Source organism: Camellia sinensis, chromosome 10, assembly GCF_055761805.1.
Source record: "Camellia sinensis isolate YWXY chromosome 10, ASM5576180v1, whole genome shotgun sequence".
Lineage (NCBI taxonomy): Eukaryota > Viridiplantae > Streptophyta > Magnoliopsida > Ericales > Theaceae > Camellia > Camellia sinensis.
In genome coordinates, this window is record NC_138970.1 from 74397043 (window position 1) to 74469131 (window position 72089).

Genomic DNA, 72089 nt, shown 5'->3' on the forward strand with positions numbered 1-72089 from the left:
TCTAAAGAAATTCACATTAGGTTGGGAAGGGATTAAACCCCAATGGCGAAGCACAACCCTAAGAAACGGGTGAAGGGGGAAACAGACTCCAACCTCTGCAATTGACAAAAGAGGAAAGACAATCGTGGTTTCGTCCTTCCTCTCCATATCAAGAGTGTCGTCTGCCACGAGCGACAGACGGACATCATCAAGAATGGAGAAATGGCGTTTAAAGCCAGCAATACGATCTAACGAGAGGAGGTCTTTTAAATGTTTCGCCATACCCTACAGTCTATGAGAATATGCCAAGGAATAAACCAGAAAGAGTCCTCGAAGCAAAGGAGGAGAGAACTTACCAAGGACGAAGAGGATATCGGAGAAGAAAGTTTCAGGGACGATCCAAAAGGCAATCCAACGATGAGCATCATAAAATACATACTTGAAAGGATGTTGAAATTTTAAATCGCAATAAATAGGCACGTACGAGGGGGCGAGAAGTCGACACGACAACCGAAAGGGGTGCACTTATATATTCGCATGAGGATGAGGTCAACCGTCAAATTTTGGCTCCGACTTTTAGGAATTCAAAACCAAGCACTCCAGCCAACTGTCGTTGGTGAAGTGCTTGGGGGGCAATTGTGGGAGCCGAATAAGTAGAAGAGTTGGAAGATGCGTACTCCCAAAAATTAGATACTATCCGGCTTCATATTGCGTGACTAGCACGCCGAATACGTTAGGAAAGCCGAATAGACGGAGGTCAGTGGCTCCGAATGAATAAAAGGGGAATGGGATAAAAGTAGGCTCAGGCCTCGAGGCCCAAAAAGTAAGTATAAATACAAGAACCATAGATTTAGAAAGGTATGTAAGAATCATTTCACTAAATTTGGGAAACAAGCTGTTCTAAGTGTCTGAGCTAACTTGTCCGTCGGAGTGCTAATTCCAGCACCCCCGACTGGAGTGTTTGTGTCTTTTCAGGTGACTAGCTGAGGATCACTAGCGTCTCCCAGGATCTGAAGAGTATTTCCAAAACCACTTCTCCACAACAATGCATGCCAAATGCATTCCAACATAAGCATGCAAATGTGTAATGTAATAAGCATGGAACAAGGCCAAATATGCAACAACACATAAGGCAAGCATGCAACACATGCGAAGGATGGTCTTAAACTAATTTAGGTAGCCCTCAAACAAGCCCAAAACAGTGGCCAATGCTAAGGAAATGGGGCCAAACGCACATACAAGCATGCATGCATACAAGGTCCAACACTTAAGAATATAGAGACAACTTTTAAGCACACTTAAAAGAGGAACATTATGGGCACATGGCATGCATATTAAGCTCTGAAAAACACATGAGGATGGTGCCAAACCAACCTAAACCAAGCAATCAAAGCATGCTAACAAGCCCAAAGCTTGAGACCAACCAAAGGGCTCAAACCATGGCCATGCCAACCAAGCCTCAAAGGGCCAAGGGGACTCCAAACAGCCCCAACACAAGTCTAAACAAGACCGAAGACACGCCTAGATGGCATCTAAATGGTCTAAACATGCAAGCATACAAAAGGGTCCAAACATGGGGCGCAAGACAACAACCTTTTAACACATTAAAGGAGCATCAAATGTAAGCATACAAGCACACCAGTAGGACTGAAATGGCATGGCAAGTGGTCCCAAACCACTAAAAGCTTCACAAAGCTAGGCCAAAACACATGAGCATGGTAGTGTAAATGCTATGTACATGTTAAGGCAAATCATGGCATTACAAGACATGTATGCAAGGCAAGCATGGTGTGTCTAAACCAAGTAAAAACAGTGCTATATCATGACATAATAAGCACAAATAACACTTAAGACATGGACACCATGCACTTAAAAATGGTGCTCACACATGAGGCTAAAATGGCACATATTGAAGACAACAAGGAGAGGGGGGGTGGCCCTCTCCTTCTTAGGACCTTAAGACACCATCCTCACCACTGAAATCTCTCAAGATTTCAGTGGTGAGGAGGCCCAAACAAGGTGGTCCTGGAGCTCACCAAAAGAGCACAAACATAGGGCCTAACAAAGCCTAAGAGGGGTCAAACAACCCCAAAGCTCAAAGAAACCTTAAACAACTATTTTAAGCAAGTAAAAATAAGAGTTTTATATGTTATACACTAAGCTTGAAATAGCAAGAAAGGTAGGCAAAAAGACTATGCAAAAATGGGGTAAAAAGGGCAAGAATCTTACCATTGAAGACCTTCTTCACAAGGATCACTCCAGCAGCTTTCTTAGCTCCAAAACAACTCAAGAACTTCAAGGACAGCCCCCTAATGCCTCAGCAATCAAGGTAAGGTGTAATGGTAGGTGTCCTAGTGCAAAACTAAGGACAAACACACACTTAGAGCAAAAGAGAGGGAGAAATAGAGATAGAATAGATACACTATGCTAACCCTAGAACCAGAGCTCTCTGGAACATTTTTGTAGCCCTAGAGGAGGGGGAAGAAGCCTCCTCTTTATAAAGTTTCACTCTTGCAAAGCTTACAAAACAAGCTAAGCAAGAGTGAAATCCCTCCATACACGTGTATGGAGGAGGTGCAAAGTGTATGCCAGCTAGCACAGTTGGCATAAAAATATCTGCAAAAGCAAAGGCACAGTGATCGGCCAGACAAAAATGCCAAATTGGCCAAATACATGGTCGACCGACCACAAAGAGTGCCGACTGACCAAACATATGGCCGATGGCAACAAAACACTGGCCGGTGGCCCCAAGCCATGGCCGGTGATGAGTGAGGATGGCCCACAAGGCATTCCCTGCCCTCCAAAGCAAAAACACAAGTCTTTGGTGTGAAACCAAACACAAAACGGTCGAGTCGAGAGATCCTGAGGCAAGGCGCGTGGCTGAGATATAGCGATCCCGGTTGTCCCTTTACTGTTCTGTTGCGTTCCGGACTTGGGTTCCGTGATGTCCCTTTCCTCTTGATTAAGTTTTAGGATGTATTGGTCAGAGTTGTTACAGGTTAGTTGGGCTTTGGTTTCAATTCTATGTTGCCCAGTTTTTAGGAGGTCCGCTCGAGCGGGTCTTCTTGTGCTCGAGCGGAGATTGCACGCTCCCAGTATTTTGGTGCTCTGTAGAACTTCTGCAAGCATGTTTTTCACGCTCGAGCGGGTTTCTTTGCACTCAAGTGGTGGCGCTCGAGCGGGTAGTCTTGCGCTCGAGCGGGTAGTACTTTTTGGTGTAAGTTCTAGGAGGGGGAAATCTACGCTCAAGTGGATGTACTTTATTCTTGTGTCTTGGCGCTTGAGCGGGCCTTATTGCGCTCGAGCGGACTTAGTTTTTTGTTCTTCACGCTCGAGCGTTGTGTTCTCCGCTCGAGCAGGAATGTCGTATATCAGTTGGCTGCTGGGCATTTTAAAATCACTTTTTACTTTCTCTCTCTCTCTCTCTCTTACTTTCTAAAAAGACATTTTGAGAGTTCCTCTCTCTAGAAACTCCCTTCTCTCTAGGGTTTGATCTAGTTAGAGTGTTTCCTTTTCCTTCGGCCTTTGTAAAAGTTGGGTTGATCGTCGAGGGCTACACTTTGATCCGAGAATATTGAGTTTTGGAGCACGTTCAGTTTCTTCATCTTCTTCCCTTGAGCTCCAATTTTGAGGTAGGGATTCCTACTCACTCTTATGGTCTTTGACATAGATTTTTGGTTGTTTTGATAAAGTGTTGAAGTTGGGTAATTTTGGGACTTAGGGTTTCGAAATGTTAAAAGAGGTTTTCTTATTTTGATTGCAAGAATGTGTATTATGAGTTTCAAAATAATGATATTGTTGTTGGTTGTTGAAATATAGACCATTGGGTCCATATTGGGAAATAGGGTACAAAATCCTAATTGGTTGTATAAATTAATTGGTATGATTAATTTGGAAAAATTGTGATTATATGGAATTGAGTTGGGAATAATGAAATTGATTCATTATATAGTAGAATAGTGGAGTTGGATTTGTTAATCGCTCACTTTTGAAAACATTGATATTTTATCTGTTGGAGCTTTTATTATCTGTTTAGAAATAATTGCTTGGACTACCGGTGGAGGGTAGTTTTGATTGTTATAGACAATGCATGATGATTAGGCAAACTAAAACTAATCAATTGGATATGTCATAGAGTATGACGGTTGATAGAATACATTAACGTTATGTATTGATTGATTGTGTATATGACCCATGTGTATATACGTTGTGTGTATGTGAGGAGATAGGGGATGTACTCCACGGTTTAGGGGAAGATAGGGGATGGACCTCTAAACCGGATATTGTTTGGGAGGAGATAGGGGATGGACTCCACTAATACAGCTCATATGTTTGTCAGTTAACGTGTCGATACAGCTTATATGCTTATCTATGGAAGTGTTGATACAGCTCATATGCTTATCTCTGGAAGTGTTGATATAGCTAATATGCATATCTGTTGAAATGTGGATACAGCTTGTATGCTTATCTGTTGAAATGTTGATACAACTAGTAGGTTTATCTATTGCAAATTGGGAAATGTCTAATATGAGTCACTGTCTCATATAAGTGGTTGGCCAAGTTTTGAGCCGTTGATGTAAATTGTGAAATTGATAAGAAATGGAAACTGAAATGAAACATGAACATAGCGGTCATGAAATGGAAATGGATTATGAATTGATTTATGGAACTTGAACATTTATCAATTGCTAACGTCTCAGTTATTGCTCATATTGTGTTTAGCATATTTCTACTGGGCGTTGGCTCACCCTATATGGGACATTATTTTCAGGTACAGGTAGTATGCCACCTCCAAGGACATAGCTTGGATGATGATGAGAGTTGGAGACTCTTTTGTTTATTTTGTTTGTATTACATGTATATCAAGCCAAGGGCTTATTTTATATATAGTTAGTACTCTTCTTTTGTGTAACCAAGTGTTGACTTGGAAAGCTGTAAGCCCATAGGGCATTTTCTTTTGTTGTTAAAATGTAATACTATTGTAAGAACTACTCTGATGAATATAAATGGTTGTTTTCTTTTATATAATTGCATGTCTAGTGACGAGTTTTATGTATTATTTTGAGGGCGTTACAACTTGGTATCAGAGAGTACCGGGTTCGAATACTTTGGGTACGTGGAAAGTGATTAGGATCACAATGGGTTTGTCTCGCTTGATAAAGGCTTAGATGTAGTGTCATATGCTATGTGCTTAATTGATAACATTCTTATGTGACTATGTGGGTATGGAATGTAGTTTCTAGGATGTTGATTGGATCCTTGGATTTCTGAGAGTCTTGTTGGAAAAGCACTTGATCATTGCTGTTTCTAATCGAAACTCTAGTAACGCCTCGGGACTATCATTATCCGGAAATGAAATTCGTAATTGCTTATGTGATTAAGTGCTTACGTGGAGTGAATTACAGTTGTCCATGCATTAGGACGTGAGTGTTATAGCTTCGGCACATTTGTGAATGCGCTAACGGTCTTGGTTACCTTTATTAGGATGTCAGGATGAGGACGTCGTAGGCGAGGCAGGCGTGGTAGGTAGGAGATGCCTCTACCGGACGATATTCTGGCACTGCCGGAGGGAGTTGGTCAGGCCAATGTGGCCGAGCCAGCGGGTCAGCAGGCTATGAGTACCTTGGCCCGAGAGATAGCAAGAGCTTTGGGTATTCTCAGAGCGGGGAATCATGATCAGGCCCACGTAGCTGAGGCAGGGCCTTCCTTCTTGAAGAGGGAGTTCTTCCGGTCCAATCCGGACCGAGTTTGTTGGGGATCCGAAGGAGCCACTTAAGGCTGACGAGTGGTTGGAACAGATGGAGAAGACGTTCGAGATACTTGGCATCGAGGATGGGGCTTTAAAGGTGACCTTGGCATCCTTCCAGCTGAAGGGAGATGCGGGTGAGTGGTGGAAATACGAAAAGGGCAGTGTTGGTGGTGCATGGGAGGCGTTTGTGAATGCTTTCCAGGAGAAGTTTTTAACTTCAGCTGCTAGGAAGAAGCTGAGGGAGCAATTTTGCCAGCATAAACAGCAGGGCTTGTCAGTGGCCAAGTTTGAGGCTACTTTTACTAGTCTATCCAGGTTTGCCCCTGAACTCGTGGCGTCCGAGGAACGCCGTTGTTTAGAGTTTGAGCGGAAGTTGAGGCGTGGGCTCAAGTTGAGGGTTGGAGGGTCCTTTATTCGAGAGTATAGATGTCTGGTAGATGCTGCAGCTCATATGCAGATAATGATGCATGAGTAGGATGAAGGGCAGAGAGGCCCCAAGAGGAGCCAAGATGGTCAGGGTAACAGCAGGAGACAGAGGGGTTCTAACCCTCAGCAGTCTCAGGGTGGTTTGTCTAGATCGACCTTTCCAGTGTCGAGTGCGGGCTCTGGGAGAGGTAGTCAGGGAGGCTTGACTTGTTTTGCGTGTGGCCAGCTAGGTCACAAGTCTTCGGTTTGCCCGCAGAAGGGAGGGGGTCAGCGAGCTGCTTCTTCTTCAGCTAGACCTCGGGGCCAGAGTCAGGGCAGGGGCCAGCCTTTGTTTTGCTATCAGTGTGGTTAGCCTGGGCACCTGAAGAGGTTTTGCCCACAGTTGAGTGCCACTTCGGGCGCGTCTGGTTCTAGGCAGACGCCAGGTTTTCAGCCAGCTCAGTCTGTGCAGGCCTCGAGGGCCAATCCGGGAGCTTCATCATCCCAGTCAGTGCATTAGTCTTTTGCTCCTAGAGGTGAGCAGGTGGATCAGGGGCCTACAGGGCGCGTGTATGCTGTTACCGCGCAGGATCTTGTACCTGCTCCGTCAGTTGTGAGAGGTACCTTCTTGTTTTGCAACTCGGTTGCTAGTGTATTGATTGATACGGGTGCATCTCATTCTTTTGTATCTGCTGCATTTGCATCTGTTTTGGAATTGGAGTTGGCACAGTTAGCATCTCCTATATGTGTAGTATCGCCTGTTGGTGGTGAGTTGATCTTGAAACAAGGTGTTAGAGGTTGTGATATAGAGGTCGCCGACCATAGGCTTCCTTTTCCTTTTGTTGTCATGCCCATGAAGGGTTTTGATGTTATTTTGGGTATGGATTGGCTATCGTCATACCGGGCTGTTATTGATTGCTACCGCCAGAGGGTCACGGTTTGTACCTTGAGCGGGGAGTGTTTCCATTTCTTGGGGGATCGGGTTGGTAGTGTGTTGCCACTAATGTATGATCCGCGAGGGCGAAATAAGCTTAGTGGTCTACTTGCTAGCTTTATGAGTGGTGAGTGTGATGAGACCCAGATTGTATTGCCAAGGGGGGTTTGTGAGTATTCGAATGTTTTTCCCGAGGATCTTGTTAGTTTGCCACCTCAACGAGAGATAGAGTTCTCTATTGATTTAGTGCCCGGCACAGTGCCGATTTCTATGGCACCTTATCGTTTTGCCCCAGCCGAGTTGAGTGAGTTGAAGATTCAGCTCCAGGAATTGCTAGATAAGGGTTTTGTTCGCCCTAGTGTTTCGCCGTGGAGAGCACCGGCCCTCTTTGCTAAAAAGAAAGACGGTGCCTTGAGGTTGTGTATCGACTACCGGAAGTTGAATCGGGCTACGGTTAAGAATAAATACCCTATGCCCCGTATAGATGATTTGTTTGACCAGTTGAAGGGTTCCCGTTGTTTCTCTAAGATAGACTTGAGATCGGGTTACCACCAGTTGAGGGTCAGGGAGGAGGATATTCCTAAGACGGCATTCCATACGCGGTATGGCCATTATGAGTTTCTGGTGATGCCATTCGGGCTCACCAATGCACCGGCAGTCTTTATGGACTTGATGAACCGGATCTTTCGGGAATTCTTGGATCGATTTGTAGTCATTTTCGTGGACGACATTCTGATTTATTCGCCTTCAGAGGAGGAGCACGAGGAACACTTGAGAGTGGTGCTTGAGTTGCTTAGAGCCCATAAGCTGTATGCTAAGGTTGGGAAGTGTGAGTTCTGGCTAAGAGAGGTCAAATTCTTAGGCCATGTGGTATCCGGGGAAGGGGTGTCTGTAGATACATCCAAGGTAGAGGTAGTGCAAGATTGGGCACAGCCAAAGAGTGTGTTTGAGATCCGCAGTTTTCTGGGATTAGCTGGGTATTACCGTCGGTTTGTGAAAGATTTCTCCAGTCTAGCTTCGCCGTTGATGAGATTGACGCGGAAAGGGGTCAAGTTTGTGTGGAGTGAGACTTGCGAAAAGTCGTTCCAGGAGTTGAAAGTTAGGTTGACCACCGCTCCGATTTTGATTATCCCGGAGAGAGGGTTGGGTTATGCGGTTTATTGTGATGCCTCACGAGAGGGTTTGGGTTGTGTGTTGATGCAAGAGGGGAAAGTGGTAGCTTATGGCTCACGTCAGTTGAAAATACACGAGAAGAATTACCCAACACACGACTTAGAGTTAGCAGCAGTGATATTTGCCTTGAAGATTTAGAGGCACTACCTTTATGGTGAGAGGTTCGAGGTGTTCTCGAACCACAAGAGTTTGAAGTATCTGTTTACACAGAGAGACTCAAATTTGAGGCAGAGAAGGTGGATGGAGTTCATTGAGGACTATCATTTTTAGTTGCACTATCACCCGGGAAAGGCCAATATTGTGGCCGATGCCCTTAGTAGGAAATCTATTAGTGATGTAGCTTGTATAGCCATCTGGGAATGGGAGATGTTGGGCACGCTTGGCGAGTTTGATTTGCTTCTGGGCGAATCTGTTGAGGCTGCGGCCTTATTTTCTGTTGTTGCGCAGCCTACGCTTGTCACACGAGTGTTAGAGGCACAGAGAGGTGACCTTGAGGTAGAGTCCCTTCGAGAGAAGATCTCCAGTGGGAAGGTTGAGAAGGGTTTGACGGCGTATCCCGACCAGAGTGTGAGATACCGAGGCTGTTTGTTTGTGCCGGAGTCTTGCCGAGAGGAAGTACTCCGAGAGTTCCATCATTCACGCCTTGTGGTGCACCCGGGAGGCACTAAGATGTATCGGGATTTGGGTCGCCAGTTTTGGCGGCGGGGTATGAAGAGAGATGTGGCTATTTTCGTATCGAAGTGCCTTACTTGCCAGCAAGTGAAGGCCGAGCATCAGAGGCCAGCGGGTTTGTTGCAACCCTTGCCTATTGCCGAGTGGAAGTGGGAGCATGTCACTATAGACTTCGTTGTAGGTCTTCCGAGGACTCAGCGAGGTAGTGATGCCATTTGGGTGGTTGTAGACCGGTTGACTAAGTCGGCGCACTTCATTCCTATACGCGTGAGAGATTCGGTAGATCATCTCGCCGACTTGTATATTCGGGACATAGTGAGATTGCACGGGGTCCCAGTGACGATCGTCTCAGATAGAGATCCTCGTTTTACTGCTAGGTTGTGGCAGAGTTTGCAGAGTGCCTTGGGCACTAAGTTGACCTTTAGTACAGCTTATCATCCTCAGACTGACGGGCAGTCCGAGCGTACCATTCAGATCCTTGAGGATATGCTTCGAGGTTGTGTCCTTGACTTTAGTGGGACGTGGGAGAGGCACTTGTCCTTGGTGGAGTTTGCCTACAACAACAGTTTTCAGTCTAGCATCGGTATGGCACCGTTTGAGGCCTTGTATGGTCAACCGTGTAGGTCTCCAGTGTGTTGGGCCGAGGTGGGTGATGCACCTTTGTTGGGTTCGGAGTTGGTTAGGGAGACGACGAAGAAAGTTGAGCTTATCCGTAGGAGGCTTGTTACAGCCCAGAGTCGCCAAAAGAGTTATGCCGACAGTAGGAGGAGGCCTTTGGCATTTGAGGTAGGTGATCATGTCTTTTTAAAAATATCACCTAGGCGAGGTTTGATGAGGTTAGGGAAGAGTGGGAAGTTATCCCCTCGGTTTATTGGTCCGTTTGAGATCCTTGAGAGGATTGGCGAGGTTGCTTATCGTTTAGCTTTGCCGCCGCAGTTGCCCGGAGTGCATGACGTGTTTCATGTGAGTATGCTTCGGAAGTATGAGCCGGATCCATCCCATGTATTAGATTGGACAGACTTAGAGGTTGATGAGGATGCCTCGCATGAGGAGAGGCCAGTTCGGGTCTTGGATAGGCGGGATCATGTCCTGCGTGGCAAGACCATTCCTTTGGTAAAGGTTTTGTGGAAACATCATGGAGTGGAGGAAGCCACTTGGGAACGTGAGTTGGAAGTCCGCGAGAAATATCCGGACTTGTTTGTTGATGTGTAACCATGTATTGGTAATTTTGTAATATTGTTGAACTTTAAGAACATTATATGTGTCTTAAGTTATAAAACATTGTGAATGTTTTGGTTAATGGAAATTTGTTATAACATTGCATATGTTCAATGTATTGTGGAAATGCAAGCATGATGTTAATGTTGCATGTATTATGGAATTGTGGAAAATGAGTTGAAATTGGTAAATTTCAAAGGAATGCATGTTGATAATGTAGGTTGTTATGTGTAATGTGAAATGTCTCTTGAAAGAGAGGGGATTGACCGGTAATGGGTCGGATTGTTTAATATTATGTTGTAACATTGTTGAGAATGAAGAAAACCTGTTTTTGAAAAACTTGTGTTTAATTTCGGTGACGAAATTCTTTAAGAGGGAAGGTTATAGCGATCCCGGTTGTCCCTTTACTGCTCTGTTGCGTTCCAAACTTGGGTTCCATGATGTTGGTGGTGGTATACCTTGTTGTCATCCTTTAATTCTGCTTGATTGAGTTTTAGGATGTATTGGGCAGAGTTGTTATAGGTTGGTTGGGCTTTGGTTTCAATTCTTTGTTGCCCAGTTTTTAGGAGGTCCGCTCGAGTGGGTCTTCTTGCGCTCAAGCGGAGATTGCACGCTCCCAGTATTTTGGTGCTCTGCAGAACTTCTGCAAGCATGTTTTTCACGCTCGAGCGGGTTTCTTTGCGCTCGAGCGGTGGCGCTCGAGCGGGTAGTACTTTTTGGTGTAAGTTCTGGGAGGGGGAAATCTATGCTCGAGCGGACTGGTTTTCGCGTTCGAGCGGATGTACTTTATTCTTGTGTCTTGGCGCTCGAGCGGGCCTTATTGCGTTCGAGCGGACCTAGTTTTTTGTTCTTGACGCTCGAGCGTTGTGTTCTCCGCTCGAGCGGGAATGTCGTATATCAGTTGGCAGCTAGGCATTTTAAAATCACTTTTTACATTCTCTCTCTCTCTCTCTCTCTTACTTTCTAAAAAGACATTTTGAGAGTTCCTCTCTCTAGAAACTCCCTTCTCTCTAGGGTTTGATCTAGTTAGAGTGTTTCCTTTTCCTTCGGCCTTTGTAAAAGTTGGGTTGATCGTCGAGGGCTACACTTTGATCCGAGAATATTGAGTTTTGGAGCACGTTGAGTTTCTTCATCTTCTTCCCTTGAGCTCCGATTTTGAGGTAGGGATTCCTACTCACTCTTATGGTCTTTGACATAGATTTTTGGTTGTTTTGATAAAGTGTTGAAGTTGGGTAATTTTGGGACTTAGGGTTTCGAAATGTTAAAAGAGGGTTTTGTTATTTTCATTCCAAGAATGTGTATTATGAGTTTCAAAATAATGATATTGTTGTTGGTTGTTGAAATATAGACCATTGGGTCAATATTGGGAAATGGGGTAGAAAATCCTAATTGGTTGTATAAATTAATTGGTATGATTAATTTGGGCAAATTGTGGTTTTATGGAATTGAGTTGGAAATAATGAAATTGATTCATTATATAGTAGAATAGTGGAGTTGGATTTGTTAATCGCTCACTTTTGAAAACATTGATATTTTATCTGTTGGAGCTTTTATTATCTGTTTAGGAATAATTGCTTGGACTACCGGTGGAGGGTAGTTTTGATTGTTGTAGACAATGCATGATGATTAGGCAAACCAAAACTAATCAATTGGATATGTCATAGAGTATGACGGTTGATAGAATACATTAACGTTATGTATTGATTGATTGTATATATGACCCATGTATATATACGTTGTGTGTATGTGAGGAGATAGGGGATGTACTCCACGGTTTAGGGGAAGATAGGAGATGGACCTCTAAACCGGATGTTGTTTGGGAGGAGATAGGGGATGGACTCCACTGATACAGCTCATATGCTTGTCAGTTAACGTGTTGATACAGCTTATATGCTTATCTATGGAAGTGTTGATACAGCTCATATGCTTATCTCTGGAAGTGTTGATATGGCTAATATGCATATCTGTTGAAATGTGGATACAGCTTGTATGCTTATCTGTTGAAATGTTGATACAACTAGTAGGATAATCTATTGCAAATTGGGAAATGTCTAATATGAGTCACTGTCTCATATAAGTGGTTGGCCAAGTTCTAAGCCGTTGATGTAAATTATGAAATTGATAAGAAATGGAAACTGAAATGAAACATGAACATAGCGGTCATGAAATGGAAATGGATTATGAATTGATTTATGGAACTTGAACATTTATCAATTGCTAACGTCTTAGTTATTGCTCATATTGTGTTTAGCATATTTCTACTGGGCGTTGGCTCACCCTATATGGGACATTATTTTCAGGTACATGTAGTATGCCACCTCCAAGGACATAGCTTGGATGATGATGAGAGTTGGAGACTCTTTTGTTTATTTTGTTTGTATTACATGTATATCAAGCCAAGGGCTTATTTTGTATAGAGTTAGTACTCTTCTTTTGTGTGACCAGGTGTTGACTTGGAAAGCTGTAAGCCCATAGGGCATTTGCTTTTGTTGTTAACATGTAATACTATTGTAAGAACTACTCTGATGAATATAAATGGTTGTTTTCTTTTATATAATTGCATGTCTAGTGACGAGTTTTATGTATTATTTTGAGGGCGTTACAACTTGGTATCAGAGCGTACCGGGTTCGAATACTTTGGGTACGTGGGAAGTGATTAGGATCACAATGGGTTTGTCTCGCTTGATAGAGGCTTAGATGTAGTGTCATATGCTATGTTCTTAATTTATAACATGCTTATGTGACTATGTGGGTATGGAATGTAGTTTCTAGGATGTTGATTGGATCATTGGGTTTCTGAGAGTCTTGTTGGAAAGCACTTAATCAGTGCTGTTTCTAACCGGAACTCTAGTAACGCCTCGGGACTATCATTATCCAGAAATGAAATTCGTAATTTCTTATGTGAGTAAGTGCTTACGTGGAGTGAATTACAGTTGTCCATGCATTAGGACGTGAGTATTATAGCTTCGGCACATTTGTGAATGTGCTAACGGTCTTGGTTACCTTTATTACCTTTATCCGACTCTAACTCCTAAACCAGGAACGCGATTCGAGCCCCGTCTTCTCCCACAAGTCTCTCGTGCCTAGGCGGTTGTGTGTGCCAAGTTTCGTGCTAAACCGACGCCGTTTGGTGATTTTGGGGCATCAACACCTCGAATTCAAGTTTATTAAGGAACTAGTTTGCCTAGACCGAAATACGGCTCTAACTCCCAAACCGGGAACCAAATTCGAGCCCCATCTGCTCCCACAAGTCTCTCGTGCCTAGGCGGTCATGTGTGCCAAGTTTCGTGCTAAATCGACACCGTTTGGTGATTTTGGGGCGTCAACATGTCGAATTCAAGTTTCTTAAGGAACTAGTTTGCCTAGATCAAAATACGGCTTTAACTCCCAAACCAGAAACGCGATTTGAGGCCCGTCTTCTCCCACAAGTCTCTCGTGCCTAGGCAGTCGTGTGTGCCATGTTTCGTGCTAAGTCGACGCCGTTTGGTGATTTTGGGGCGTCAGCACTTGGAATTCAAGTTTCCTAAGGAACTAGTTTGCCTAGACCGAAATCCGGCTCTAACTCCCAAACCGGGAACCCGATTGGAGTTCCGTCTTCTCCAACAAGTCTCTCATGCCTAGGTGGTCATGTGTGCCAAGTTTCGTGCTAAATCGACCCCGTTTGGTGATTTTGGGGCATCAACACCTCGAATTCAAGTTTTTTCAGGAACTAGTTTGCCTAGAGTGATATCCGACTATAACTCTCAAACCGGGAACCCGATTCGAGACCCGTCTTCTCCCACAATTCTCTTATGCCTAGGCGGTCGTGTGTGCTAAGTTTCGTGCTAAACCGACGCCGTTTGGTGATTTTAGGGCGTCAACACCTCGAATTCAAGTTTCTTAAGGAACTAGTTTGCCTAGACCGAAATACGGCTCTAACTTCCAAACCGGGAACCCGATTCGAGCCCCGTCTTCTCCCACATGTCTCTCGTGCCTACGCGGTCGTGTGTGCCAACTTTCATGCCAATTCGACCCCGTTTGGTGATTTTGGGGCATCAACACCCCGAATTGAAGTTTCTTAAGGAACTAGTTTGCCTAAAGTGAAATCCGGCTCTAACTCCCAATGCGAGAACCCGATTTGAGTCCCGTCTTCTCCCACAAGTCTCTTAGCTTAGAATGTAAAGAATGCAAAGATACATTTTAGCTTAGAATGCAAAGATACATTTTATAGCTGATCTTCTGGTGGTGGTGTATATGGATTCTCATCTTCTATAGATTCCCTAAATGCTCTGTGGCCACTCGATGCATCCGGAACCTATGATAGTTAATGTATAATGTGTTAATCATATTTGAATTTTATATATAATGTTGTGTGAAAATTTAACTATCAAACAATTTAATTTATATCGAACCAGTCTGTTGGGATCCACACTCACCCCCTGTGACACAAAGGCCATCATCTCAGCTATCATCTGTTGTAAATGTGTAGAGAACTCTGCTCGCATCTCCTCCCTCAGCTCCTCCCTTAGCTCCGCACGAACCTGCTAGGTGATCTGAACAATAGTTGATGGCTGGGGGTGTTGACTGTGATGGCCCAGCACCATCTTTATACACCGCTCTCCGAGGCACAGTTCTCCCGTATGTGTGACAATATCCATGTCCGTCATGACCTATCAACTCATGGAAAAAGGCATTCCTAGCATCAAAAGTCCGACAATCCTCAGGTAGCATAGAGAGTTGACGATTAAACTCATCGTGTATTGAATAAGACATACAAGTATATGCCAAATTAAGATGGTTGACACAAAAAAAAAATAAAAAATAAATTTTAAATACAATCAAAGGTGTTTGGAAACTACCAAGGTCTGGATAACCTCTGGGTCATCTGCTCTATGTGTCATAAGCCAAACATTCATCTTATCAGTAGACTCCCCCTTTTTGGTCATCTACATTTTTTTAGAAATATGAAAATTAGAATCCAAATAATTTGCAAATATACAATGTTTATTTATATACAAAAATAAAACAATAAAATATAAACCTCATGCCATATTTGAGCGAAAGTAGTATGCCCTGTGGTATGAGCTATGCCGTGAGCTTGCCGATTTTTAGCGTTCCTAGTTGCAATTTTCTATAGCAGGTTCAACAAATGTAAGTATATAAATATGATTTGTATGTTTACATATCATACATATAACTTATTTGTATACCTTAGCATTGGAAGTACGCCAATACTCCACAAGTTCTTCCCACTGGCTTGGCACAATGTGCAAAGGAACATCATCCTTCAGATTAGGATCAAAACTTCTAGGCTTGAAATACTTAGACTTAATCTTATTCTTGTGATCCTTCCATATGCTGTTGCAGTTTTTCATGCAGATTGGCTTGTACTCCTCTGGACATATATTCAAATTGTCCTATAAAACACAATTTCAAAGTTTAAATAATAATAACACAATTTTGGAATTTAAATTTTTGGACAAAAATATACTCTTACCTTCACATCCTTCCAGATAGCATCAAGAATATTATCAGGCACAGTGTTCCAGTCAAGAAAAGTAAGAGGAACAATGTTACCATTCTGCACAATAATGCCAAGTTAAGTAGTTAACTTAGACACGCTATCCCCTATTCGACAGTAATTTTCATCAAATTGTATGTCCAACTTTATACTAGTACCCCACTCCCTAATGCCCTTGGCACATCCTCTACCACGCCTACTCAAGGTTGATGAAGAACTAACATGACCTGCGAGATACAATAAGAATAAACAATATGCAATGATAATAAACAAATGCAAATTTAAATAATATCAATACAAATCAAATTTTTATACTTGAGGTTGGCTGTGAAGAAGTCGAAGGGTCTGAAAAATACAATGAGAATAAACAAGTTATATGTAATGAGAACAAATAAATATATATTTAAATAATTTTCATACAAATCAAAGCAAATTTATATACCTGGGGATGGCTCATAAGCCGATGACTCTAATTGAGATGATAGCTGCTGTAGTGCCATTAATGGTGGTCGATGCGGTGGCACTAATGGCCCCTCTGATGGTGCTCGCTGTGATGCCTCCTCTAATGGCGGTGCCACTAATGGTGGACGCACCAATGGTAGGCGTGGAGGCTGAGTAGATGATAGCTGCTGTGATGCCACTGATGGTGGTCGATGCGGTGACACTAATGGTGCTCGTTGTGATGCCTCCTGTAATGGTGGTGCCACTAATAATGGTCGCTGCGGTGGCTGGTCAGATAGTGGTGGAACTAATGGCCCCTTTGATGGTGGTCGATGTGATGCCTCCTCTGATGGTGGGGCCGCTGATGTCCTCTTACGTACCACATCGGACATCATTTGTAGGGGATGATCAGGCTTCCTCTTCCTTGCCATAATAATCTGCAAGTGCCGTGACATTAATTGACATTAGAAACGTAGAGAATGGTTTTGAATCAACTATAATATGACATTAATTAAACTAATACAATTACAAAGACAAAGTAAATTAAGAAGCTGAACATTAACTACAACCTTGGCCTGAATTCAATTACTGATGTTTATTAAAATTAGTCTATTTCCACACATCAAGTGTTTCTCCTTCCGCGGCTTCCCTCACCCAACCAACTTCTTCATCACGGAGCATTATGTTTTCTTCTAATTGTTGGCTCATAAATGGCTCGATTTCTGGATCAGTTGAATTCATATCAAATAAACCTCTTTGAGACATCTTCACCACTACTTGTCAGTCTGGTTCTAACGGGTCTGCAACATACCAAACTTGCTCTGCTTGGGATGCCAAGATGAAAGGTTCATTGGTAATTCGATCATCTCGGTACAACAAATGATTGAAGTTGACCAACGTGAAATTGAAGCCATCTTGTATCTTCCCGTGAATGTTGTCAATCCAATCACACTTAAACAACACATGCTTCTTCTCATTGGAATATCGAATCTCAACAATATTTGTCAATTGTCCATAATAGTACACAGACCCCACACAAGGATTCTTGTCTTTCCGACTAGCGTAACTTATGGTATCTGCCTTCAAAGCTACACCACAATTTTGTGTGGCTCGATGGTCATCCATGGCCTTTACTCGATACCAAAACCCATTCATTATATACCCATTGAACCTCCTTGCCAGGTTATGAGGACCATTTTCCAATACAATAATCCCTTTAGAAAATGTGACATCACTAGCCCTTCGCAAAGTTTGAACCTATTTAAAAAAAAAAATTGTAAAATTTAAAATGTAGTTCGACTTAAGTAAATAGAATCTGTAGTTTTAAATACATACATGTTCCTTGAACCAAATGTAAAAAGTTTCAAAATGTTCACGCCGAAGCTGATGATCGTCAACACGAGGCATTTTGACCTTAAGTACTTCAAGGTGTTTGCTGTGTAGATTGAAATTTTATCCAAAAAAAAAAAAAATTTGGTTCAAAATTCAATGAAACATAATAAAATATTAAGTGAGTGACATAACTTACTTTATGAATGGTTGAACCGCACTTGTATTGAATAAGACATACCCATGAGTTTGTACCCAAGAAGTATTATCAAGATAAAAGCTTGTGCTTTCACCAACAGCACGACCCAGATTATCATCACCACTGTAGTTCCTTACGGGTCGATTAGATTTGGTTTCCACATCATTGAGATATTGTGCACAAAAATTCATGCATTCTTCCATAAGATATCCTTTAGCAATTGAACCTTCTGGATGAGCTCTATTACGCACATATTGCTTCAAAGTAAGAAGATACCTCTCAATTGGATACATTCATCGAAACTGAATCGCTCCACCCAATAATGCTTCGTCAACTAGATGTATAGGCAAGTGCTCCATTATATCAAAAAAAGTAGGAGGAAATATTTTCTCTAGATGACAAAGTGTTACGGCAATACGATCTTTGAATATATTGCAAATCCGTCGCACGATTCACTTTGGAACACAATTTCCTAAAGAAATTGCTCAATTCAATCAAAGGTTCAATTACATTCTTCGGTAACGATCTTCGAATAGCCAATGGAATTAGTTGTTGCATCAGAATATGACTATCGTGGCTCTTAAGACCCCCCAATACTTCTATCATGTAAGTGCACACGACGCGATATATTGGATGAATACCCGTCGGGAACTCTAACTTCCTTCAATACTTTCAAGAAAAAATCTTTCTCATCCTTGGTCATCGTGAATTGTGCTGGTGGTAAATAAACTTTATTCGACCCTCTTAACTGCAAATGTAGGGTTTTTCTAATATTCATTTCTTGTAAATCACGCCGAGCATTAACACCATCCTTCGATATTCCTGTAACCCTAATATTGTCCACAACACATTGTCACAAACATTCTTTTCTATATGCATCACATCGAGGTTGTGTCTTATTAGATTGTGCTCCCAATATGGCAGTTCATAAAAGATACTCTTTTTCTTCCAGCTATGGGTGTGATGTCCAACTTTCTCCTTCTCTACTTGTCTCCTATGCCTTTCTTTAAGGCCATCCCTCGTGTATTGGGTTAAAATACCCTTAGATTCTAATTATAGCAGCATCTTAGTTCCGGACAACAATTTTGGTTTGAATCTGACTTCCCGACTACCATCAAATGATACTTTATCCTTTCGGAATTTATGGCTACTAGGTAAAAATCTGCGATGACCCAAGTATGATTGTTTTCTACTATGCTTCAACCAACACGATGTAGTTTCCCTATTGTAACAAGGACATGCATATATGCACCTTTAGTGCTCTATCCTGACAAGTTTGCATATGCAGGAAAATCAATAATTGTCCACAGTAAAGCTGCACGCATTTGAAACATTTGATTTGTTGATGCATCAAATGTAGAGACACCGTCATTCCATAGTTCTTTCAACTCCTCAATCAACGGTTGCATATACACATCAATCTTGTCACCAGGTTCTTTCAGACCGTTAATAAGCACAGATAAAATTAGGAATGGTTGCTTCATGCACATCCATGGTGGCAAGTTGTATGGAATGAGTACAACAGGCCAAGTGTTATGAACTATGTTCATCGTCCTGAATGGGTTAAAACCATCAGATGCTAAGCCAAGCCTTACACTTCGACAATCATTACTAAAGTCAATATTCTGACGGTCAAAATCTTTCTATGCAAGGGAGTCTGCAGGATGCCTAAAGACACTGTCATCAGTTCGTTCCTCTGCATGCCATCTCATTAACTTAGCCGTCTTGGATGGCATAAACAACCTCTGAAACCTTGGTTTTAAAGGAAAATACCTTATTTGTTTTGCAGCTATTCGTTTGCCACTGTTGTTAGGACCATTTCAACCACCATCACCATTTGATTTCCATCTTGAACTGTTGCATATGACACATTTATCAAGATTGGCGTCCTCGTTTCGAAACGACATGCAACTGTTGGGACATGCATCCCGCGTCTCATACGTGAAGCGCAAATTTGTTGTGACTTTTTAAGCTTTATAATATGAGTCCGAGAGTTTCACACCCAACAGGAATGCCTCATTCAATAACTTAACCAACATGTCAACAGACTTGTCTGTCCACTGATTAAGCACCTTCAGATGTAGAAGTCGAACAATGAATGACAAAGATGTGAACTTCTGACCACCCGGATACAGTTCACTTTGTGCACCTTGAAGAAGTTTGAAATAGTTTGCAGTCTCTACATTTGGACCGAGCTGGGGTTCAGATGCATGGGGATCAGGCCCCTTATGGTTCATTACCCTCAACACTTGTACCGGCATGTGGATTTCCCATAGCCCCTTGTATCATTCCAACCATATCGTCTCCAATGTCTAAATTAGCCCATGTTTCATTCTCTCGATTTCCATATAGAGATACGTAAGATTCCTCATGATTAATCCCATGTTTGTACTTTTACAAAAAACCATTCAAAATCAGATGCTCCCGTACACCCTCTCGTCCAAGATGGTATCGATTCTCACATTTCCTACACAGACAACTAATCATCGAACCTTCAACCCTATTGGTGTAGGCAAACACAAGGAATTGGTCAATCCCATTAATGTATTCCCTCGACATCTTATTTGGCAAATCAATCCAACTCTTATCCATCATCTGTACTTTCCTCAAATGCACACTTCACTTCTTTTGTAATCTTCTCAACAATATATATAAATATATTTAAATGCCAGTCATTTTCCACATGTATATGTGTTTCTCACCATTAATCTGCTTCAAGCAAACTTCCTGGGAGATATACATCTCACATGCAAAACAAATATGCCCTAGGAAAAAATATAATTACAACAAATGTAAGGGTCATAATGATATAGGATTATGAGGGAGGTAGATAGAGAAAGAATGGCAAAATTAGTCATATTTACAACAAATATGCCACAGAAAAAAAATATAATTACAACAAATTACTTATTAGCTAACAAAAGTGTTGAACAACAAATATGCCCAAAAGTGTTATTTTGAGCTCAAAGAGAGAGAGAGAGAGAGAGAGAGGCCATGTTGGTGGTCAGAAGAAGCAGCTAAAGCCCAGAGGGGGGATGAACTTTCTAAAATACAGTCCACACTCATGTGAACCCCATCAAATACCGGCTAAAAAAATTGATGATGGTTATTGATCAAGCTTCCCCTTTCATTCTATCACTTCAATGGTGAGGAAATGTAGATGTTATTATTTGTAGGTATACAATAGACAAGTGGCCTCAATCACACAGTACTCCTCTGTGTATCTACTTGGTCTCTGGCTATGGGCCCCCAATACCAAAATGTACAACCATATGTTTGTAACAAATTTCTATTTCACATGTTCATTTCCCTATCACTACTGAATTATTTTGTAAATGTTTCAATAATATCCACTTTGTTGCAACTTGTAGTTTAACTTGACCTTAAAATTGGACAGCCAAATTTCCATAACAATTGGACCTCTTGCAATAGTACAAAAGGTTATACTGTTTTGTGCGAAATAAATAAAAATGATAAATAATAATAGAGAGATATCCAAGACTTTAAACGAAAAAATATATAATTTAATCCATTCCTATTTCCTCAATAATATTATACTTCACTTTATAAGACATTGTTTATCTTAGTATTTCAAATCCACAATTGTAAGATATTACTAGAGCTCGTGTTCGAATCATTACGCCCACAAGTGTAACTATGCCCCACATGATTAACAAAATATATACTGTAAAAAAAATAATAAATTAAAAAAAAATAGTAGAGTTGTTTGCTTATTTGGCAACAGTCATAAGGTAGTATTTACTATTTAGAAACCACTGTTTTTTACTATTGTTTGATATTGGGCATTCCATTAGGTATCTTGAATTCTATTCATTCGTTGCTAACCCATTCATTTGTCGTCTCCTCTTCTTGCGGAAGCACGGGCACTCTTGGAGGCTGCTAAGTGGGCTGTCAACATGAATATCAAATGCCTATCTTTTTTTATTGACTGCAAGGTGCTTGTAGATAGTTTTGTACAATCTTGCAAGCTAGATTGGGAGGTGGCTCTAGTTATTCAAGATATGTGGCCTTTAAGTAAATGTTTTGAGTTTCTATGTATAATTAAGGTAGACAAGCAAAACTAGTTGAACCTGCACATAAGTTAGCTAAATATGTAAAGTCTATATCTTTAGTTTAGTAATGAGATGTTTGTGTTTTGATCATTTTGAAAAAAAAAATGTTTAACCAATAAAAATGCTCACCAATATCACGCCTCTACATTGGAAGAAGACAAAATACAACAACAATACTGTAGATTGTTAGTTGAATAGCCAATTCAACACACGACATACTTAGATATACAAATCAACATACATTTATTTCAACATTGAGCATAAATAGAAAGTTTATCAGAAAGGTTATCGGCAAACAGGGGAAGAAAAATATGTATATATATATGTGTGTGTGTGTGTGTGTGAGAGAGAGAGAGAGAGAGAGAGAGAGACATCATACTGACTGAGCTCGCACGAGAGAGAGGGATCGTAATACACTGTTGCCGCACCACCGGTAGCCGTCGTCGCTCGTCAACAGAGAGATCATCGGTGAACAATCAAAATCTCTGTGATCGTCGGTGAGCACGAACTTGAACTCGTCTCTGAGATTGGGAACTCGAAATCTCTGTGATTGTGAGGGAGAATGGTGTTAGGGATTTGGGGATGAAATTTTGGGGGTTTCGATCGAGCGCCAATTAGGCTAAAGGAGGGAGATGAATATTTTAGTACCTTTTGCGACAGTACAGATAAACTGTCGCAAATGATAAAATCCATTTATTAAAACGACGCCGTTTTAATAAGGGTTTTTTTGCGGCAGAGAATTGCCGTCACAAATGCCCACTATTTGCGATGGTAAATTTCACCCGTCTCAAAAGAATTTATTTTGCGACGGCACACAATGCGTCGCGAATACTTCCGGGTTTAAGGCACTTTTTCTTGTGTGCTTATTAGCGACGGGGTGATTACCGTCGCAGAAGACATTTATTTGAGACTGCTTTAAATGCCATCGCAAAAGACCACTTGTTGTGACGGGACACACGCCGTCGCAAAAAGTTTCGTGTTTTAAAGTCACTTTTCTTGTAGTGTCCTTAGTGTACTTTTTCCAAACGTGACATGTGATAATCTAATGTGGCGGGTATGATATGACACTTTAAAAAAATTAAAACTTTTAAACGTACTTTTTCCAAATGTGATACTCTAACGTGACGGATATAATGTAAAACTAAAAAACTGTTTAGTGTACTTTGTTCAGATGTGGCACTCTAATATGGCGGGCAAATGACTCGTTACACATCCAAAAGGACTAAATGGATCACAAGAAAAAATACGACTATATGGATTACAAGTCCAAAATATGGGACTTATTGGTCAATCTCCCTTTTTAAAAGTATATTTATCGTCTATTTTTTTTTAAATAAATATGATTCAAATATATAACTACCGATATTCAATCATTTTGATTTTTTACATGAATATTTTACTCAATGAATCTAAAAACATGAATGATTTTGATCACCAAAAATGGTTTCAAAATGAGCCCCAGTTTGGCATTCATGTTGGGGCTAAATAATCACAAACTGACAAAATTGACTACAAAAGCCAATAAGACAAAATACTACTTTTTACCCATAGTCATTACACTTTTTCTCTCATAAAAGTCAAAAAAAAAAAAATCCCAAAACAAAAACTAAACGAGGCTAAAAAAGTCAGACTAAAAAATCTCAATACAAAAAAGTTAACTATATTAGTCAATGCCAAACGAGTTCTGAGTCTGATAAATTCAAATGTTCTCTTAAAGTTTGACCAAAATTCTCAAGCTCGTTTCCTGAAGGTGCCACACCTCTTTTCTTGTTTTTCTTTCTTTTTTTTTTTTTGTCTTCTACTTTTTTAGGAATACGATAAAACAAACGACCTATATATGAAAATAAAAATAATAAGACCCTAAAGGGTCAGATAAATAATTAAACAACAAACTACAAATAACAAAAATAAAATTGTCAAAAAATCAGTTGCGATTTAGGAAAAACTACCGATCTTCTCATAGATGTAGTTTGAAAAGTTAGATCTACATCAAACTAACCAAGATCTACATCAACACCTATCGTCGTAGTCGACGTTGACATCGTCCCCGTTGCTGTAGTCCAACTCTGCCGTCTCCACTGCCGTACTTCGGACACCACCAGAAGCTAGAGTTGAAAAGGAAGAACACCCACAATGGTATGAGAGAAGGTTTAAGAGAAGAGAGAACTATTGTAAGCGTTGAAAATTTAAAAATTTATGTCGAAATCGGGAGAGAAATACTCAAAATCCTTATTTCAAACATAAAAAGTCCAGATCTATATATTAGAAGAAATTTATTACTTCTTCAACCAATGGCAAATTCTAGGAATGTAATTTACTATCCTCTTTATTATTTTTTAAAATAATAAGTTCACCAATACATAATTTATCATAAAATTAAGGGTAAAATTCACTTTAACTTTTTATGATTTCATCTTGAAACATTCTACCCCTTTGTAGTTGAAATATAGACAAATAATCCCCTTTTAATTTTGGACAAAAGTACAAAGCTAACTTTGTCAATAGCAATAGTAAAATTATTTAAATATGCTTAATGCCATATTCTTTTTCTCTATTCTCTAATAGATATAATTTCATGTCTTAATCACATCTTTAACAAATTAAATCATAAATTAATATAAACACCTTAATTTATTGCCATAAAATTACTTGAATCCAATTTTTAATTTTTAATGAAATTTCTTATTTAATAACATTTTAAATTAAGAATACATATTATATATATATATATATAACAAATTAAACCATAAATTAACCTAAACACCTTAATTTATTACCATGAAATTAAATCATATAAATACCTTGATCTAATTTTAACCCAATTTATTATTTAATAACATTTCTAATTAAACATGTACACAACCACACACCCACACCCACACCCACATCCACACCCACACACACACACATATAACAAATTAAACTATAAATTAACTTAAACACCCTAATTTATTACCATAAAATCATCTTAATCTAACTTTTAATTTTTAACCTAATTTCTCATTTAATAATATTTTAAATTAAATTGTTGATAGAAGAATGCGTTTAGGGTTAGGATTAGGATTTGATTAGGAATATGATTTAGTTTTGAAAAGATGATGAATGTAAGGGTATTTTTGACATTTGATCTAATTTTTTTACTTCAATTTTGGATTTTTGCATTGCCTGCTTTCAATTTGGGAGAGTATGGTACACCTTTCATTACTTTTAAAGAAAAAAAAATTGACGGTAGCACTTTAGTTCAAAACTTTGGAATTCTTTGCATATATTTAAACCATAAAGAGATAAAGTGCTCTGATGTGAAACCGCAAAAGGGTAAAGTGAATTTTATCATAAAATTAATCACATAAAATAATTCTGACCATGCATATCAAATGATAGAGTCATCATTAAAAAAAAGATAAATTATAAATATATTCTCTAAGATTTGCTTAAAATACTAATTGTCCTATGTGATTCTAAAAATTACAACACACCTCTTAAAATTTCTCAAATAACTCATTTTATTAATCAACCATTAAGTCAATTAACAATTTTTAATGATGTGAACAATATATTTCAATTTATAATTCTAGTAATTTCATTATTATGTAGGAGAATTGTTTGAAATTTCATTTTTTCTGTTAACTTTGTTAGGTGTCAAATTCTTATGTCACGCTCCGACTTTTATTAACCGAATCCATTACCAAATCCATTATAATAATTCCCTTTGAACAAGAATAAATAACAGCATTCTCTCACGACAACAATGATGATATAAATAAGACATAATACAATGCCCTTAGACTTACATTGAATAACAACAAATAAAATAGAAGGGATTTACCATTATATAATACATGGCACGCGGCCAACAAATAAAGGGCCCCATGGCCAACAATTAAAAGACTTCAAGTCGAACACAATTCCTCCAGCCTTGCACCTAAAAAAGTTTATCAACACGCGGGATTCGTGGGATGAGCACTATGCCCAGTAGAGATCCCAAAGATCTAACTAATCAAAACATATTGATAAAAGTGATCATGAATGTATCAAGATATACCATATAAGTAATGTGACATGTAATATCCAAATATATGCATATAACTGTATTTTTCTCAAAATGATCATCTTGACACAATTCAATAAAATCAATTCTTCTCTTTCATATTCCCATCATCACTTCGAAAAGAAAATATTTTAAAACCTCATTCTTTCTTTGATAAAATTTCTCACGTTATCATAAAAGAATCTCACTTGAACCACCATTTTGAAAGTATAACCCCACATGCGAATCATAATCCCCATCCTACCTCTCAATACACCGTAAGCATTTACATCCGAACATATATATCTATGACATTCCCAAACCTTAGGCCCAAAGATTTAAAAAGGTGACCGGTATGAAACCGTCAACACATATAAACATTCAAACGAGATAACCGAAGTAATATATATTACCAATCTCATCTCCACAATATGAAAGCCGACAACATGTATATATATCCAAAACGAGATAACTAAAGTAATACATATTACCAATCTCATCTCCACCGGCCTACAGCACGGATGACAGATCAAACAATACCAATGCCACATAACACTTTACTGGCCTCAGCCGGAAGGAGGTGCTCCTTAGGTCATACTTTACCGGGCGCAAATCAGAAGGGAACGATGAACCTATCACAAGACACCACGCTTTGCCGGCTACAATACAGTGGGAAATGGACCCCCTTTTCACACTTTACCGGGCGTAAACCAGAAGGGACGAGGAAACTTCTGTCAAGGCGCCACGCTTTGCCAGCTAAGATACAGCGGGAAATGGACCCCCAAATAATATCACATTAAAAGCATAATGAGTTAATCAACAAAATACTACACGGGTGTAATACATACACCTAGTTCGATTATCATCATAATAGCCACAATCCATTAATTACATTAACTCATTCCTTTTAAAAATATACTCCATGAACCACCATTTCACGCGGGTTTTCTTTTTTTTCACCATTCCCAAAACACATCATGGAGTACTAAACATTAAAACCATAACTATTCAACAATAGTCTCATAACAGAGACGACATTTATAAACATTCCATTTACCACTTTAACAACATAATTCATAACTCTTACAACCAACAACATATCATCTCACATCACATGGACCATTCTACAATAGTACAAATAGCATATATCTAATAACAATCAATACATCCTCCACCAATGGCCAACGACAAAACTCTAGCCACCAATTACATAATCCGAGATAATAGATACACCCTTAGGTAATTCCACATTCCCGTTCATTGCAAACTTTCAAGTCTTATAAAAAGGGGATAATTACTTCCGTTTTGTTTTGAAAATAAAACCTTACTACTCCAAATCCCAACAAACATCACAATGGCCACATCCACCAATATTAATCCAAAACCCGAATTATTCATAAACAACTACATTATAACCCCATTTCTATTTAACATTAAATTTCTCTTTAATAGTTCAAATCAATAAATGAACACCCAACCTTTCCAACTTATATCCTAAACATGATTTATAACCTACAACCAATTATACACACAACCCACAAACTCACCAAAATAAACCCAAATCCACCCATATGCTTTTGACCAAAAACCAAAAATAAACTATGTTTATAAATGCCATAAAAATTACCAAAGGTTTATCTATAGTGAGGTATTGGAAAGATGCTCAAGAATCCCTACCTCTTGAAGCGAAGAGGAGAAAAGTCGAAAATCCACCGGCGATGAAAACAAAATCTGTTCAGATCAAAATGAAGCCCTCACGACCCTCTACATTTTTATTTTTAGGACTAGGAGTAGAAAATAGGTGTAACTAGATGAAACCCAAGCTTTTAGGTCCAGGAAACCCTAAAATGGCGAAAAAGGAGAGAGTAAAAAGAGAGGAAAGCAAAAGGGACCTTTTTCAACGTGTTGCGGCCTTATATAGACGTGCAGTCTACTTGAGCGCAAGAAGTGACACTCGAGCGTCCAGACACAAAAGTGTGACCGTTCGAGCACAGGAAGTGTCGCTTGAGCGTAGAATACAAACTCTCAGAAGTTTTACAGACAAGTGACCACCGCTCGAGCACAAAAAGTCTGGCTCGAGCGAACACTGCTCGAGCGCAAGAACGACCACTCAAGTGAAGAGTGACAACTCTCAGTATCTCTATGGATCTGTAAAAGTGCTGGAAGTTCAAAATGACCGCTCGAGCGCAAGAAGTGTCGCTCGAGCGCACAAGCAAAATTCTGGCGTAGCTTGTCTTTTTCGCGCCCCCTTTCGAAAGTTTGAAAAGAAAGCCCTACAGTTTGGACTCCCGTGGTTCTGAATCTAATCTCATAAGTGGAATGTGAAACTGATAATCACCAAAGAGTCCAAATCCGGCAAATCTTTTGAAAAATTGATTTTAGAATAAAAAATGCCAAAATTGGACTGCTTTGCCAGATACAAAGTCGCCACCTAAATATTTTATTTTGGGGAATTTATGAAACCCATGACTCACGCCAAAGGCTACGTGTCCATCATCACCAAAGTTGCCTCAGCTTGGGAACTTAGGTACGATAAGGGAAGGTCATAAATTGAGAACCCCTACTCGCCCAATCAAAGATCAGCCTCTACTAATCATGATATGATTTTTTATAAACATTATGTGCTCTTGTTGATTATTAAGCTAGCTTTACTATGTGACGCGTACAAGCAAGTATAGACTAGTTTGCTCAAGTTAGAACAATTCAATTTAATGTTTGTTTGCGAAAAGGGTTTGATTTTGCCACCTTAAGTGGGCTTAAAGTTTGCGAATTTGCCACCAAACATAGTGAGCTTAAAACATGATTTGCCACTCAAGAAAGTGGGCTTAAACATACATTCATTGAATCGTTCCAATTCAAACAACAAGCCTCCATCCACAGGCATTCATGCAATTTATCAAGTAAGCATTTAGACTCATGGGAAGCATGCTAGTCATGGCAATCATGCTAGTCATGGCAATCACTCACACTCATGCAAGTATGCTAAAGCATTAAAACTCACCTAGTACTCCAAGCTAAGAAGATATGAGTTAGAGAAAAAACATGCATGATTTCTAACTATGCAAATTGTCTAATGCAACGCATGCAAAGAATGCAATTAATAGGCTCGGCTACTAATATGGCATATGGACCAATTTTGATAACATGCAGTTTAAACACGTATTCAAAGAAGTATTGAAATGACTATGCAGTTTAAATGATGCGTCGAGCCTCGATGCATGCAATACAAGATGAATGGATGCAAGCATAAGGTATGCTAATAGAAACATGTCCCTAATCTAACCATCAAAAGTGATCAAATAAAAGGGAGAAAGACGTGGGGTTGGAAGACATACACATTATTACATTACGCTCTCACAAAGGAGAGTCTGAATTAATAAAGCTAACTAACAAAGCTAAGCTAATTAAGCTAATTATTACAACACTTGAAATGAATAATTAACTAATTATCTAAGCTAATTAATTAAAAGAAATCAACTAGGCTAAGCTAATTAAATATTACAACACCAACTAATTAGCTACAACTAATTAGGCTAATTAAATATTACAACACAATTCATTATACTAATGAACCAATTAAATAATCAAACGCATTCAATATGAGCATCAAGGAAGATGAATGGAAGTTGCATGTGCATCGCCTGAAAGCTACTCTGCCTGCCCCAGACTGCCTCTGTTTCACCTTCAGCCGCTGCCTCTGTTTCTGCAAAATTGTACTGCTGGCCACACACCAAGGGTTGGCTGTACATCACTGATGACTGGCCGGGCTGTGATAACCCTGTTCCGTATTATGCTAAATGATCTTAATTATGATTCAGATCAAAATAATTAGATTTAGAATGATTAAATTGGGATTAATTACTTAGCCTTAATCAAACTTGATTAGGCCAACATATATAAGGGTCATACTACACTTAACTTCATTCCTTTTGAACTCAAAATCTGAAAATCACACTCTAGAGAGAGAGAGAGCCGGTTCTAGAGAGAGGAAGAGGAAGAATTATGCATTTTGGCTCAAAGTTTGTGAATTTTGAAACTACACTCAAGATTTGACTACATTTGTGAGGATTGAAGCTCCTAGGTGAGTAATTGAGCATAGAATCATGAGTTTAAGTTTGTAATTTTTTGAATTCAGAATTAAGTGGTAATCAAGAGCATGGATTGAATTGGTTATGATGAATTTGAAGTCTATATGCACATGCATGTATAGAATTGCCATGATCTTACATACTCAAGCATGAATCATGTTGAACATGAAGAATTGAGTACCAATTTCCACATGCATGCATAATTTTCATGAGTTTCATAATTATAAGTATCATTTGTATCATATGAAATAGAGATGAAGTCAAGAATTGAAATGCATCCATGATAGATAAGGATATGGAATTTGTATGAAGTTGTGTACATGGGTTTCGAAAATTATGAAAAGAATGTCTGCTCGATAGGTGGACCATGATTTTGGTCAATTGGTTCCAAATTACTCATGTTCTTGTGTTATATGATGTCCTTCCATGTTTTGTGTCAAAAACATAAGTTTTGAACCTTTGAACATCAAGTTTGAGCTTCAAGAATGATTCTGGAAATTTCAAAATTTGGCATGTCTGCTCGAGCGGGAATATCTACGCTCGAGCATCCGAACACATGTTTTGACTTTCAGCTCGAGCATCCGAAGTCACGCTCGAGCGCAAAAATGAGGAAACCACTACTTTTGCAGACCAGACGGGTTTGCTCGAGCGTCAAAAACCGCGCTCGATCGCGGTGCCTTGTTTCAGAAATTTTGTAAAGATAAATTTATGTTTTGCTTCCATTCTCTTTCACTTCTAAGCACTCTTATGCATACATTGAGCAGTATAAATGGACTAAGAAGATTAGAAAGAAGCCTAAGAGCAATGTATGAGTTAAGAATGGATTGAATCGTTTGTGACCCGATATGTGTTATGTATTATGTAGGGTCGAGCACAAGGACGAATCCACCAGCAGAACACTGTGAGTAATATCTTAATAAAGATATTTTGAAGTATGCTATTTGTCCAATCGCTTACTCCAATTTGAGTTTTATAAGTGTTAATTTGAATTAGGGACGAATATCCGTTTGGTATGAATGATTGGGCCAAAGACCGTTTGATATGAATGATTGGGCCAAAGGCCGTTTGGTATGAATGATTTGGGCAAAGGCCGTTTGATATGAATGATTGGGCCAAAGGCCGTCGAATAGGAATGAATTGGGCCTGAAGCTGTTTGATACGTCTGGATCTATAGTCGCTTGATACACTAGATAGAAACATGAATTGGGCCCAAGGCCGTCTGATGTATTTGTTTCAAATTCCGTTCATGTATCTCCTTTATTGATATTATTCACTGGGCCTTCGCGCGCTCTCATTCATGTGTCTGTAGGTGAGCCAAGAGATGTCCAAACCCAACCTCAGTGAAATATGTGAGAAACAATCAAAGTTTTGAGGAGTCAGCCCATACGTCTCGTGCACAAGACGTGGTTTCGCCCTTACGTTCTGTTGGTACACTTTTGCTATGTTGGCGAAAACATTGGATTACCTTTGTATATAAGTTTTGTTTGGCTAACTGCATAATTGAAAGTTCCTGGATATAGATTAACTCTATGAGTATGTGTGAGTTATTATGAAATACTTTTGGAACGATTTTGCTATACCACGTAAGCACAGCTCTATGGACAATTTGTAAGTTTGCTTCCATTTTGGCCCCTCAACTCTGATAAGATACGTTTTATTTGGTTTGAGGCCATAGGTAATCCCTTGATTACTGGCCGATTATGACCTTAATCCATAGGGGCGGGTTCGGGTCATGACAGAGTGGTATTAGAGCACGAGTCAATAACTCACACACTTGTCCAAAAGAGCGATAAGCATCTAGAAAAGATCTAGGATGCATTCATGTGATAAGTAGGAATCTGTAAACATTAAGAATGTGCTTAAATGCTTCGAGATAAATGATTATGTGCTATATGTTTGTGATTTACTTGCATTGCGAATTATGTGAATATGTATGTTTCTTGGTATATACATACTTGCTAAACTTTTATATAAAGAATAATGCAAGTCTATTTAGATGATGAGAACGAGAGGTGATGAGATAGAGGAGTCCTCTACTGCCAGAATGGATAGGATGGAAAGATTGATTCAGGAAATGGCAGAAACATTGAGGTAACAACAACAGTGGCAGCAAACACATCCTCCACCTCCACCTCCACCTCCGGCACCACCTGTTCCGGACTTATAGAACGATGACCGAATAATAGCTCTCACCAAAGAGTTTAAGAAAATGAAACCGCCATAGTTTCATGGGGGATTGGATCCGTTAAAGGAAGAAGCATGGGTTCTCGGCATCAACAAACTATTTGAAGTGTTTCCTTGTTCAGAGATGCAGAAAGTACTTCTAGCCACCTTTATGCTAGAAGATGAAGCAAGCAGATGGTGGATGTTAATGCATGAGAATCATAAGGACATTGGCTGGACACAATTCCTGGAGATTTTCTATGACAAGTACTTTTCACAGTGTGTCCGTGATAGAAAAGTGTCGGAGTTCATGGAACTTAAGCAAAACAACATGACAGTAGCTGAGTATGAGGCCAAGTTCACTGAGTTGGCCAGATTTGCACCACATGTGGTCGACACCGACTACAAGAAAGCGAGGGGCATTTTGAAGGTGGGCTTCGCGATGATATCTTAGAGAGAGTGAATGTTCTCAAGATGGAGACCTATATTGGGGTGCTAGACCGGGCCATAATATAATAAGCTAACATAGCCAAACAGGCCAAAACAACAACTGACTGGAAGGGTAGTAAAAGACAGGGCTTCTTTTCGAAGAAAAAATTTTCAAAGAAGCAAAATACGGGCTCCTCATGTACTTCTAATTCTTCTTGAGATACATCTCCAATGTGTAACATTTGTAGTAAAAGGCATCGCGAGGTTTGCTACTGGGTGTCAGGAGCTTGTTTTAAGTGTGGAAAAATGGGGCATATGGCCAGAGATTGTAATCAGAATAGCGCAAAATTAGCTGCTAGCTCGACTGCATCGATCCCAAAATCGGGAAATACTACGAGATCTACTACCACTGGAGACACCGTGAGGCAATGGAGAGCTTTTGCGCTTGTTCCGGGCGATACACGAAATGCTGAAGCCGTTGTCTCAGGTACTATCTCTATATGTAATCAGGATGCTTTTGTATTAATTGACTTTGGATCAACACACTCTTTCGTAACTTGTGCATTTATATCTAGACTGAGTAGACCACTAGAATCATTGCCATATTTGCTATGTGTATCTGCTCCGTCCGGGGAATCTGTGTTGTGTGCATCTGTATATCGATTTTTTGACATGCGTATTGGGAATGCTATTCTGTATGTGGATTTACTGCCCTTGGACTTTAGACATTTTGATGTAATTCTGGGCATGGATTGGTTAACTAAATATTGTGCCACCATTGATTGTGTAACGAAACGAGTCGTATTTAAACACCAGAACAAGAAGAAATTGTGTTTGTGGGTAACGGGGTAGTGCCTCCACCTTACTTGATATTTGCAATGAAAGCATGTATATTGATCAGGAAAGGGTGCCAGGGTTATTTGTGTTGTGTGTTATCTGAACAAATTGTAAATGTAGAATTGAATAATATCCCTATTGTTAGCGAGTTTCCAGATGTATTCCCAGATGAATTGCCAGGAGAATTAGTTGACATGGAAATAGAGTTACCATTGAAGTTGTGCCAGGCACTCAGCCTATCTCTAACCTCCCTACAGAATGGCTACTCTTGAAATGAAAGAACAAAAAGAACAGTTGCAAGACCTGCTTGAGAAAGGGTTTATTCGACCTAGTACTTAATTCGACCTAGTACTTAACCATGGGGTGCACCAGTGTTGTTTGTGAAAAAGAAGGATGGAACCTTGCGCTTGTGTATTGACTATCAAGAACTGAACAAGGTAACAATAAAGAATAAATATCCCTTACCTCGTATTGATGACCTATTTGACCAGTTGCAGGGATCACAAGTGTTTTCCAAAATTGATTTGAGGTCCAGGTATCACCAATGGAAAGTAAAAGCAAAAGATGTTGAGAAAACTGCATTTAGAACAAGGTATGGCCATTATGAATTTCTCGTTATGCCATTTGGGGTGACTAATGCTCCTGCAGCATTTATGAACCTAATGAACCGAATTTTTAAGACCTATCGTGATGAATTTGTTGTAGTTTTTGTTGATGATATTTTGATATACTCAAAGAATAGACTTGAACATGAACAACATCTGAGGACTGTTTTGCAAACACTTAGAGAAAGAAAATTATTTGCCAAACTAAAGAAATATGAGTTTTGGTTGGATGAAGTTATCTTCTTAGGGCATGTTATCAATAAATAGGGGATTTCAGTGGACCCACATAAGATAGAGGCAATTGTGAATTGGCCTACACCAACAAATGTAACAGAAGTCCGCAGCTTTATGGGTTTAACCGGGTACTACAGGAGGTTTGTGAAAGACTTTTCAAAAATAGCTGTGCCTCTTACCCAACTGACATGCCAAAGGAAACCATTTGAATGGAATGACGAAAGAGAATCTGCCTTTCATGAACTAAAGACGAGACTGACCATTGCACCAGTGTTGACATTATCCACAGGTATGGAAAACTTTGTAATTTTCAATGATGCATCTTATAAGGGTTTGGGTTGTGTATTAATGCAGGATGGAAAGGTGATTGGCTACGCCTCTCGGCAGTTGAGGCCACATGAGAAGAACTATCCAATGCATTATTTAGAATTGGTTGCAGTGGTGTTTGCTTTAAAAATCTGGCAACACTACTTGTATGGGGCAAAGTGTTAAGTTTACACGGATCACAAAAGCCTAAAGTACTTCTTTACACAGAAAGAGCTAAATATGCAATAGAGAAGATGGCTTGAATTGATAAAGGATTACGATCTTTAGATACAGTACCACCCCGGGAAAGCCAATACAGTTGCCGATGCCTTGAGCAGGAAATCAACAAGGAATTTAGCTTGCTTGCTTACTGAACAGAAGGAAATTTTACTAGATTTTGAGAGAACCAGGATTGAAGTCTTATTACACGAGCAAACTAGGTTGGTCGCCGCCATTTCAGCTGAACTAACGATGATTACTGAAATTAAACAAAGGCAAAAAGAGGATGAATTCCTCAAGAAAGTGATTGATGAATTTGAGGCAAGTCTGAAAGCAGAGTTCAACATTGAAAGTGAAGTGTTAAGATTTTGAAACCGAATTTGTGTCCCAGATGTTCCAGAGCTAAAGAAGAGAATTGTAGATGAAGCCCATAAGTCATTGTTTGCTATGCATCCAGGTAATAACAAAATGTATCGGGATTTGAAGCAAAGCTATTGGTGGCCCAAAATGAAGAAAGAAATTGCAGAGGATGTGTCCAAGTGCCTTTAGTGTCAGCAAGTTAAAGCTGAACATCAGAAACTGGGCGGTCTACTTCAACCTCTCCCTATTCCTGAATGGAAGTGGGAGCATGTGACTATGGACTTTGTTGTTGGTCTACCTCGAACTCCTCGATGTATGGATTCTATTTGGGTTGTAGTTGATAGACTGACTAAGTCTGCACATTTTCTACCTGTTAGAACTACATTTGATGCTTATAGATTGGCTACTATATATGTTGATGAAATTGTTCGCCTGCATGGAGTTCCGGTATCCATTGTCTCGGATAGAGATCCGAAATTTGTATCTAGATTGTGGAAAAGCCTACAAAGAGCAATGGGAACAGAATTGAGATTCAATACTGCATTCCACCCACAAACAGATGGGCAATCGGAACGGACCATACAGACCTTAGAAGATATGCTTAGAATGTGTGCTTCAGATTTTCAAAGGAGTTGGGAAGATTATTTTCCACTTGTAGAATTTGCATACAATAACAGTTTCCACTCTAGCATCGGTATGGCACCATACGAGGCTTTATATGGTAGAAAGTGTAGATCACCAATTTGTTGGACAGAAGTCGGGGATAGGGCTTTACTTGGGCCTAAAATTGTGTAAGACACTTTTGAGAAGATCAAAATTATTCGGCAAAGGCTCAAGACAGCTCAGAGTCGACGAAAGAATTATGCAGATGTTCGAAGGAGACCTCTTGCGTATGAGGTTGGTGACCATGTGTTTATTCGTGTGACTCCGATGAAGGGCCAAGTAAGATTCGGTAAGAAAGGAAAATTGTCACCCCGTTATATTGGGCCATTTCAAATTCTAGAAAAACTTGGTTCTGTTGCTTATAGAGTTGCTTTACCACCGGGATTCGAGCAAATCCTTAACGTATTTCATGTATCAATGTTGACGGGTTATCTTCGAGATCCGTTTCATGTCATTGATTATCATCGAATAGCTCTTCATAAAAATATGAAATACGCAGAATGGCCGGAACGAATCATTGACCGTCTAGTGAAACAATTGAGAAGCAAGTCTATCCCGATGGTGAAAGTGGAATGGAAAGAACACTATAGGACGAACGCTACATGGGAAAAAGAGGATGAAATGCGACTCCGCTATCCACATTTGTTTCCTGACGAAGGTAAAATAAGGTTGGAGGACCAAACTTCCTAAATGAGGGAAGATCGTGATAACCCTGTTCCATACTATGCTAAATGATCTTAATTATGATTATGCTTATATGCTTGATATGATTTTGAGTGATAATTACATGATTATATGTGTTTTTGAATTTCTATATGCTCACCGTAGGAAAATCTGTTTTATTTTCTACTTTAGAATTTAAATTGAAGGCCTTATTGGCCACAGAAACCGAAATTGATTACGCCATTGTGATTAGCGTAATTTTTAGAGCCTACGGTGAAATTTAATTAGAAATTGATTCAGATCAAAATAATTAGATTCAGAATGATTAAATTGTGATTAGTTACTTAGCCTTAATCAAACTTGATTAGGCCAACATATATAAGGGCCATACTACACTTAACTTCATTCATTTTGAACTCAAAATCTAAAAATCACACTCTAGAGAGAGAGAGAGAGAGAGAGCCGGTTCTAGAGAGAGGAAGAGGAAGAATTATGCATTTTGGCTCAAAGTTTGTGAATTTGGAAGCTACACTCAAGATTTAACTACATTTGTGAGGATTGAAGCTCCTAGGTGAGTAATTGAGCATGGAATCATGAGTTTAAGTTTGTAATTTTGTGAATTCAGAATTAAGTGGTAATCAAGAGCATGGATTGAATTGGTTATGATGAATTTGAAGTCTATATGCACATGCATGTATAGAATTGCCGTGATCTTACATACTCAAGCATGAATCATGTTGAACATGAAGAATTGAGCACCAATTTCCACATGCATGCATAATTTTCATGAGTTTCATAATTATAAGTATCATTTGTATCATTTGAAATAGAGATGAAGTCAAGAATTGAAATGCATGCATGATAGATAAGGATACGGAATTTGTATGAAGTTGAGTACATGGGTTTCGAAAATTATGAAAAGAATTCAAGGTAATTTATGAGGTGGACCATGATTTTGGTCAATTGGTTCCAAATTACTCATGTTCTTGTGTTGTATGATGTCCTTCCATGCTTTTGTGTCAAAAACATGAGTTTTGAACCTTTGAACATCAAGTTTGAGCTTCAAGAATGATTCTGGAAATTCCAGAATTTGGCATGTCCGCTTGAGCGGGAATGTCTACGCTCGAGCGTTCGAACACATGTTTTGACTTTCAGCTCGAGCGTCCGAAGTCACGCTCGAGCGCGACAATGAGGCAACCAGTACTTTTGCAAACCAGATGGGTCCGCTCGAGTGTCAGAAACCGCACTTGAGCGGGGAGCCCTGTTTTAGAAATTTTGTAAAGATAAATTTATGTTTTGCTTCCATTCTCTTTCACTTCTAAGCACTCTTAGGCATACATTGAGCAGTGTAAATGGACTAAGAAGATAAGAAAGAAGCCTAAAAGGAATGTATGAGTTAAGAATGCATTGAATCGTTTGTGATCCGATATGTGTTATGTATTATGTAGGGTCGAGCACAAGGATGAATCCACCAGCAGAACACTGTGAGTAATATCTTAATAAAGATATTTTGAAGTATGCTATTTGTCCAATCGCTTACTCCAATTTGAGTTTTATAAGTGTTAATTTGAATTATGGACGAATATCCATTTGGTATGAATGATTGGGCCAAAGGCCGTTTGATAAGAATGATTGGGCCAAAGGCTGTTTCATATGAATGATTGGGCCAAAGGCCGTTTAATGTGAATGATTTGGCCAAAGGCCGTCGGACATGAATGATTGGGCCGAAGGCCGTCGGATAGGAATGAATTGGGCTCGAGGCCGTTTGATACGTCTGGATCTATAGTCGCTTGATACACTAGATAGAAACATGAATTGGGCCCAAGGCCGTTTGATGTATTTGTTTCAAATTCCATTCATGTATCTGCTTTATTGATATTATTCACTAGGCTTTCGCTCACTCTCATTCATGTGTCTGTAGGTGAGCCAAGAGATGTCCAAACCTAGCCTCAGTGAAATATGTGAGAAACAATCAAAGTTTTGAGGAGTCAGCCCATATGTCTCGCGCACGAGGCGTGTTTTCGCCCTTATGTTCTTTTGTTACACTTTTGCTATGTTGGCGAAAATGTTGGATTACCTTTGTATATAAGTTTTGTTTGGCTGACTGCATAATTGAAAGTTCCTGAATATTGATTAACTCTATGAGTATGTGTGAGTTATTATGAAATACTTTTGGAACGATTTTGCTATACCACGTAAGCACAACTCTATGGACAATTTGTAAGTTTGCTTCCCTTTTGGCTCCTCAACTCTGATAAGATATGTTTTATTCGGTTTGAGGCCATAGGTAATTCCTTGATTACTGGCCGGTTATGACCTTAATCCATAGGGGCGGGTTTGGGTCATGACACGGGCTTACAGAGGGCCGGCCGTGTATTGATTCGGTGCAAACTCAGTTTCTGTGCTCTGAGGTGAAATCAGTGCAGATAGAGCATTTTCAAGCTCTATTTGTCCCTTCTTCGTTCTCTGCCATGGAAAAACCTCAAGAGAAGGTTGGGATTGACTCCAAAACCATCAATGAGCAATATGATCGCTTGATGATCTTGGATATCATCTTGGACCAAAAAATCAATAAATGTAATGCAAATGGACCACCCCTCTCTTTATGTCATGGAATGAACTCAAAAAAGGAAGTTCAAACGCTCCAAGGACATCATGAACACCATGAATTGATGCTTGATGACCCTTGACACAAGGAACTTGACATAACGCCCGGCCAAGTTCAAGCTATTTAAGCCATTTTCTTTAAGTGTGTTGATCTAAATTTTAAACCAATTGTTTTAGGCCTTGCCATTCATTAGTCCATTTGTCCAAATATGATGCTAAAGTCCTTTAAACGAGAAGTGATGTCAAACAAGAGGTCCTTCCAAGACATGAGAAGGAGACTACACCGTTGATGATGAATCTCCAAAGTGATTAAGCCATTAAGTGTAGTTCTACTTCACATGCATTGAGCAACCTCAATTGGTTGAAACTATTCTCATGAATGAAAGATATGGAATGATTGATTGATTAGCAAACTTAGACTCCAAACATGAAAAAAAAGAACAAAGAAAGCATACTAAACAGCAAGTATGCCAACTTATAAGACCACAAATGTATTAAACAAGGCATGAATCAATTGAAAAAGCCTAGACAACCTCAAAACAACCCTAAATACATGAAAATTAGAGGTGAAACATGCATTAAAAGGGGGTGAAAAGCTAAGCAACAAATATGATAATTAAGGCTAGTAAACAAAGGTAAGGAGGGGTGGCTAACCCCTCCATTTTTGAAGCTTCAAAACATGGTTTTTAGCATTTTCAAACCTCTGAAAATCAATATAAATACCAAAGAAAAAGAGTTAAAATGAGAAGGTTTGAGTTATGAATAAAGGTGTAGAAAGAGCAAGCTCTCTCCACCCTTTTGGTAACTCTTCAAACCCAACTCCAACACTTCAAACAAACTCAAAACCAACCAAAACAGCAAGAATAATGAAGTAAAGGATAGAAATGAAGGCAAGAGAAAAGAAAACAAGCTTATACCTTTCAAGAAGTAAGCTTGTTCTTGGAGTTTCAAACTTAGTTTCAATGCACTCTCAAGCTTGAATTACACGTCCTCAAGATCAACCAAGGCTTTGGGATGGTAAGACAAGGTTGCATATGATGTATACATGTGGTGTAAGCAAGCTACGTTAGCTCAAAGATAACTTGCAACGGAAGAAGGAGGAGTGAAGGGCTCTCAAGGTGTATATATCTCTTCTAGAATTTTCTTCAACCCTTAAAACAATCCCAGAGCTTCAGTTTTATAGAATTTGAGCTCAAAAGGTGGTAAATATCTTAAAAAATGGACAACTAGTCGGCCTCCCACCCAGAACAGTGTTTATCGCCATTGAAGGCCGGCCGACCATTCATAGCCACGGCCGGCCATCACTGATGCACAGCCTGGCCTTGATGGCCTCCCCTGTTTTGGGTTCAAACTCAGCTCAAGGTGAGAAATGGTCCAAAAATTAAACCCAAGGGTTCAAACAAGGTAAATGTTGAAGATGTAAGGTTATTTTGGAAGCCCGAATGATTCTGAATCGCTGCGAATTCGTAATTCAACTTTCATCATTGAGTGCGTTAAACCAAGCGTCTAAGTCTTGCGGGCGATCAAAAATGGGGTGTCTACAGTTGCCTTCTTTGATAGAGCTCGAAGTCATAAAATGACGTGAGTGAATGTCAAAGTTCAGAGATGACGCATTTTGACAAGGCCGTAAGATTTGGACAAGAAAGCACGACATAAAATATTAAAATGGTTGCATCCACAGGCGGCCTACGTATCCCTTTGCAAGGAATGAAACGAACATAGTTTTGTGGTAAGATGCAAATGATATGCATGATGCAAGGACATAACTTATGATCCTGCAATGAGGTTATGCAATGAAACATTTTGAATGCAACTGCAATACAAAGAAAATGCTACAGTTAAACAAATTGGAATACGACACAACAATTCCAAACATGAAAAGAAGTAAGTAAATGAACACGCCACGCATGAGAATCACGAGCCAAACCACATTTCATGCAGAAAGGATGTAAGAAAATTAAAGCTCAACTATGCGACGCGCAGGAAAGGCGAAGAGTGACATAACCGTCAGGAGCACCTAAGGTTTCAACCGCAGTTCTAACGTGTTGCATGTGAAAAGAGAAAGGACGGTGTAAACATTGGGCGCACCCGAATGTTTTTAACCAACCAATACAAATAATCCTAACGTATCTCACGCGAGAGGAGAAAGAGTGGTGTGAACACCGGGACACACCCAAATGTTTTTAACCGAAGCAATCAATCCTAACGGGTCTCACGCGAGAGGAGAAGAGGTGGTGTGAACACCGAGACACACCCGAATGTTTTTAACTGAAGCAATCAATCCTAACGCATCTCATGTGAGAGGAGAAAAGGTGGTGTGAACACCGGGGCGCACCCGAATGTTTTTAACCGAAGCAATCAATCCTAACGCGTCTCATGCGAGAGGAGGAGAGTTGGTGTGAACACTGGGGCACACCCGAATGTTTTTATCCGAAGCAATCAATCCTAACACGTCTCACGTGAGAGGAGAAGAGGTGGTGTGAGCACTAAGACGCACCCGAATGTTTTTAACTGAAGCAATCTATTCTAACGCGTCTCACGCTAGAGGAGAAAAGATGGTGTGAACACCGGGACACACCTGAATATTTTTAATCGAAGCAATCAATCCTAACGCATCTCATGCGTGAGGAGAAAAGGTGGAAAGATACAATTCGAAGGGCACAAGTGATTTCACTTGGAATTCCTTTGAATGAACTGTATATACAATATCGTCTGGGAACGATAGAACATAATAACGAAGTCAACTATAATTCAGTCCAAACACATTGGAACACATAAAGTTAAACAAATAAATTTTAAACAAAACAAATGTGCTCACACAACAATAGCAACTCTTCTTTTCGTTTCTTCTCCACTCTTTTATATTTTTTCACTTTTTCTTTGTGTTTCTGTTATTTATATTTTTTTCTTCTCTTTAACACGCATTTTTTTTTTGTGTGTGTTAACATACAACTCCTGAGTCGTTTTAAATGAAAACCAACAATTAAAAAAACTCAAGAATCAAAACGGAAATTAAAACTCAAAATTAAAATCTGAGACTAAAGCTTAGAAAATAAAATAATGATGAAACAAAATGAAATAAAATAAAATAATAAAAAAACAACAATCAGCAACACATAAAACAAAATAGAACAGAAAAGAAAAAAAAAAGAAAAAAAAGATTGAAATCACCAAAGGCCGACCGGGCCTTGGAGATGCACGGCCGGGCTTCGATAGCGATAAAGGACAGATAGGTCAAAAGTGTAGACGTCCCCGAACACCCCGGGAGCGAATCCCGTTTCGTTCATTTGGGCTCACTACAGTTCAGGACTCAAATTTTCACAGTTCTAAATCTGAACCAAAGAGTTCAAATCCGGCAAATCGTTTTGAGAAAACAGATTTTTAGAAAGAAGTGCCAAACATGGACTGCTTTGCCAGATACAAAGTCGCCACCTAAATATTTTTTATGGGAGAATTTAGGAAACCCTGACTCGTTTGCCTAAGGCCATGTGCCCGTCATCACCAAAGTTGCCTCGGCTCGGGAACTTAGGTACGATTGGGGAAGGTCAGCTATGAGCACCCCCGCTCGCCCGATCCAAAGATCGGCCTCTACTAACCATGATATCTAGTTTTGAAAACGTTATGTGTTCTTATTCCGATTAATTAGCTAATCTTACTATGTGATGCGCACAACACAAAAGTATAGACTAGATCGCCTAATTTGGAACAAAGCATTGCATATCCGTTTGTTCGGAAAATGGTTTGAAATTTGCTACTCGCAAGTAGGCTAAAATACGGATTTCAACGAGTTGTTCCAACTCAAGCAATCCAACCTTCACCCACAGGAATTCAGGCAGTAATATCACATAAGCACATAGCCACACGGTAAGCATGCTGTCATATTAACATTCACACTCATGCGAGATGCTAAAGCATAAATACTTACAGCGTACTCTGAGCCAAAACAAAGAACATGTTAGCAATCAAACGTATGATCCAAGTCCATGTTAAATGGCTAATGCATCACAGGAAAAATGTAATCTAGAATAGGCTCGGCTAATCCTAGGATGGCATGTGAAATGCAACAAGTAACATGTATTCAAGTTAGATTTGAAATACTATGCAGTTAGAATGATGCGCCGAGCCCGGTGCATGCAATACTGATGAATGAATGCACGCATGCATAGCATAAGGTATGCTAAATTAAATATGCCCTAGTACTAACCATCAAAAGCAGGTAAGTAAAAGGGAGAAAGAAATGAGGGTTGGAAGACATGCACACACACACCCACACTTATTACACATTCGCCCTCGCTTGGAGGGACCAAAAGAATAATACAAATTAATTAACCTACAAGCTAATTAATTATTACAGACCACTTAACTAGTTAAACAAATTAACTAAGCTAAGAAAGCAATAAAACAGCCTCGGGAAGAGGGTCCAATGCATGCGTGCTCGGGTTTGCTCGAAAATCCATCACCATGCACAAGCTGCCTCTGTTTACCCTGCTCTACTCTTCTGAAAATTGCATAAGTCCCAAGGAACACTCTCTAAACACTGTGGAGCATCACCGACCAAGGGGAAACATCACCGACCATGGTAGAAGGGTCATCGACCAAATATTCAGCTCTCGGCCATCCATCATTGGTCGATCGGCACTTTATGCAGTCGACCGGCCATATTTATCTGCAGAATCCTATTTCGACAGCAGTAGAGGGTAAACATGGCATGGCAATGCATTTCAAGCAAATGTTTGCACAAACACCCTCCTTATCATGTTCATGACTCAAAGGAGGATGGTCCTCGACCCTTGGGCCACCAATCGCGCATTTCAATGCATGATGGCCAAAGAGGCCAAGTTATGCATTTTGATGTCAAATGAAATGCAAACTAAATAAACACATAAGGCCCAACCTCTATCACTTGATCAAGAGACAAGGCATGCATGCTCAATGCAATGCAACCTAGACATCTGAGCTAAGTATGCAATCATGAGCATGAAAGCAAGTAATGTGTACTAAGCACACAACCTAAACAAACAAACATGCAAGGCATGTAACAACATGTGCAAGCTAACAAGCATGCAATATGCAATGCGAACATGCAAACATGCAAGACACGCAACATGTTAAGCAACCAAGACAAAAGGAAGAAAACATGCTAAATGCAATGTGATTCAAGCATGCAATACATGCGATAGACTAAGTATGCAACAACACACAAGGCGAGCATGCAACAACATGCAAAGGAGGGACTTACACCAAGATGGACAGCTCTCTACTAGGTCCAAACAGTGGCCAAATGATAAGGAAATGAAGACCAAAACACATACAAACATGCATACACACATGGCCCAACTCTTAAGCATAAAGAAGCAACTTTTAAGCACACTTAAAAGAGGAGAAACATGGACTAATGACAAGCATAGCAAGCTCTGAAAATACATGAGTAATGATGCCAAATCAACCTATCAATGCAAGCAAGGCATGCAACTATGTCCAAAACTCAAGGTAAGCCAAGGGGCTTAAACCATAGCTATATGAAGCAAGTCCCAAAGGGCCATGGGGACTCAAAACCACCCCAAGGCAGATCAAAACAAGGTCAAAGGTACACCTAGATGGCATCTAAATGGCCTAAGTCCAAAGGCATGCAAAAGGGTTCAAACATGGAGCATAAGATACCAACCTCTTGAAGCATTAAAGGAGCATCAAATGCAAGCATACAAGCATATCACAAGGACTAAAATGATGTTATAAGTGGTACCAAACTACTGAAACAAGCCAAGTAATGCATGCTCAACACTCACACACCCAAGGTTAACAAGCCAAAATGCAAGGTGGCTATGTAAAGCATGTCATGGTTGGCCAAAACAACTCCAAACAGACCTTAAACATACAAAGACATGCGTAAAAGCTTCACAAAGCTAGGCCAAAAACATGCTAGAAACAAGGCTCAAAGCACAAAGCATGTTAAGGCAATTCATGGCATTACAAGACAAGTATGCAAAGCAAGCATGGTGTGTCTAAACCAACTTAAAACAGTGCTATATCATGGAAAAATAAGCATAAATACTACTTAAGACATGGCCAACATGAACTTAAACAAGATGCTCACACATGAGTCTAAAATGGCCAATATTGAAGGCAACAAGGAGAGGGGATGGCCCTCTCCTTCTTAGGACCTTAAAGCACCATCCCCACCACTAAAATCCCACTGGATTTCAGTGGTAAGGAGGCCCAAACAAGGTAGTCCCGAAGCTCACCAAAATAGCACAAAATGGGGGCCAAACAAGGCCTAAGAGGGGTCAAACAATCCCAAACACCAAAACAACCTTAAACAACTATTTTAAGCACTTAAAATCAGAACTTTTATATGTTATAAGTTAAGCTTAAAAGCAGATGGAAGGATGGCTAAAAGCCTATGCAAAAATGGGAAATAAAGGGGTAAAGTTCTTACCCTTGAAGACCTTCTTCACAAGGACCACTCTAGTCCCTTCTCCAAGCTTATATCAACTCAAGAACTCTGAAAATCACTCCTTAGTACCTCAGTAGCTAAAGGAAAGTGTAACTCTAGTTGTTTGTGTGCAAAACTATGAACAAAACACCTCAATACACACACAAAGAGCAAAGAGAGGGAGATATAGAGATAGATAGATACACAAGACCTAACCCTAATTCAGACCTCTGGAACTCTTTTTTTGTAACCCTCAAGGAGGGAGGAGGAGACCTCCCTTTATAGAGGATCACTCTTGCAAAGCTTACAAAACAAGCTAAGCAAGAGTGAAATCCCTTCATACAGCTGGAACAAAATATCTGCCAAAAGCAGATGCACAGTGATTGGCCAGCCAAAAATGACAAATTGACTAAATAAATGGTCGACCGACCAAACAGAGTGCCGATCGGCCAAACATTTGGCTGATGGAAACAAAACACAGCCGGTGGCCTCAAGCCATGGCCGGTGAGGTGTGGGGATGGCCAACAAGCCATTCCCTGCCCCTTAGAAGCAAAACACAAGTGTTTGGTGCAAAACCAAACACAAAACAGGCAAGTCGAGAGGTCTTGAGGTAAGGCGCGTAGCCGAGACCTCCGAGAACTCAAGACGAACACGAACATGGATGATCACCGAGTGTTAAAACGGTGACGTCCAAGTCTTGAGGACGGTAAAAAATGGGGTATCTACAAAAAGCCACACCTGTGGCTTATTAAAATACAAAAGACTCCCATTTTGAACTCACCCTAGGTCGGAAAACCCTCTTCTCTCTCTCTAAACCTCCTTTCTCTCTAGATTTCCTCTTTTCCTTGAGTTTACCCAACGACCCTCACAAAAATTTCCTTAAATAACTTGTTCTCCTCTTTACTTTGAACCGATTGAAAATTGTTTTGGTTGAAGTTTGGGTTCTCTCTTTGTTTTTTTCCTCATTTTCTCACATCTTTGCCCAACCTTTTCTTATTCTCCTTTGATTTTTCATCCCCTCTTCATTTTCTCTCTCTTAGGGTTTGAAACTTAGGATTTCACTTACTTTCACTCATCTCCTTCACTTTTCCTTTACATTTTCCATGGCTAGTGATGAGATTCCCATTCCAGAGCCCGCCATAGGTGTTGGTGTTGCCCTTGGCATAGACATGGACGTGGAGGACGTCACTGCATTACTCTCTCTTGCCGAGAGGCCTTTTGATGCGGCCGCATACCAGCGGCGTACACTTGTGCCACCTCCTGGTGGCATCTTGAAATTCAAGGGCTTCATTCCCAGATTGGATGAGGATACTTTACAGCGAGAGCCCAAGGAGCATATCTCTGCCGACACTTCCATGGTACACAACTCTTTCTCCATTTTACTTTGCATTTTACTTTGCTCACATGTTGAAATGTTGAGCTGGATGAACAAATTAGTTATCCGTGCTGCACATACACTAATAAAACTCCCAATTGATAGGTGATCGCCAGGAGGATAGGTGGCTACGGCTCTATCTCCGGCCCCTGTGTTGGTATGAGTGGCTTCCCACAGAGGTCCGCACTTTGGTAGATGCTGCTGGCTTTAGGCCCTTTTGCTACGGGCTGATACAGATTAGGGCGGAGTCATGCCTTTACGGGGCCCTGGTGGAGAGATGGTGGGACACCACCAGCTTATTTCACTTCTTTTCTACTGGGAAGATGACACCGACCCCTTATGACTTCTCGATGTTGATCAGTCTACGGGTTGGGATCAGCGGCCCAGTCCCTTTCGATCCAGATATGACTCAGTGGAGGGATGCATAGCTCCAATTTCTCGGGGCGATCCCGGACACTACCAGCCATGGGATGGTGTGCTACAGCTGGTTCTTGGAGCACTTCTCTGGTACATAGCCGGCTACTGCAGATGAGGTTATTCAGTACACTCGCAGCTTCCTCATATATCTTCTCGATACTGTCCTGTTTGTAAATAGGAAAATACCATCGGATTATACATTCTTGGGGCGCTGGTACATCTTCCTCGGGTAGCGAATTACGACTGGGGTGGCATAGGTCTGGCCACCCTATACTACTACATAAGCTTCGTTTCCTGCCGCAATGTGGATTCACTTGGTGGCTACTAGAGGGTTTGGGAGGTACATCCTACGCTCACCTTTCTAATATGCTTTACATTCTGTTCACCGTTGCATTTCTTGCTTATTTGACCCATTTTCTCATGCCATCTATCTGTATTTGATTTCCAGCTTTGGGTCTACACATATTTCACTTCATTGGCCCTAGTTCCAGTGAGGCCGATCGAGTTGTCTGTAGCGCGCTTTCGGTACTACAACTCACGATTTGAGCGGCGTCGCCTTGTGGATCGCACCCTCCCATATTTTCGTCGTTTCTTCGACACTATCACGACAAATCAGGTATTGCACTGTTTCCCACATTATATGATCATTCTTATACTGTTATACTATTATACCGTTGTACTATACCCCATTGCCATTCTCACACTGCACTGACTTCTGACACTGTACTGATTTTGACACACTGCACTGCCATTCTGACACCGTACTAATCTTGAACTACACTGCCATTCTGACACATTACATTGCCATTCGAATACAGCATTGATTCTGACGCCACACTGCCATTCTGACACTGCATTGATTTTCTCAGGTTGATTGGCACCCTTGGACATGCATTCCCCACGTGTCAAGAGTGACCTACACCGCTGCCTAGAATGCTTCCACGATGAGGATCTTGTTCGAGGGTCCTTTTGGTCGGGCATTCTACCTGGGAGAGAGATTCATCTACCAGACTCGGGGTGTTGCTAACCCTAATATTCCACATCCTCCTCTTGCTGGCATGAGGGTAGTAGATGATTTACAGGATGGTCCTGAGCTGGACTGCTTGATTATAGGTAAGGACGGCGATCGTCATCATGAGCCCGGCGACTTCACGCCTTTCTTGTGCACTCGGGTGATGGCACCTCTTACCCCAGGCGTGGCTCGAGCTGTACCAGAGGTTGCTACTGCTCCTACTGTTAGGGCTGATGATGCACCCATTGGAGGTGTGCATGCCGCTGCTTCCATTCCTGGATTGCATGTGCTTCCCACTGAGATTATGTACATACGTCCAGATAGAGTGATTGAGTAGATCCCTCTCGAGCCCATTGAGGAAAGGGACCGCAGACTTGTGTTTGCCCCTGGCGTTGAGTAGGTATGCTTTCTTTTTATGCTAGTCCATGTTGCACTTTAGCTTATTCTTGGCCATTACTGTTCATTGTTCAATTACTTCTATATGCTTTTCTCAGTTTCTCTTGTTTTGCAGATTTCCCAAGCATACGGTGACGAGCTTCTTCTGACGATTGACTGACTACTTATCATGGTACGGAGGAGGCAGACTGCCTTAGTCACCCACAGGATTGAGGTACATTATGTGTATAGCTTACTATCATTGCCATACTGTAGACACCTGATCACTTTATCTGATATCTGATATCTTTTTCAGCTTAAGCTGGTGCCAGCAGTGCCTGCAGGACCTTCTGCAACTAGTAGGCAGAGACAGGCCTAGTAAAAGGCTGACGAGGTGCTGATCGAAGGAGAGGTCTAGTGAGGCAGTGCTCGCCTTCCGAGGAGTCTTTTGACGGGTCCACGACTCCTGAGGATGAGGGAGAGGAGATGGACCTGCAGTCAAGTAACCCTAGTGATGACAGCGATACACCTCCTCCACAGCCGAGGAGGAAGAGAGCGAGGATGGGCTACTGATGGCGATGATGATTTTGCTTTACTTTGCTTTTGTTTTCGTTTTGCTATGTAGTTATAAAACTATCTCCAGATTATCCTTTTTGTTTTTTTCAAAAAATGTTCTTTTATTTTGGTTGTATAAACAATGATCGGGGTTGGTCCCACAAGTTATGTAAAGCAAGTTTTGTTGAATGATTTCTTTGTGCAATATGATAAGCTGCATTACCTTTGCTTTTGCAATCTTCGAAATAGTAAATGCCTTACTCTTTGATTGATTCATGAACCGGATAATAACTTACAACCGATCAAAACACAAAATAGAACTCAATAACGAAAAAAAATAAAAACAACTCGAAAAAGCTAATAAACAGTTGGTACAAACAAAACAAAACTCAAAAGTACAATTGCAGTTCATTCACACAAAGGCCAGGCTTCACTGCAATAGACCTGTACTGGGCCAGCACCAAGACCCGGCCGGGCTTCACTGATGCATGGCCGACTATCACTGATGCACAGCCAGCCATCAGTGTGATGTCGGTCAGTGCTGTCCAGGTGTCATGCTCATCTCCGTCCCAAACTCTATAAATAATGCTCCCATGTTGCCTTTCTGGAAAACTCACAAGTTCTTGATATTTTTCTCTCAAAATAGAGATGTTACTGGTCAACAGTCTTTGGGACTGGATAACCGCTTTGGATGGCTCGGAAAAGGTAAATTTACATGAGTTCAGCCAAAACACCCCTTTTCCTTTGAGCCACACTTCTCTTTACTTTCCGTTCTTTCTTGTCGCGGCTAGATGTTGGAACCCGATTACACACGTCTTCAGCTTCAGGGGGCCAGAGATATGCCCAACAATCGAAGAATTTCAAGCGCTATTGGAATCCCGGCATGATGAGGTAATCATACCTCAGCCCCATTTTGGCCACATCCAAGCTTTGGGAAGGATGTGTGGGCTCACTCTACATAAGGCTCGATCCTTGGTTCATAATGGAGAACTGGATATCCCCAGTCTGATTCATCGATTTTCTGAAACCGGCGACCCAGGAAATCTTCTTTGGCGGGGTTTTCGGCAACACGCCCTTTGTTTGTGTATGCTAGCACATTTCCTTCTTGCCCTTAGTTTTGGTAGATCTAGCATTCGGCTAATTGAAGTGGCACAAGGCCTAAAAGAGGGCAAGAGTTGCATTGGCTTGACATTGGCCGAGATGGGCTTAGATGCCTTCCATCGGCGAGAGACTACCAAATTCGCAAGGAGTCCACTACTTCTTCAGGTAATGTTTCCTACCCTTTCTTACGTGTGTTTCTCACACCACTCGGCATTCATGCTCTGTTTTTCTCTCAAAGCCCTTTCTCATTTTTCTCTCAACATACATCTCTTTATTCTTTAATCTCTCTTTTCTTTTATCCCTCCCCAGATATGGCTAACGGACAAGCTGAAGGTAGTGGACTCTTGCCCTGCATACTCAGTCCGAGCATACTTTTTCTGCCAACAGCTAGTTGATTTCCCGAACGAGGGATGGTGGTGCCACTGGATGTGCAACAGCTCTACTGCTAACATTGCTTGGCATTGCCCCTAGCTTAATCTAACCAAAATGAGCTACAGCATGACTCGGCAACTTGGCATTGAGCTGATTGGCCTTACGCACTGCATATTCTACTTTCCGTTCTAGTTTAGACGTCAGTTTGGACATGATCAGACTTGCCCAGTGGAGGGGGTAGAGTACCCGATTTCATTCCTCGTCTAAGGTTCACATTTGGCTAGGTACCTCACTACTTGGAGGACGAGAAAGCTTCTGGCCCCTACCCCTAGTTTCAGTTGCGCCCTTTCTGGTGAGTACCTGACTTGGCTAAAAAATGAAGCATAAACTGGGCCCACTTTGGCATCAAAAGCTTCCACAAGCACGAGCGGGAGGCACCGGAATACCTGACTCATATATGCCCCTAGTTTATTGCTTTGATCTTTACTTTTCAAGTTTTATGAGTGTAATAAAAGCAAATTTGATTAGTATCGAGAGTTAGAGAACTTTGTATTGAAATCAAATAAAATTAAAGTTGTGGGCACTGGAAGTTTTCCTTTTGGTCCAAAAATGGTCTAAGTTGTAAAAGGTAAAATTGGAACAAAAATCAACTTTTACCAAAACTTTTCAAAACCATTTTCGATAAGGATCACCACTTGACACACAAGGAATCTATCATCGAGATGTACAACCCTGAATCCAAAGATCACAGATTGCCCCTTGACTGAATAGCACTGCTCAGCATTGTAACCGGTTCTCAGAGAGGATCACAGCCGAACATTCAGATAAAAAATGGACAAAGATGACCTGATCAACACATGGACAAAAAAGTTGATTAGGAGGTGTTTACGGCTGAACTTCGGGATGAAGTTGCCTACGTATCCCAAAGATAGGAATCAGGCCTTACGTAGTTCAGTTCGGGTTCACTTGGGTATTAACGCTCTTCTTTTTGCGCTCTAACTTTTGTCAAGGTTTCCCTTTAGGGTTTACAACCTTGCGAGCTCAGTTTTTCTTTATTTCTATTTTTTTTTTTTTTGTGCTCTAACTTTTACCTAGGTCACCTGTAGACACCTTATTTTTTACCGTCTTCAAGACTTGGATGTCATCATTGGTGCACACGATGATTGTGATTGTTTGTGCACATTTTAGTGCCCGAAGTCCTCGACGAAATGTCCTGTCTTTGAGCCTTCAAACCCCCATCCATTATGTGCCCTGTTTTAGACCAACATCTTCTAGCCTGCAACCCTTGGTGGATGCCGGCCACCCAAGTGGCCTGCCAGCCATCACTAGTGGAGGGCCGGGCACATTAGTGGCCTGCCGATCATTAATGATTTTTTTTTGCAGATATTTTCTTGGCAGCTATTACAGCTATTGGTACAATCAGCTTGATCACCATACACGTGTATGGACTGATATAACTCAGCCAAATGCTTGTTTTTCTATAAATACGGGACCTTCTCCCCCATTGAAGAGGGTTAGAAATTTTGGAGCAAAATTCTCTCTCTCTCTCTCTCTTGAACTTTTGTGCATACAAGTATAGATACACTTCAAGTTTGCCTATCAACCCTTAACCAAAGTTGCTTATCTTTGGGCTAAGGTTACTTAAGACCCTCTTTAAGCTCTAGAAGGTGGTCTTGGCTTGATTTATTACCTTATTTGTGTCTTCCCTTCAAGAGGTATAACACTCTCCTTTTGCACTTGTTTTGCATGCTTGCTTTGCCATCTTTTTCAATTGTTTTTGGCTTGATTTTAAACTGTAAAAGACTCTATTTTTGTGGCCTAAAGGTGGTGGTTTGAGGCCATTTTTAGTTAGGGGGTGTTCCACCCTTCTTGCTTCTTTGCTTGTAAAGTTTTTATGCCTTTGTTCATCACTTTCAAACCAACTTTTTGGGGCCTTTTAACCAATTAATTTCATATATTTTTCAGTGACAAAAAACTCATTTTGAAGTTCAAATTTGGAGGGGTTAGCCTCCCCTCTTTGTGTCTTGTTTGCATGCCTCGTTAGCTTCACATGTTAGCATGTTTTTCTAGCTTAACTTAGCTTAAGTCCAACATGTTTTTGCCTCTGAAATAGCATGCTTTGGCTCTATTTTGGGCTGTTTGGGTCGGTTGAGTCTTCTTTTGCATGGTTGTAGTGTAATGGTCCTTACAAGTTGGTGTTTTAGGCCTTTAGGCACCACTTGTTTGAGTTGATTGCATGTTTTAGTGCTTTTCTCACTTCGTTTTAGCACTTATAATCTCTGCAATCCTCCTCATTTCTTCACTCTTTTGTTTTGTTTTGAAAGTGGCTTCAAGCCACTTGTTTGCCTAAGTGTGAAATGGAGGTGCTACACCTATTGGTTTAATCCCTTTGGGGGTTCATTACCAACAGTGTGATACCTCTTTCATGCTCAAAGAAACTTGTGGTTCGAGCCCTCTTTCATCTTGGAGGACACTTACTAAAGGACAAATTGATTAAAGAATGGTTTGGTAAATTAAAATGTGTAAACAAAATTGGCAAGTAAAAGTAGCAAGATAAGCACTCTTTGTGTTGCATTGCATGTGTTCAAATCGGACGTTAATTTGAACACAAGGAAAATGGGACATTTCATACTCTATAGTGATGAAATGTGCCACTTTCCTTGGTCTCCATTGCCCTTAATCATGCATGATAGGGTGATGGCACTTGAGTCTTGTTTTGCACTCATTAAACTTGTACAATTTGGTCCCTTAGCCATCATGCATGGAAATTGCTTGATTGATGGTTTGAGGGCCAAATGTATCACTCCTTTGAGCTTATGTTGATGATAAGGGGTGATATATGGTACAAACAACCTGTGAGAATGCCTCTTCTTTGCCCTATTTTCTCTCTGTTGCAGCATGGAAATGAGCATCACTAGTGGCCGACCGGCCACTGCCATTGGCTGGTAGGCCACCACTGTTGGACGGCACCCTTTGCTGGTGGTCGGCCGACCACCAATGAAAATTTAGCAAAAGGCTTGTCAAGAAGCAGAGTTGATCTGGAGAAGGAGGACCAGTGCATAAAGTGTGTAACAGAGGCAATTGGAAGCAAATAGTGGGCGTTCTTCGAGTGGAAATCGAGCATGCGTTGGGCATCCCTCGCCTCCCAAGACCATTTGTTTAAATTGATTAGTTAATTAGTTGTAGCTAAATAATTAATGTTGTAATTATTTAAGTAGGGTAGTTAATTAATTCATATTATAATTAATTAGCTTAGTTGCTTTGTAATTAATTAGTTAAGTATTTAGCTAATTATTTTGATTTGTAATAATTAATTAGCTTAGAGTAGTTAGTTAATTCATTTCAAGTGTTGTAATAATTAGCTTAATTAGTTTAAATTAGAGTAGCTTGTTGGTTAGCTTATTCATTCGGACCCTCCTTCACGAGGGCGTAATGTTGTAATAAGTGTACGTGCGTGTGTATGTCTTCCAGCCCCATGTCTTTCTCCTTTTTACTTAGCCTCTTTTAATGGTTAGATTAGGGTCACGTTTCAATTAGCATACTTTATGCTTGCATCCATTCATTCGTATTGCATGTACCAAGGCTCGGCGCATCATTCAAAGTACATTGCAATTTCAATTAGTTCTTTGAATACGTGTTTAATCATATGTTGTTCAAGTTAATTCATATGCCATATTAGTAGCCGAGCCTATTAATTGCATTCTTTACATGTATTGCATTAGACATCTTGTATAGTTAGGAACATGCATAATTTTCTAACTTTATCTTCTTGGCTTGGAGTACTAGGTGAGTCTTTATGCTTTAGCATACTCTCATGAATGTGAATGTTGCCATGTCTAGCATGCTTACCATGAGGCTATGTGCTTAAATGCTAAACTGCATGAATGCCTGTGGATGAAAGCTTGTTGTTTGAATTGGAACAATTCAATGAATATGCATTTTAAGCCCACTTTGTTGAGTGGCAAATCATGTTTTAAGCCCACTATGTTTGGTGGCAAATCCGCAAACCTTTAAGCCTACTTGAGGTGGCAAATTCAAACCATTTTTTGTAAACAAACATGAGTTGAATTGTTCCAAATTGAGCAAACTAGTCTATACTTGCTTGTGCGCATCACATAATAAAGCTAGTTTAACGATTGGAATAAGAGCACATAATGTTTATAAAAATCATATCATGATTAGTAAAGACCGATCTTTGATCAGGTGAGCAAGGGTGCTCAATTCATGACATTCCCCTTTCATACCCAAGTTTCCGAGCCAAGGCAACTTTGGTGATGATGGACACGTGGCCTTCGACACGAGTCAGGGTTTTCTAAATTCCCCGAAACAAAAAATATTTAGGTGGTGACTCTGTATCTTGCAAAGCAGTCCAATTTTGACATTATTTGATTTAAAATCGATTTTCCAAAAAGATTTGCCGAATTTGGATGCTTTGGTGTTTATTAGTTTTACATTGCACTTGTGAGATTAGATTTAGAATCGCAGGAGTCCGAACTGTAGGCCTTTCTTTCAAACCTCCTGAAAAGGGGGGGCGAAAAAAGTTGAGCTACAGTCGCCCTTCCGGGTTTTCGGCCTAGCGAGCCTCTCAATGGTAGTATTTCTTTAACTTGTCCATGTTGATCGGTTGGGAAAATTCTAGGCCATCCAGGTCCATGAGAATAATAGCTCCACCCGACTAGCTAGTTTTGATGATATAAGGACCAGTCCAATTGGGTCTGAACTTGCCCCTAGGGTCATGGATGGGAGTTCGGTTGTCCTTCAGCACCAGATCCCCTTCTTTGAGATTCTAGGACTTAACCTTGTTGTTAAAAGCCCTGGCAATCCTGCGTTGATAACCCTGAACATGGTACAGTGCTTTCAGCCTTCTCTCATCAAACAACATGAATTCTTCAAACCTGCTCTACTACCAGTCCGTCTCGGCTATCTGACACTCAATCATAACCCGTAACGATGACATTTCTATTTCGATTGGCAAAACAGCTTCCATCCCATAAACAAGAGAGTAAGGAGTTACCCTAGTAGACATCCGGATTGAAGTTCTATATCTCCAGAGTGCAAATGGCAATTTGTCTGGCCAATCCCTATAGGTCTCAACCATTTTCTGCAGAATATGCTTGATGTTATTGTTGGCGGCCTCAACAGCTCCATTTGCGGCCAGTAAGGAAATGACTTGTGGAAAGCCACGTTGTATTTCTCCAACAAGTTGATCACTTCTTTATTGAAATGGGAACCATTATCTGAGAAGATCTCGTTTGGGACTCCATATCGGCAAATGATGTTGTTTCGGATGAACTTAGCCACATGTGCTGCTTTCAACACTACATAGGACTAAGCTTCCACCCACTTAGTGAAGTAATCAATTGCCACCAAAATGTATTCATACCCATTTGGCCCTTTCGGTGTGGCTGCGCCGATGATGTCGATTTCCCAAACTAAGAAAGGCCAAGGTGAAGTCATGTTGTACAGCTTCGACGGCGGGCTAACATTACTCGGTTCATGTGCGCTCCAATTTGGCATTTGTGGCATCGCTGAACAAAACCGATACAATTACCTGAGAATCTTCCAGGCTAACATTACTCGGTTCATGTGCGCTCCGCACTCTCCCCCATGGATGGCCTACATTAGGAGCTTTGATTCCTCGGCATCGACACACAACTTGTGCATTCCCAGATGACCTCTCTTGTACAGTTTACCTCCGCAGATGATAAATTGAACGACCATCCACCATATTGACCTTTTATCTTTGGCATTTGCCCTTGGTGGATAGGCCTCCTTTTCCAAGAAGTTCCAAATATCATAGAACTAAGGGTTTTGATCTTGAACTTCATCTATTGTGGCGATAGTCTCGTAAGCTGGCGTATATCTCTGCTCAATGATGATCTGACGCATCCGGACTCCAAATGGGATGTCTATCATTGATGATAGAGTTGATAAGGCATCAGCGAACCTGTTGTTCTCTCTTAGTAGGTGCGTGAAGGTCAGCTTTTCAAACCTAGGAATCAGAACATCCAAGGTCTGGTAATAGATCTTCATCTTTTCTTTTTTAACCTTCCAGTCTCCATTTGCTTGAAACACAACTAGGTTCGAGTCCCCAATGACGTCCAACCTTTTTGCCCCTAGTTCCAAGACAGCTTCCAAACCAGCAATACACGCCTCGTATTCTGCTTCATTGTTGGATACCTTGAATCGGAGTTTGAAGGCTAAAGGTATATGGGAATTTTCGGGTGCTATCATCAACACCCCTATCCCATAACCGTATTGATTAGACGCTCCATCAAAGTACATTGTCCAAATCTCTTCCTCGACTTGCAGAATAGCTTCATCTAGGGACAAGTATTCTACCGCTTCATCCCCTTCTACTGGGTGATCTCCCAGGAACTCCGCTACTGCTCTCCCTTTGACAGACTTGTGAGTAACATACTTCAGATCAAATTTAGAAAGGAAAAGCAACCAACAGGCTAGCCTACCCATAAGCGCTGGTTTCTCAAAGAGATATTTGATGAGATCTCATCTCAAAACCAGAATTACGGAGTGACCTAACAAGTAGTGCCTCAACTTCCTGGTAGCCCATACCAAGGCTACGCAAGCTTTCTCCAGCAGGGTGTAGCAGGTCTCATAATCCAGCATTTTCTTGCTCAAATAATAGATGGCCTTCTCCACCCTATTCTTAGTTTCCTGAGCAAGCATGTATTCCATTGTCGTGTCCGTTATTGATAGATACAAAATCAAAGGCTTCCCCAGCCCTGGTGGCGACAACACGTGTGTATTTTGAAGGTACTGCTTGATCTGCTCAAAAGCGAATTGACATCGATCATCCCATCGAAATTTCTTTCCTTTCTTCAGGAGACCAAATAGTGGTTCACAAGTCAAGGTTAATTTTGAAATAAATCGTCTTATGAATTGTACTTTACCCAGAAAGTCTCACACCTCCTTTTCAGTCCTTGGTGGTGGCATTTATAGGATGGCCTTGATTTTGGAAGGATCTACTTTGATGTCCCTCTGTGTAATCAGGAATCCCAGAATTTTCCCTGCTGTTACGTCGAAAGTACACTTCTGTGGATTCAACCTTAGTCTGTATTCTTTGATCCGTTGAAAGAATTTCTTCAAGGCAGTGTAGTGGCCCTCTCTTTCCTTGGACTTGACAATCATGTCGTCCACGTACACCTTGACCTCTTTATGGATCATATCATGCAGAATTGTGGTTGCAGCCTATTGATAGGTAGCCTCGGCATTCTTCAGCTTAAACGTCATCACTCTGTAGCAGTAGGTTCCCCATGGCGTAGTGAAGGCGGTTTTCTCTCTGTCCTCAGGTGCCATCAGAATCTAGTTATACCCGAAAAATCCATCCATGAAGGAGAGCAATGCATGGCATGCGGTGAAGTCCACCAATTCATCCATATGCAGTAGAGGAAAGTTGTCCTTCAGACTGGCCTTATTCAAATCTCTGAAATCCACACACACCCGAATTCTGCCATCTTTCTTTGGCATTGGAGCAATGTTGGCCAACCAAGGTGGGTACTCAGATACTAGCAAAAACCCTGCGTCTATCTGCTTGGTAACCTCCCCCTTAATATTCAAAGCCCAATCCGGGCGTATTCTCCGCAACTTCTGTTTGATGGGTCGGGCCTCGAGGTCAAGAGGGATCCGATGTTGTACAATCTCAAGATCGATTCCAGGCATGTCTTCGTAGGACCACACTAAAACATCTTTGAAATCTTTTAATAAAACGACTAAGCGCTCGCGTTTCTCCGAAGACAACGTGGACCCGATCTGGACCAGACGCAGATCCTTCTCAGTACCTATATTAACAGCAATGATTTCATCAGCGAGGGGTTTTCCAAACCTCTCATCTTCTCAATTAATCAAAATTTTCAAAACCAGAGGAATTCCTTCCTCATCGTTTTCATCAAAGTTTTGAAAGTCATGATCAATGCAATAAATAAAAGGCTCAGAGAAATACTCGGAATCTACAGTGGCATTCTCATTCAAAAGGTCCAGCTCATCTAATTCCCCAGTTAGAACTGACTCAAAAGAAAAAGAAAAGGATGACCAAGAAAAAACCTTGGCATCCGGGTTATCAACCCTAGGAATACCGGACCCAAACTCAGAAGAACCGGAATCTGATTTGAACTCCACAGACTCTGTGGAATCAGATTCTGGCTCACTACCCGACTCAGGACTGCTAGACAGATAGCCCTCCTCCAACTGCCAAATAAGAGATGGTGCGTCAAATACATCCACGATCCTGCTAGAACAGTTCACACCTGGTTGGTCCCCGATCATAGAAACAGTCAGGTTATCCCCCTAGCTCTTTGAGTTGATCGAAGGATCCAAAAGAAGACATGCCAGTGCTACTCCTACTTGAAGCTCGTTGCTGTCGGAATCACTTTTTGTGCTCTTTGTAGCTTCAGCGGTTAGTTCAGTCTGTTCCTCTATATCACTGTCTTATAGCTGCAAGTTAAAGAAAATCTCAAAGCCGAGAACCCGCTGCCTTTCAGAGTTAAACCAGGGCTCGGGGAAACCACAAAATGAGAAGTTTCACCCTCCCAAACAAAACAAAATAACCATTCAGGGTTCCCCAAATTGCTCTGTGCACAAGTTCATAGTGCTTCCTAGTCTGCTTAGCTCTGGTTCTTCCGACCATCTCTTTCCCTTTCCTAACCCATTCCTCTTTGGTGGACATATAGCCAAGACCAAAGGCATGCGGGTTATGTGGCACATTGGCCAATGTAGTAATGCCCTTCTAGCCACTTCTTCCCAAACCCATTCCTGGCAAGTGTTAAAGCTTGTTCATGAAGTAGATTGATTGGACACTGACATACAAGTCCTCATCAACAGTTAGGATATTTTGCACTACCCGAACCTCAGCCAAGGTAAACCCCGAAAGGAAAACATCCTCTTCACCATGCACAATCTCCAATATAGGTGTAGTGACCTGTGGCGGAAGATGTATGGATGAATTCCTAAAAACTATGGCCACCCTTTTTCCATGGGGGCATTTCAGTATCTGGTGGAGGGTAGATGAGACATCTTTCACTTGGTGCAGCCAAGGTCGCCTAAGTAGTAAGTTGAAAGTGGCCGGAACATCCAGGACATGGAACTCAATGTCCTATTGAGCTGGGCCAACCTATACTTTGATCTACACTGTCCTCATCACCTCTCTGCTTGTATTGTCATATGCCCGGATCACCTGCGCTGTGGGCATGAAATCTACTTGTTTCAGGCCAATAGTATAAGCCATTTGTCAAGGACAGACGTTGATTGCTGACCCAATATCGACCAATACCAGTGGTATCCATTTTTCTCAGCACTCCACTAATATATATATATATAAAGGCTTATTGTGTGCAAAGCCTTCTGGCGGCAATTCCTTGTTTGAGAAGGTCAAAGTTGGTGCAACGCCTCCCGGGAAGACTAATCCCACCAGTTGTTCCGGGGTAATGTCGATGGATAACTTAGATTTATCAATCATTGACAGTACAGCCTGTCTATGCACTGGCGAAGCCATAAGCAGACCCCAGATAAATATATCAACTTGAATCTTCTTCAACTGTTTCAACACAACCTCTTCCTCCAATAGCTTTTCCTTCTACCTCTCGACTTCTTTGTCCTTCCCGAATGCCTCAGGTTGGTCCAGATGTGGTGGTTTGAAATATCGGCCACTTCTTGTGACATGGTCAACCTTCTCCAGATACCAAGTGTTTTCAGGAAGGTCTTTGCCCCAATCCTCGTCAGTGTAGGCAAGATGCAGATCATCATCTTCCCACCATATACCTCCGGCAACTGACAAGCAATTGTCTGGTTCCTGTCTAATAATTCTCTCAGCAGAAACATTCCCCGCAGGGTGTTGAGCTATTCCAGCTTCCTGTTTGTTTTGATTTCTTTCTTTTTCAAACCACTTCAATGAGGCCTCTTGCTCTGTATCAACGGTGCTCATGGTGCCCAGTTCTTGAGGTAAATTCTTGATACCGGTGCTCTCCGGCAATTTCTCCTTGTCCTTGGCCATTCCAGCCACTACAACAGTTCTCGCGTTCTATTCTTCCGACTTCAATTCAATTCCCTCATCTATATCGGGTTCATCACTTAGCTACCCAAAATTGTCTGTCAACCCGTTCAGATCAAACCAATCAATATGCACGTCCCCTTGATCTTGCTCATCAAAGAACTGCAAATTGTCTATGTCGTCTTTCAGCTCGGCTAGATCATCTAAGCCCTAACTTGGGCCATCCTCTCGAACTACACTGATCTCATTCCCAGTCGGTAGCATCACTCCCGGCTTAGCTTGGTCCACTGGCACAATATAATAGCACGGGTTGTATACCCCTTCAGATAAGTCCTCAAAGCCCTCAGGCAACGGACTGAGATTCTCCACTAAGGCTGACCTCAATTTATTTACCACTGTCACCACCACTGGTTCAGTTTAGAGCGTAGACGCGTTCATGCACAAGTCCGTGCTTTCAGGGATGAACAATGTCGGTTTGGGTAAGTGGGAAGGGGTGATATACCTACTGGGGTCATAAGGGATGGCCAGTGTGTGGATGAGGTTTATATGTCAGGATAGAGGGGCTTGGTTATGTAGTGGAAGGGGATTTGTAGTGACATTGGGCTTTTGGGGAGGTGTTGTCACCCTATTGTCGACGAGATCTTGAATCTCACGACGCAGCATATTACATTGATCAGTGTCATGATCGTGCTATTGGTGAAAAGCGCAGTATTTGGCCGGGTTGTGTCTTGGGAGGAGAGGATCGGGTAAAGGACAAGACTCTAGTGGTTTAAGATGCCACTTTTCGATCAAGACCCCTAGGGCTTTGGATAAAGTCATATAAAGTGGGGTAAAGACCCTTTGAGATCGAGCCTGATTGGTTGAGGTTTGTGGAGTTGTGTTGGATGTGTTGGCGAAAGGGTTGGCAGTTTTGGGTGTGGTGGTGACCATACTCACATCCGAAGGCCGTGTAGAGGTGCTACCACTCGTGGTTGCATTGGAGCTGCATGTAAATGGCCTCTTGGGCTGTTCCTTCTCATTGTCTATCAGCCCCTATTTCATCGCATCCTCAATTTGAACCCTTATCTCATGGAGCTCAGCAAATGTAAACAAAGGCAAGACTATCATTTTCTGTAATAATCTCCCTTGCAAGTTATGAACCACCATTCTGATTTGGTCCTTTTCAGACAGCCTGATAGTCATCATAGAGGCCTTAGCCCTCCATCGGGTCACAAAGTCCGAGAAGCCCTTATTTGGCTCCTGCCAGGTCGCTTCAAGATCACGGGTTGTGACCTCGATTTGGGTATTGTAGGAGTACTATGTGATGAAGGCCTCAGCCCTTTCCTCTCAGCTTCTTTTCACAGAGTCTTCCAACTTTGCATACCAGATGGCCGCTATACCCGACAGGGTCCGGCCAAAAAACGACAGCTTCTGAAGTCTAGTCAGACCCATTGGTCATAGGATATCAAAGAATAAATGCAAATGGACCATGGGATCCCCCGGAGCCGTCGAACCGGTCTATGTGCATCATCTTGAACCTGTCCGGTAGAGTTACTGCAGAGTCTATGTATCCATCCTCAATGTCAGGGATTGAATTCACACCCTGTGCCCGCTTAAAGAGCTTTTCTAGCTTATTGACCTTTAATGCAGTGCGGCCAACCTCAAATTCAAATGGCGCCTTAGTTTGGTACACTGGTGCCTTGGAGGTCTGAGGTGGGATCGGATCTATCGGAATGCCCAGATTCCCTTGGACATTGATAGTGACTCCAGGTGCTGGAATACCCGCTGGAGGTGCATGGGATGCGGAGGCTACTATTAGTTGTGGTTGCTGAAGCCTATTTATCATTTCAGCTTGGTGGGCAGTATCTAGCTGCATGGTCTCAATGGTCTGCTGGAGCTGACGAAGTATATCTTCCATGTTAACTGGATGATGTTGAGCCATCAGAACTGGCGAATACCCTCTCACTGGAGTAGGAGTAGAAAACTGAGCATGGCTGGTCGTAGGCGAAGTAAGAAATGACTGTTGGACTGGCGAATTATGCCTAACCCTCCCCCGTCTGGTAACTGGTGGAAGTGAAGCAAACACTGGCTGCCCCCTGACAAGATCCTTGGATCTGTAAAGTCTTCTCACTCGGGTCCAGAGTGCTTGGGGGGTAACAGGACTATCCGAAGCAATTGTGATTAACTACCTTGCAAAAAGAAATAAAGCAAAAAGAAAGCAAAAATTAAAAATCGCACAGCACCTCAGCACAGATACTAACAAAACAGAGTTACAAATAGAAGCTATAGAACTGTACTCAACACTAATTTTTGCCCAAAAACTGATGCCCAAACTTGTAATTGATAGATACATTCCTATAGAGTTTCACTCTAAAAGCACATACCAGTTAAGTGAGAGCCAAAGCACCCCAATGATGGGGTAGGGTTACCCTATCCTAGTTTCATTAGGAGCTAGGGTTCACTATTCAAGCAAAGTGTTTCACACAATCCTGAATTTGGGTAAACAACCTATCCTAGTTTAGAACAGTCTCTACGGCTGTCGATATGCAACTAGGTCGATTGGTCAAAAGGGGTACCTCAGTAAGACTACCTAATATACCTCTCACACCTAACATCGAGAAGTGAAAGGTGGATCAAACAGTACAACAGTAGTTCAGATCCAAGGGTTGTGTTCCCATCATGGTAGAGCCTGCAACCGGTTAGCCTTTTGGCAAGCTTTTCCAAGCAAACCTACGGCAAACCGTTCAGAAATAGCAGATAGAAAACACAGTGACTTAGGCGCACCGATGCAAATGCAAATGCAAAGAAACACATCAGTGTTGATAAAACATCATATCATGAGTTTGAGTCAACTTCTCTAAATCCCCAGAGTCGCCAAAAATTGTAGCTCGCTTTTTTGCCCCCCCCCCCCCCTTTTGGAAGTTTGAAAAGGAAGCCCACAGTTTAGACTCCCGTGGTTCTGAATCTAATCTCACAAGTGCAATGTGAAACTGATAATCACTAACGAGTCCAAATCCGACAAATCTTTTGAAAATTTGATTTTAGAATCAAAAATGCCAAAATTGGACTGCTTTGCCAGATACAGAGTCGCCACTTAAATATTTTATTTTGGAAAAATTTAGGAACCATGACTTGTGCCAAAGGCCACGTGTCTGTCATCACCAAAATTGACTCGTCTCGGGAACTTAGGTACGAGAGGGGAAGGTTATGAATTAAGCACTCTCGCTCGCCCGATCAAAGATTGGCCTCTACTAATCATGATATAATTTTTTATAAACATTATGTGCTCTTGTTGATTATTAAGCTAGCTTTACTATGTGATGCGTACAAGCAAGTATAGACTAGTTTGCTCAAGTTGGAACAGTTCAATCTCATGTTTGTTTGCGAAAAGGGTTTGATTTTGCCACCTCAAGTGGGCTTAAAGTTTGCGAATTTGCCACCAAACATAGTGGGCTTAAAACATGATTTGCCACTCAACAAAATGGACTTAAACATACATTCGTTGAATCGTTCCAATTCAAACAACAAGCCTTCATCCACAGGCATTCATGCAATTTATCAAGTAAGCATTTAGCCTCATGGCAAGCATGCTAGTCATGGCAATCACTCACACTCATGCAAGTATGCTAAAGCATTAAAACTCACCTAGTACTCCAAGCTAAGAAGATATGAGTTAAAAAAAAATATGCATGATTCTTAACTATGCAAAGTGTCTAATGCAACGCATGCAAAGAATGCAATTAATAGGCTCGGCTACTAATATGGCATATGGACCGATTTTGATAACATGCGGTTTAAACACGTATTCAAAGAAGTATTGAAATGACTATGCAGTTTAAATGATGTGCTGAGCCTCGGTTCATGCAATACAAGAAGAATGGATGCAAGCATAAGGTATACTAATCGAAACATGTCCCTAATCTAACCATCAAAAATGATCAAATAAAATGGAGAAAGACGTGGGGTTGGAAGATATACACATTATTACATTACGCTCTCATGAAGGAGAGTCCGAATGAATAAAGCTAACTAACTAAGCTAAGCTAAGCTAATTAAGCTAATTATTAAAACACTTGAAATGAATAATTAACTAACTATCTAAACTAATTAATTAAAAGAAATTAACTAGGCTAAGCTAATTAAATATTACAACACCAACTAATTAACTACAACTAATTAGGCTAATTAAATATTACAACACAATTCATTATACTAATGAACCAATTAAATAATCAAACGCATTCGATATGAGCATCAAGGAAGATGAATGGAAGTTGCATGCGCATCGCTTGAAAGCTACTCTGTCTACCCTAGACTGCTTCTATTTCACCTTCAGCCATTGCCTCTGTTTCTGCAAAATTGCACTACTGGCCACACACTAAGGGCCGGCTGTGCATCACTGATGGCCGATCGGGCTTATAGAGGACTGGCCGTGCATTGATTTGGTGCAAGCTCTGTTTCTATGCTCTGAGGTGAAATCAGTGCAGATAGAGCATTTTCAAGCTCTGTTTGTCCCTCATTCCTTCTCTGTCATGGAAAAACCTTAAGAGAAGGTTGGGATTGACTCCAAAACCATCAATGAGTGACATGATCTCTTGATGATCTCGGATATCATCTTGGACCAAAAAATCAAGAAATGTAATGCAAATGGACCATCCCTCCCTTTTTGTCATGGAATGAACTCAAAAAACGAAGTTCAGACGCTCCAAGGACATCAAGAACATCATGAATTGATACTTGATGACCCTTGACACGAGGAACTTGGCATAACGTCCAGCCAAGTTCAAGCTATTTAAGCCATTTTCTTTAAGTGTGTTAATCCAAATTTTAAACCAATTGTTTTAGGCCTTGCCATTCATTAGTCCATTTGTCCAAATATGATGTTAAAGTCCTCTAAACGAAAAGTGATGTCAAACAAGAGGTCCTTCCAAGACATGAGAAGCAGACTACACCGTTGATGATGAATCTCCGAAGAGAATAAGCCATTAAGTGTAGTTCTTCTTCACATGCATTAAGCAACCTCAATTGGTTGAAACTATTCTCATGAATAAAAGATATGGAATGATTGATTGATTAGCAAACTTAGGCTCCAAACATGAAACAAAGAACGAACAAAGCATATTAAACAACAAGTATGCCAACTTATGAGACCACAAGTGTATTAAACAAGGCATGAATCAATTGAAAAAGCCTAGACAACCTCAAAATAGCCCTAAATACATGAAAATTAGAGGTGAAACATGCATGAAAATGGGGTGAAAAGCTAGGCAACAAAGATGAGAATTAAGGCTAGTAAACCAAGGTAAGGAGGGGTGGCTAACCCCTCCATTTTTGAAGCTTCAAAACATGGTTTTTAGCCTTTTCAAACCTCTGAAAATCAATATAAATACCAAAGAAAAAGAGTGAAAAGGAGAAGGTTTGAGTTATGAATAAAGGTGTAGAAAGAGCAAGCTCTCTGCATCCTTTTGGTAACTCTTCAAACCTAACTCCAACACTTCAAACAAACTCAAAACCAACCAAAACAACAAGAATAATGAAGTAAAGGATAGAAATGAAGGCAAGAGAAAAGAAAACAAGCTTATACCTTTCAAGAAGTAAGCTTGTTCTTAGAATTTCAAACTTAGTTTCAATGCACTCTCAAGCTTGAATTACACTTCCTCAAGATCAAGCAAGGCTTTAGGATGGTAAGACAAGGTTGTATATGATGTATACAGGTGGTGTAAGCAAGCTACGTTAGCTCAAAGATAACTTGCAATGGAAGAATAAGGAGTGAAGGGCTCTCAAGGTGTATATATCTCTTCTAGAATTTTGTTCAACCCTCAAAACAACCCCAAAGCTTCGGTTTTATAGAATTCGAGCTCAAAAGGTGATAAATGTCTTCAAAAATGGACAGCTAGCGGCCTCCCGCCCAGAACAGTGTTTATCGCCATCGAAGGCCGGCTGGCCATTCATAGCCACGGCCGACCATCACTGATGCACGGCCTAGCCTTGATGGCCTCCCCTGTTTTTGGTTCAAACTCACCTCAGGGTGAGAAATGGTCCAAAAATGAAACCCAAGGGTTCAAACAAGGTAAATGTTGAAGATGTGAGGTTATTTCGGAAGCCTGAATGATTCCGAATCGCTGCAATTCGTAATTCAAATTTCATCATTGAGTGCATTAAACCAAGCGTCTAAGTCTTGTGGGCGGTCAAAAATGGGGTGTGTACATCTGGGTGACGCAGTTTTGAAAAAACATGTTACCAACCTGTTCGCAACGCAACCAAGACACTCCCATAACCAAACCCAATCAACAATGAGTAGAAGTAAGACATGGACAACCATAAAAGGCAATGAAACTTGGGCCCAAAACATCAACAGGTCAGATTCAAACCAGGGTCTCTATAACCTCCTCCCTTTAAGGAATTTCGTCCCCAAAATTAGAGAGGATGGTAAAATACAAGGTACCCAATGGTGAAAAGAAAACACCCACCAAAACCAAAGTTAGACCCATAGGTGGGATACTTTCCCTGGTTCTTGGTCCAATGCCTCGGTGTCCCAGAGACCCCCAAGCAACACACAACAAGAAAAGAGTCAAAACGGTCTCTTTAACCCATGTGCCCTAGTGGGATCTATGAGACTAAACTAAACAACCGAACTGCTCACTCCCAAATTCCAAATACAAACTGAGCGCTTTACACTTGAACATCAAAGGAAGCTGCACTCACAACCAAAATCTGTAGTCAACTCTCACTGAAAGAAGGGCTACACCCACAACCATAGCTTACGAAGATAACACTCTGGCACCCCCAAAAGCAACCAACGTCGAACCCATAAAAAAATGAAAACACATATAAGTAACTGAAACCAAACCGTAGCACAATTCACCCTTATAGGGTTGAACAGAATGATCACATAATCTGGTTAAAACAACAGTTTTCTTATTATTTCGAAAACTCTTTTATCACTTGCACCATTTTCCTCAAAAGTTATTCAAACTCACACCATTTTCCAACAAAATTTTGTTCCAAAATCCCAAGAAGACCAATTGTTTCACAAATATTTTCTCCGAACAACCAGTGAAACTTCAAACTCAGAGTTTTCAGTTAAAACGAAATGCCATAAAAAGCCATAAAACCAAACTCATTTCCCACACCCACGGTGATTCGACAATTCAATACACACATTTCTATCACAACAATGAATAGAAATAAATACAGTACCAAGAAATATAATGCTATGCCAATAGCTTTCCAAATCCCGAAAGTTTCAAACCAACACAACACCAGTAATATCAATTAACAAAATTCAATGGCGCGAAAACACTTGCAAAATTTACACATTAACACATTACCCTAACTCAAAAGGTTTTACACATCTACACCAACCAAACGACACCCATAAGTGAGGCCCCACACCCCCAAATGCAACCAGAAATACCCCTCATCCTTACAACCATTAACTCAAATCGAAAACGATTTCCGAGGTGACTATGTGTCAACCAACTTCGAATACCATACAACCAAACCACCAATCCTCTATTCTCACGACTCAAAGTCCAAAATAAAATATTATTACTATACCAAACACAATACAAAACACACCCTTGCCACTCAACAAGGCATACGAGACCAACCTGAGACACCACAAGCCGATACGCTTTCCCAAGATATCAATATGGCATAATAAAACTAGGATTTCCAATCCTTACAACATCTTTCAACTCATTACAAATGAATACAAAGTTAGTTACATAACCACACCATTTGGGTTTTCATTCGTAGGCATACAGCCTTACATAAGACAACATCATACGACATTACAAAGCATTAAAACTCCTTCACACTTCTAACCTCATTATTGTCGTCGCTTGGACTACTGAAACTAGCTTTCCTCCTGCAGAGGGCAACAATGCCGACCATGGCCTGTCCAACCACATCTAGAACACCAAGGTGGTCCCCTGTTCCGAGACTTACTTAAGGACGTCTGAGTCTGACTAGACCCTCCACAGGATAAGTCTGAAGAAACAAATGTAGTTTGAGGGGTCAACAGCGTCTGTGCCTGAGATCTTGCCCACCTCTAATTCTTACTAGGTCTACTACCTCTTCGAATAGTCGAACTTATCAATATGGGCTCTTTCTCCTCATCTTGCCCAACACTATCAATAATAGTTTCCACATGAGCCGATGCCTCTACCAAGGCATGATAATCTCTATGCATTGCCTCGGCAACCTTTTTTCGAATATTATCACACAACTTCCCCTCGAACTCAAGACAATGTCGCTCCTCTGTTGTAGCCAACTCTAAAGCAAATCTCGACAAACTATTGAATCTCGCCTCAAACTGTGCCAAAGGAGCATCCTCCTGGCACAACTCAACAAACTGGTTCCTTAATATTTCCCGAGCAGAAGGAGAAAAATACTTAGCCAAAAAGGCCTCAGTGAAAGCACCCTAAGTAGTGCCCACAAAAACTCGCGCAGATTTCCAACAATAACCGGCATCTCCCATCAGTTGGAAACCAGCCAACATAACCCTTAACTCTTCGTCTTCGACTCTAAGCATATCAAGAGTCTTGGTAATCTGCTCTAACCAGTCATCAGCCTCCAACGACTTAGGCTCCTCGAAAAACACAGATGGATTGGAGCGAAGAAACTACTTGGTCAACTTAAGGTTATGCCCATGGTCCCCCTCATTGCGATCTAGAGCATCTCTCACTGCTCTCACAATCTCGCATGCAACTTCCTCGCCTACAACCGACGCTGTAGGATCAGGTACTAAAGGAACAGCTGTACCTCTACCAACACTCCTATTTCCTCCCCCCCCCCCACGACCTCTACTCCCTCGAGAAGACATCCTAGAAAATCAAAACTAAAAAAAACTTAGTAAACAACACAACAGCCTTGCCCAAGGTACACACTAACCCCCTCTAAGTTACAAGACACACTTAGTCCCAAAACGTATAATTCTATCACATAGAGACAATTAAACACTTAATCACATAATTGAATCAAGTCCACAAGATAACTACTCGCCCCAAAACTCTCAAGGAATTCCTATCAGAAATCACGTTGATCAGGCGTGTTTCCAATAGAACCTCAAAGTAAGTTTACCGGTGACAAGCATTATCCAAGAAACTTAACCCCATGCTCACACAAATGCAATGCACAAAATCCTAACACATAAATCATCTATATGCAATGTCCTCACCAAGTATAGCAAACCCATTATGGTAAAACCACTTCCCACGAGCCCAAAGTATTCAACCCAGCTCGCTCTGATACCAAGTTGTCGCGCCCCGACTTTTATTAACTGAATCCATTACCAAATCCATTATAATAATTTCATTTATTTGAGAACATGAACAAGCATAAATAACAACATTCTCTCACGACAACAATGATGATATAAATAAGACATGATACAATGCCCTTAGACTTACATTGAATGACAATAAATAAAACAGAAGGGATTTACCCTTATATAATACATGGCACACGACCAACAAGTAAAGGGCCCATGGCCAACAATTAAAAGACTTCAAGTCAAACACGATTCCTCCAACCTTGTACTTGAAAAAGTTTATTAACATGTGGGATGAGCACTAAGCCCAGTAAAGATCCCAAAGATCCTAACCAATCACAACATATAAATAAAAGTTATCATGAATGCATCAAGATATACCATATAAGTAATGTGACATTTAATATCCAAAATATACACATATAACTGTATTTTTCTCAAAACATTCCTCTTGATACAATTCAATATAAAATCAATTCTTCCCTTTCACATTCCCATCATTATTTCCCAAAGAAAATATTTTAAAACCACATTTTTTCTTTGATAAAACTTCTCACGTTAACATAAAAGAATCTCACTTGAACCACCATTCTGAAAGTATAACCCCACATGCAAATCATAGTCCCCATCCTACCTCTCAATACACCATAAGCATTTACATCCCAACACATATATCTATGACCTTCCCTGACCTTAGGCCCAAAGATTTAAAAAAGTGACCGGTATGAAACCATCAACACATATAAACATTCAAACGAGATAACTGAAGTAATACATACTACCAATCTCATCTCCACAATATGAAAGCGGACAACACGTATATATATCCAAAACGAGATAACTGAAGTAATACACACTATCAATCTCATCTCCACCGGCCTATAGCACAAATGGCAAATCAAACAATACCAATACCACATAACACTTTACCGCCCTCACCCGAAAGAAGGTGCTCCTCAAGTCATACTTTACCGGGCGCAAACCGGAAGGGAATGAAGAACGTATCGCAAGGCGCTACGCTTTGCCGGCTACAATACAGTGGGAAACAAACCTGTTACACTTATTTATTTTGATGATTTATTTAATTATGTTTTAATTTATTTGAAAGAGAAAAATATATTCCAAAATTTATTTCGATGATTTATTTAATTATGTTTTAATTTATTTGAAAGAGAAAAATAGAATCAAAATTTATTTTGTCCTACTATTTCTCACCTAAACTTCTATTCTAAATATTGTTTGAATGTATTTACTATTTGCATAAATCAGGAGTTCATTTCAACCCAAAAATAATGCCCAAACCAGAGGTTCAAACAACCCAAAACAAAGGTTCAAACAGCCCAGCACAGCAGCAGGTCAAAAGGTTCAACTGGAAGATATTCAAATTAGTAATGATGGAGTGGAAGATATTCAAATTAGTAATGATGGAGTACAACGACTATAAACGGCTATAAGTTTCATTATATACCAAAGCCTCTGATGTGAACAAGTGATAGCAACTACAAACAAGTTACAGAAACCAGAAAATATTCTTTGATCTAAAATCACTCTCATCTATTCTCTAAAAAAATTTCTGAGAAGTGTTATTCAATTTATGTTTACATCCTCTCTTAGAAATTATACATTAAGTCGTATAGCTTCAAGCACATCTTTCCTGTGTGAGGATTACAGAAAAATCAGAGTCTCATTTTTATATCTATCTTTGAGAGATAATTCTTGTAGCTTTCTGTGAAAGCAAAAACTCCTCATTTTCAATCCTGTAAGAGGGTAATACTCTCAGTGTTTTTTGGACTTAGAAAGTCTGTGTAAAATCCATAGAGGATTGCTCCATTTGTGAAAAGGTTGCTCGCACCTTGTGAAGCTAGAGAATAGTAAAAAATCTCATGTGAAGCTTGAGGAGTGGACGTAGGCCGAGTTGAAGCCAAACCACTATAAATTTGTTTGCCTCTCTCTCCTTTATCTCTTTATTTTATTTAAATTGCCATAGTTATATTTTATATTTTTTATTGTGCTAAAATCATTAATTGACATAGTCGTTAGAATACTTGTTTTAATTATTTTTGTTTCATTAACTATATTTATCTATTGTGCTAGTCATAAGTTTTATTAGGATATTATTATTTTTATTTGTAAAAACCTAATTCACCCCCCCCCCTCTTAGGTTGTCTTTTGGGTAACAATTGGTATCAGAGCCTAGACTCTTGTTTTAGATTTAACCATCTGGGAGTTTCGATCCATGGCAACCTTAGCTGAAGGACAAGCCAGAAATAGGCCACCATTATTTGACGGAAACAACTATAGTCATTGGAAGGATAAG